General features: G+C 47.5%; 1 protein-coding gene across 4 annotated transcripts; it reads right to left on the minus strand.

Annotated features, from left to right (window-relative positions):
* Positions 1-7,658: 7,658 nt before the first annotated feature.
* On the minus strand, positions 7,659-54,623 carry LOC137313371 (NACHT, LRR and PYD domains-containing protein 12-like). Of its 4 annotated transcripts, XM_067979499.1 has the most exons (15): positions 54,361-54,623; positions 45,608-45,839; positions 27,128-27,294; positions 24,549-24,644; positions 19,340-19,506; positions 18,852-19,023; positions 18,681-18,746; positions 12,604-14,341; positions 10,993-11,079; positions 10,666-10,836; positions 10,332-10,502; positions 10,009-10,179; positions 9,686-9,856; positions 9,377-9,544; positions 7,659-9,204 (listed from the first exon to the last, which is right to left on the minus strand). In XM_067979499.1, exons 4-15 carry the CDS (start codon positions 24,562-24,564, stop codon positions 9,117-9,119), a joined length of 3,186 nt encoding a protein of 1,061 aa, XP_067835600.1. In that variant the 5' UTR covers positions 24,565-24,644; positions 27,128-27,294; positions 45,608-45,839; positions 54,361-54,623; the 3' UTR covers positions 7,659-9,116. The 4 variants fall into 4 exon arrangements, with proteins under 4 accessions (XP_067835600.1, XP_067835599.1, XP_067835601.1 ...); XM_067979498.1 differs by lacking the exons at positions 45,608-45,839; positions 54,361-54,623 and adding an exon at positions 29,838-30,705; XM_067979500.1 differs by lacking the exons at positions 45,608-45,839; positions 54,361-54,623 and having other exon boundaries at positions 27,128-28,042.
* Between the last annotated feature and the right edge of the window lie 3,828 nt (positions 54,624-58,451).

A 58,451-nucleotide genomic window follows, 5' to 3' on the forward strand; every position in this document is an offset into this window, starting at 1 on the left:
GTTTTGAAGCCATTTACCAGCCTGTCTTTTTCAAACTGGTGAGTCTGTTTGGAATCTCTGAGAATGTTCATCAAGTCGACAGCTTCCATAGTTTGTGAGAAAAAGACAACATAGAACCAGGATGTTCGAAAGTTCGGTCACAGTTTCGTATAGTATTTGTGAATTATTCATTATTTTCTTTTCCAATAAGGATCTGGTTGAGCTTTACAGTAAAACTGTTGTCTTACTGCTACTATTCTGTTTGTTCTCTTCCTGTTTCATCAATTTGTTTGGCAGTTAAAGTCTAAAACAAGGTCGAGTGGAGTGTGAATCTGTCACCCTCTGAAGAGCAGGCACTATTAGGCACTGGATAGAACGAGTGGGCTGAGATAATCTGAAGGGGTTTCACTGTTCATTACCTGGAGCCCTTCAAATGTTACATTGATATCAGGACAAGCGGAAACACTGAGACATTGGGAGTGAAGCCTCACCTAACAGAGGAGCTGATTCTTCAAGCTTAGAAATACAGCTGATTTTAAATCAGCAAAATTTAACTTTATTAAACTAGACAAAAAGGCAACTATCTCTGAACTGTCTCCACTATCTGAAAAACACGGACATTTTACTGATCGGGGAATAATGATCTCGTTCAAAAAGTACAAAATAAAAATCGGTTGCAATCGTTTTATAATAAAGACCTGATAGAATGCATTCCCCAACGAAACAAAAGCACCAAGCATCCCCAGGACATTGAGAGATAATGTGAGTGGGCAAAACTGTGGCAAATGGAATGCAATGTGGGGAAATGTGAGGTCATCCACTTCGGATCTAAGAAAGATAGATCAGAGAGTTTTCTAAATGGTGAGGAGCTCGGAACAGTGGGGAGCAGAGCGATTTCGGGGTCCAAGTACAGAAATCATTAAAAGCTAGTGGACAGTTTCAAAAATAATTAAAAAGGCTAATAGAATGTCGGCCTTTATTTCAAGAGGGCTGGAATATAAGAACATGAGAACATAAGAAATAGGAGCAGGAGTAGGCCAATCGGCCCCTCGAGCCTGCTCCGCCATTCAATAAGATCATGGCTGATCTGATCCTAACCTCAAATCTAAATTGATGTCCAACTTCCTGCCCGCTCCCCGTAACCCCTAGTTCCCTTTCCTTCTAGGAAACTTTCTATTTCAAATAATATAAAGGGGTGGAAGTTATGTTACAGAAGTACAGAACTCTGGTTAGAGCCCATCTGGATGACTGCATTCAGTTCTGGGCACTGACCCTCAGGAAGGATATATTAACCTTGGAGGGGTGCAGCTCAGATTCACCAGAATTATAGCCGGGCTAAAAAGTTTATATTATGAGGACAGGCTGCATCGACAAGGCTTGTATTCCCCTTAATATGGAAGAATAAGGGGTGATCTAATTGAAGTGTTTAAGATGATTGAAGGAGTTGATAGGGTGGATAGAGAGAAACTACTTCCTCTTATGGGGGAGTCCAGAACAAGGGAGCATAACCTTAAAATTAGAGTTGGGCCGTCCAGGGTTGATGTCAGGAAGCACTTCTTCACACTAAGGGTAGTGGAAATCTGGAACTCTCTCTCCCAAAAGTCTGTTGAGGCTGGAGGGTCAATATGAAATTTTAAAACGGAGATTGATAGATTTTTGTTAGGCAAGGTTATTAAGGATCAAGGAACCAAGGCGGGTAGATGGAATTAAGATACAGATCAGTCATGATCTAATTGAATGGCGGAACAGGCTCAAGGAATTGAATGGTCCACTCCTGTTCTTATATAACAGGCTCGTGGGGCTGAATGACCTCCTCCTGTTCGTGTGTAACAGGACCGAGGGGCTAAATGGCCTCGTCCTGTTCCAGTGTCATCGGCCTAAGGGACTGCATGACCTTCAGTTCCTGTATAACAGGCTCCAATGGCTGAAAAGCCTCATCCTGTTCCTATCCAATAGGCTCGAGGGGTTGAATGACCTCCTCCTGTTACTGTGTAACAGGTTGGAAGGGCTCAATGGCCTCCTCCTGCTCCTGTCCAATAGCCTTGAGGTGCTTTCCGCCATATTGACCAAGATGGCCGCCATACTTTCGGCAATAAATGGCCGCTGAACGCACGGCCGTTTTGTCCAAGATGGCCGCTGAACTTGCTGACATTTTGTCCTAGAGCGCCGTCATATTTTCCGCCACTCTGGGACCACTGTGGAGTGACTGGGTTTACTCTGGGATCCCCAGGTGCAATCTCGTATCACTCTAGGGTGACTGGGTGCATTCTGGGATCACAGGGTGCTTTCTGGAATTACTCTGGGGAGACGAGGTGCACCCTACGATCCCTGAGTGCAATCTGAGATCTCTCTGGGGTGACTGGCTGCACTCTGGGATCCCTGTGTGCACTCTGGTTTAACTCTGGTGTCACAGGGATATTGTGTGGTCACTGTGGGCTCACTGGGGACACTCTGTGCGGTACTTGCCGCCACTTTGATTAAGCTGGCTGCCGTACTCGCCTCCATTTTGTCCAATATGGCCTCCACACATGCCGCCATTTTGTCCAAGATGGCAGCTCTACTTGCCGCCATTTTGTCCAACATGTCTGCCTACTTTCCGCCATTTTGTCCGAGATGGCCGCCGTACTTGCCGCCACGCTGGCACTGTGTAAATACTCTGGGAAAATATTGGGGTGACTGGGTCCACTCTCAGATCAGTGGGTGCACTCTGGGATCCCAGTGTGCACTCAGGAATCACTCTTGTCCATGATGGCTGCTGTAATTGTCGTCGCTTTGTCCAAGATGGCCGAAAATGGTTGAGGGAGGGGCAAGACTGGCAGCTCAATATTCCGGGGTACAGAATCTTCAGGCGAGACAGAGGGGGAGGTATAATAGGAGGGGGGGTCGCAATATTAATGAAAGAATCAATTACTGCCATAAGGAGGGATGATATATGAGCAGGTTCCTCTAATGAGGCCATATGGGTGGAGCTTAAAAACAAAAAGGGGGCAAGCACTTTGATGGGAGTGTACTATAGGCCCCCAAACAGTCAGGGGGAGATCGAGGAACAGATATGTAGGCAAATCTCAGAAAATTGTGCAAATAATAGGGTAATAATAGTGGGGGATTTCAACTTCCCCAATATTAACTGGGATACTCAGAGTGTAAAAGGCTTAGAGGGTACAAAATTCTTAACGTGCATCCAGGAGAGCTTTTTGAGCCAGCATGCAGAAAGTCCGACAAGAGAGGGGGCGGTACTGGACCTAATTCTAGGGAATGTGGCCGGCCAAGTGGAAGAAGTGCTCGTAGGTGAGCACTTTGGTGACAGTGACCATAATTCGGTGAGATTTAAGGTGGTCATGGAAAAGGACAGGGAGGGGCCGGAAATAAAGGTTCTAAATTGGGGGAAGGCCGATTTTAATAGGATAAGGCAGGATCTGGCCAAAATGGACTGGGATCAGCTGCTTGTCGGAAAATCCGCATCGGAGCAATGGGAGTCTTTCAGAAGGGAGATTGAGACCATACAATGGCAACATGTTCCCGTAAAGGTCAAGGGTGGTTCCAAGAACTCCAGGGAAACTTGGATGTCAGGGGATATACGAGAATGGATTAGGAAAAAAATGAGGGCTTTTGGCAAATACAAAAGGCTAAAGACGGAGGAAGCCCGAGAGGAGTACAAAAAGTGCAGGGGGATACATAAAAAAGAAATTAGGAGATCAAGGAGGGGCCATGAAATAACACTGGCGAGCAAAATAAAGGAAAATCCTAAGATGTTTTATAAGTATATTAAGGGTAAGAGGATGACTAGGGAAAAAATAGGGCCCATTAGGGACAAAAATGGCAATCTGTGTGTGGAGCCGGCAGATGTAGGAGGGGTTCTAAATGAATTTTTTGCATCTGTTTTCACTATGGAGAAGGACGATGTAGACATAGAAATACGGCAGGGGGACTGTGATATACTCGAACATATTAACATCGAGCGGGAGGTGGTATTGGCGGTTTTAACAGGCCTAAAAATGGATAAATCCCCAGGCCCGGACGAAATGTATCCCAGGCTACTGTGTGAGGCAAAGGAGGAGATTGCGGGGGCTCTGACACATATATTCAGAACCTCTCTGGCCACAGGGGATGTGCCAGAGGACTGGAGAACTGCTAATGTAATACCATTGTTCAAGAAGGGGAGTAGGGAAAAACCGGGGAACTACAGGCCAGTGAGCCTAACATCAGTGGTAGGAAAATTATTGGAAAAAATTCTGAAGGACAATATTAGTCTCCACTTGGAGAAGCAAGGATTAATCAGGGATAGTCAACATGGCTTTGTCAAGGGAAGATCATGTCTGACTAATTTGATTGAATTTTTTGAGGGGGTGACTAGGCGTGTGGATGAGGGTAACGCAGTGGATGTGGTATACATGGATTTCAGTAAGGCCTTCGATAAAGTCCCCCACAGGAGACTGGTCAAGAAGGTACGAGCCCATGGAATCCAGGGTGCCTTGGCACTTTGGATACAAAACTGGCTTAGTGGCAGAAGGCAGAGGGTGATGGTCGAAGGTTGTTTTTGTGACTGGAAGCCTGTGGCCAGTGGGGTACCACAGGGATCGGTGCTGGGTCCCTTGCTGTTTGTGGTCTACATTAATGACTTGGATATGAATGTAAAAGGTATGATCAGTAAGTTCGCTGATGATACAAAGATTGGTAGGGTGGTAAATAGTGAGGAGGATAGCCTCAGTCTGCAGGACGATATAGATGGGTTGGTCAGATGGGCGGAACAGTGGCAAATGGAATTTAACCCGGAAAAGTGCGAGGTGATGCACTTTGGAGGGACTAACAAGGCAAGGGAATACACAATGAATGGGAGGACCCTAGGCAAGACAGAGGGTCAGAGGGATCTTGGTGTGCAAGTTCACAGATCCCTGAAGGCGGCGGAACAGGTAGATAAGGTGGTAAAGAAGGCATATGGGATACTTGCCTTTATTAGCCGAGGCATAGAATATAAGAGCAAGGAGGTTATGATGGAGCTGTATAAAACACTGGTTAGGCCACAGCTGTAGTACTGTGTGCAGTTCTGGTCGCCACACTACAGGAAGGATGTGATCGCTTTGGAGATTCACCAGGATGTTACCAGGGCTGGAGCGCTTCAGCTATGAAGAGAGACTGGGAAGATTGGGTTTGTTTTCCTTGGAGCAGAGGAGGCTGAGGGGGGACATGATTGAGGTGTACAAAATTATGAGGGGCACAGATAAGATGGATACTAAGGAGCTTTTTCCCTTCGTTGAGGGTTCTATAACAAGGGGACATAGATTCAAGGTAAAAGGCGGGAGGTTTAGAGGGGATTTGAGAAAGAACTTTTTCACCCAGAGGGTGGTTGGAGTCTGGAACTCACTGCCTGAAAGGGTTGTGGAGGCAGAAACCCTCACAACATTCAAGAAGCATTTGGATGAGCACTTGAAATGCCATAGCATACAAGGCTACGGACCAAATGCTGGAATATGGGATTAGAGTAGACAGGGCTGATGGCCGGCGCGGACACGATGGGCCGAAGGGCCTCTATCCGTGCTGTATGACTCTATGACTCTAACTACTTGCCGCCATCTTGTCCAAGATGTTCACCGTACTTGCTGGCCCTCGTGTAAATACACATATACATCTCATATATAATATATATTATAAATACAAGTTGTTTTTGTTGTAATAGTAGTTGTTGTGATGTTTGAAATACAAAGACAGCCACTTGGGATCTCTCTGGGGTGAGAGGATGCACTCCGGGGTCAATTTGGGGTCACTGGTGCATTCGGGGTCACTGTGGGATCACTGGGGAAACTTTGCACGGTACTTGCCGGCATTTGGTCCAAGATGGCCGCCATTTTGTCCAAGATGCCGCCATGCTGGCCGTGTGTAAATATATATGTACATGGAATATATATGTATTATAAATACAAATTGTTGTTGTTGCAGTAGTAGTAGTGGTGTTGGGCTAAATATAAAGACTGCCACTCTGGGATCGCTGGGTGCATTCAGGGATCACTCTGGGGTGACTGGGTGCACTCCGAGATCACTGGATGCACTCTGGGATTAATCTTTGTTGACTTGGTGCACCCTGGTTTCACTCGTTTCACTCAGGAATCACTCTGGTCTTCCTGGGTGCACTCTGGGGTCACTGTGTGATCACTGAGCAATCTGTGCGCAGTACTTGCCTCCGTTTTGTACAAGATGGCCACCGTACTTGTCGCCATTTTGTCCAAAATGCCGACATGCTGGCCGTTTGCAAATAGACATATACAGTATATATATGTATATATATATTATAAATACGAGTTGTCGTTGTAGTAGTAGTAATTGTTGTGGTGGTGATCTAAATATAAAGATTGCCAATCTGCGATCACTCTGAGGTAACTGCGTGCAATATGGGATCCCTGCTGCACTCTGGGGTCACTGTTGTATCACTGGGGATACGCTGTGCGGTACTTTCCCGCCATTTCGTCCAAGATGGCTGCCATACTCGTGACATTTGTCCCAGATGGCCGCCGTACTTGCCACTGTTTTTATCCAATATGGCCGCCGAAATTTCCGCCATTTGTCCAAGATGTCGCCTTGCTGGCCGTCTGTAGTTGTTGTTCTGGTCGTGTTCCAAATCTAAAGGCTGCCACTCTTTGATCACACTGGGGTGCCCATTGCCTCCCTGACAGGGGAACGGCCGAGACCTCCTCCAAAGGCTGCATCCAAGTAGGGCCCAAGTGAGTTCAATCTGTTTATTGCCCTGGGGTTTAATTTCCTCTCTGGGCCCTGGTTTTGGGGCCTCGGTTTAACATGTTCCTGTTCGATTGTGACCGTTGTGAATTAATCAGGTTAAAGTAGCCCGGCCTGCAATGTTATACAAACACGTTAATCCAGTGTGAGACAAACAGGGGCCGAGAGGAGAATAACATCGGAAAATGAACTCCTGTACGGGCTTCGAGGGTTTGTTATAATTTCAAAATGATGCTTGTGTTTCGGGGAGATGGAACAACTTTGAGGGGACAGAGCGGCCATTTGAGGTGTTTTGATGGAGTAAATGAGGAGAAACTGTTTCCAGTGGCAGAGGGTCGGTAACCAGAGGACACAGATTCAAAATAATTATCAGAAGAGCCAGAGGTGAGATGAGGAAGGATTATTTTTTATGCAGCGAGTTGTAATGATCTGCAATTCACTGCCTGAAAGGGAGGTGGAAGCAGATTCAATAGTAACTTTCAAAAGGGAATTAGATAATTACTGGAAAAGGAAAAGTGTGTTGGCCACGAGGAAATATCAGGGTAATGGGACTATCTGGATGGCTTTTTAAAAGAGCCGACACCGGCACGATGGGCCGAATGTCTTCCTTTTGTGATCGATCATTCTGTGATTTTGCAGCGGGTCCACGTCGGCCATTTTGGGGCAGGTGTCTGGCGGCCATTTTGCGTTGCATGTCGGCAGGCCATTTTGTGGGGTCCCTGCTGAGTTCTTTGGCTCACAGTCCATCTCATCATTTTGTGTAAACAGCACATCCAGCCTCCCGAATAAGACTCCCCCGCCGTCCGCCCCGCTCACACACACACGTTTCACTCGACCAAACAGTCACGTCTGCGATGCCTCTTGGAGGAGGAGGAATGTAATTTCAAGGATCCCTTAGTCAATATTTTAAAACACGAACACCATTAAGAAAAATAACGCGGTCAGGCCTGAGCTGAAGTAAGCGGTGGAGTTTTATTAAAACAGCACACAAACAACAACTTACATTTATATTGCACCTTTATAGTAGTAAAACGTCACAGGGCGCATCACAGGAGCGAATCCTGTGACACCGAGCCACACAAGGAGGTATTCGGACAGATGACCAAAAGCTTGGGCAAAGAGGTAGGTTTTAAGAAGGCTTTTAAAGGAGGAGAGAGAGGCGGAGAGGTTTAGGGAGGGAATTCCAGAGATTAGGGCCGAGACGGCTAAAGGTACGACCGCCAATGGTGGAGCAAAGGGAGTGTGGGATGTACAAGAGGCCAAAATTGGAGGATCACAGAGGTTTTGGAGGGTTGCAGGGATACTTGTTACTGAGTCCGACTCCTCACTGGGGGGGACTTACACTGTACAGAGGGACACTTGTTGCACTGGAAACTTCTCGTTTGATCATTCACCCAGTGTCCCACTGCAGCCCAGACTGAGCCCCACCCTGGGCCCTTCCTGTCTGTACATTGATCCAGTGTCCCACTGAAGCCCAGACTGAGCCCCAACCTGGGCCCTTCCTGTCTGTACATTGACCCAGTGTCTCACTGCAGTCCAGACTAAGCCCCACCCTGGTCTCTTCCTGTCTGTACCTTGACCCCGTGTCTCACTGCAGCCCAGACTGAGCCCCACCCTAGGCCCTTCCTGTCTGTATATTGACCCAGTGTCCCACTGCACCCCAGACTGAGCCCCACCCTGGGCCCTTCCTGTCTGTACATTTATCCAGTGTCCCACTACAGCCCAGACTGAGCCCCACCCTGGGCCCTTCCTGTCAGTACATTGACACAGTGCCCCACTGCAGCCCAGACTGAGCCCCACCCTGGGCCCTTCCTGTCTGTACATTGACCCAGTGTCCCACTTCAGCCCAGACTGAGCCCCACCCTGGGACCTTCCTGTCTGTACATTGACCCAGTGTCCCACTGCAGCCCAGACTGTGCCCCACTCTGGGCACTTCCTGTCTGTACATTGACCCAGTTTCCCACTGCAGCCTAGACTGAGCCCCACCCTGGGCCCTTCCTGTCTGTACATTGACCCAGTGTCCCACTGCAGCCCAGACTGAGCCCCACCCTGGGCCCTTCCTGTCTGTCCATTGACCCAGTGTCCCATTGGGGACCATCAATCCCCGGATATCCTGCAGAATCAGCGCTGGGGGACCGGGTGACTGAGTCTCGTGACCCTGTCGCTGGGCCTCTGACGTCACAATGGGAGACGACGCTCGCTCAGCTCGAGCTGGAAACCGTTCAAGGGCCGTTCGGATTTCAACCTGGAGCACGGCCCGTTAAAGGGGAGGGACAGAGAATCGGCCGAAATGTCCAGTTAATGAGACCAGGACTGGTTATAAATTGAAATGTTCATATAATGAGACCAGTAATGGTTATAAATTGAAATGTTCATAGAATGAGACCAGGAATGGTTATAAATTGAAATGTTCACACTCCCACTTTCAGTCCGGGTCTGGATTCCCGCAGTGACTTCAGCTGATTCTTTCCGTTTGAACCGAACTGATTCCCCCCCAGCCTGAAACAGATTAAAGATTTAACAGGAAATAAACAGATTGAACAACAGTGTAAATAACAGGGAGACTGGGGTTAATATTTCAATAATAATTACAGACAAATATTACCCATAAAAGGGACTGAATCCCAGTGATATTTTATTTATTGCATTAAACATTCACACAAACACTCACCAGATCCGCTCCAGACTCCTGCAGGTCAGTATAAGGGAGCGGAGAGTGGGGATAGATCGGTCTGTGAAGGAGTTTAATCCCAGGTTCAGACCCGTCAATGACCGGTTTGTACTGAGAGCGGAGCCGAGATCCTCGGTACAAGAATCTGAGAGACCGACATTGTACAGACTGGGGATCAGAGAGAGAGAAATAACAGGAATCAGGGTGAATTCCCAGTATTTATTTGTATTATTATTGCTGATACTGATATTAATATACAGTGTTAGACATTCAGTTATTATAAACACAATCTCACAGTCTGATACTTACCCGAGTGTCTGTATTTTACAGTCCGGGTTCCTCAGAGCCGCAGACAGTAGTTTCACTCCTGAATCTCCCAGTTTATTATTACCCAGGTCCAGAACCATCAGTGACCGGTTTGTAATGAGAGCGGAGACGAAATCCTCGGTACAAGAATCTGTAAGATCGTTATCACATAACCTGGAGATCAGAGAGAGAGGAGAGAGGGGGAGACAGAGGAATCAGAGTAAATTCCCAGTGTTTATTGAATTATTATTACTTGCACTGACATTAATGTACAGTGTTAGACATCCAGTTATTATAAACACAATCTCACACAGTCTGATACTTACCGCAGTTCCTGTATTTTACAGTCCGGGTTCCTCAGAGCCGCAGACAATAGTTTCACTCCTGAATCTCCCAGTTTATTATCACTCAGGTCCAGACCCGTCAGTGACCGGTTTGTACTGAGAGCGGAGGAGAGAACGTCGGTACAAGAAACTGTGAGATCGTTATCACATAACCTGGTGATCACAAAGAGAGGAGAGAGAGAGAAATGGAGGAATCAGAGTCAATTCCCAGTGTTTTTTGTAGTATTATATCTTATACTGATATTAATGTACCGTGTTCGACATCCAGTTATTATGAACACAATCTCACACAGTCTGATACTTACCCCAGTTCCTGTATTTTCCAGTCCGGGTTCCTCAGAGCCACAGACAGCAGTTTCACTCCTGAATCTCCCAGTTTATTATTACTCAGGTCCAGAACCGTCAGTGACCGGTTTGTACTGAGAGCGGAGACGAGATCCTCGGTACAAGAAATTGTGAGATCGTTAGCGCGTAACCTGGAGATCAGCGAGAGAGAAAAAGAGAGAGACGAGCAGAGATAATAGAAATCAGAGTAAATCCCAAGTATTTATTTGTATTATTATTACTTATACTGACATTAATGTACAGTGTTAGACATCCAGTTATTATAAATACAATCTCACACAATCTGATACTTACTCCAGTTCCTGTATTTTACAGTCCGGGTTCCTCAGAGCCGCAGACAGTAGTTTCACTCCTGAATCTCCCAGTTTATTATAACCCAGGTCCAGAACCGTCAGTGACCGGTTTGTACTGAGAGCGGAGGAGAGATCCTCGGTACAAGAAGCTGTGAGATCATTATCACATAACCTGGAGATCAGAGAGAGGAGAGAGACGAGCAGAGATAATAGAAATCAGAGTAAATTTCCAGTATTTATATGTATTATTATTACTTATACTGACATTAATGTACCGTGTTAGACATCCAGTTATTATAAACACAATCTCACACAGTCTGATACTTACTCCAGTTTCTGTATTTCACAGTCCGGGTTCCTCAGAGCCGCAGACAGTAGTTTCATTCCTGAATCTCCCAGTTCATTTCTCCCCAGTCTAAACACAAACAGACAGAGAGTGAGAAACAAACTGAATCCAATCCCCAATCTCACAATTTCTCTCTGATATTACAGGAAACACTGAAAAATCTTCAGGAAATTAATAACCAGATTTCCCTGTCACTGACAATGAATCTCATTCTGTCCAACGATCCATGTATTCAGCCATTCTCAGTAAATGTATTTACTAAATAAAGTGCTGACTGTGTGAAACCTTTAAATGTCCCTCAGTTCGGTCTCATTCCCTGATGATCAGAATCACCCTCCTGGAGGTCAGTGACCGGTCCCGTCATGTTTGGGGAAACTTTCTGCTGTTTCTCAAATCCGAGATTTTATGGGAATGGGGCGATTTTCACTTAATTAAATGATAAAGCGGTGATTACCTGTACTTTATGTAGTATTATATTAATCTATATAATATCTCGGGGTTAGGGATATATTGTGAAACGGCGTGAACTGCTGGTGCAAAATCCGTCCCCCAGGATTTTATGTAACAAGGAAAGTTTATTCTGTCCTGTTACAAGTTTTAAATGTCCCTGTACTCCTAGTTTATCGGGGAGGGGAGTCTCTCACTTTATTCCCATTAAACTGTCTCTACATTTATTTCAGGTGTAACGGGCCCGACAGTTTTTGGGGAATTTTCTGAAGTTCCCTCCTCGAGCGGGGCCTCACACACGTAACAGATTACGAGTAATTCCCGGGTTCACTGCTCCTGGTTAACCCAGGAGCCTCCCACTGTGTGTGAGGCCCCACCGCTGACCGGTGTGTGTCTGTACTCATGGACTTTCAAAACCTGTTAGATTGGAAGCTTTTTACCGGCAGATTTTAGTTCCCAAATCCCACTGAAGTGTCGGCCTGGATTAATGAGCGAGGGGCCTGAATCCACGACATTCTGACTCAGAGGCACGAGTGCTGCCAGCTGGGTGAAGAGATGATGGATGTATTGGAGAGTGTGAAGGGCTGTGTCATTGATGAGTTAAGATAACGGACCGACGTCCTGCGGGGATAGCTCAGCCCACCCACTGGCGGTTGACTGCCCGAAAGCTGTGTTTTGCTCTTTGTTACTAAATGTTTGGTGTTTCTGCTTCCCTCTCCCACACACGATCACAGTCCGGTGACTGTTACTTGTCCACACACCTCGGTAAGAGGGTGGGATGCCCAGACACACAGACTACGTGTAAGTAACAGTGAGAAGGAGCCTCTTCAATGGACGTATCTCAGGCAGTGAGAAAAACAGCAATAAATATCATTTATTACAATTAAATTATCAGACTCTTTCAGTGACCTGTATTTACTGATCCGATAAAGACTGTAAAATCCCGACTTGATCACAAGGATCCATTTTAGATTCTCCAGTCCTCAGGGAATTACTAACCGATCCTCTTATCATTTGTCATATTTGTGTTGAATCTGCTTCTCTCTGGTTTAACTGAACTGTTTGTTTCCCTTCATTACGGAGCAACAATACAATCCGTGACTGTTCTACAATTGGCCGAACAGTAAGAGACAAATAAACAGTTACCTCAACACCTGACATTTGTGCAGTACGGATCTCAGCCGCTGGAGTCCTTCACACAGAATGAAGCAGTTCTCCAGATCGAGGACTTTTATTGTGTCACAGAGTCCAATGACATGAGACAGCACCGCACAGTCAATCGGAGTCAGTCCCAATTCCTTAAATGTAAGTGTTTCCACAGATCCCACTGTTACCCGAGCCAGTGTTTGATTCTGAGACTCAAACAGGTAGTGGAATGTGTTCAGGAGGTCCCTTTTACCAGTTTCACTCGCTATGTTTCCAATCTGGACTTCAACCTTCTCCTTCACCCAGTCAATCACTCCGCAGATTGTTTGATGAAGAAATGGACCGAGAAACTCCTCCAGGGGCCGAGCTGACTGTGAGGAGGAGAGACCAACAACAAAACGGAGAAATATCTCAAATCGCCCATCTTCCTTGCTGTGGGCTTCAGTGAGGAGTTTCCGGATGTCCCCTGGATCTGGAGTCAGGAATTGTGCGAGTGCGGCTACAAACTCTTGGATTGTGAGGTGCGGGAATGTGTAAACCACACTCTGGGCAGAATCATCTCTCTCCAAAAGTTCCATCATGAACCCAGACAGGAACTGGGAAGGTTGCAGATTGTACTTGATCAAATCTCCATTTCTAAACACAATCTTCTTCTCGGAGACTCCTGTGAAGGCCATTTCACCGATCTTCAGTAACACATCACGGGGGGATTCAATCTCTCGGCCATGGTTTTTCAGAATGTTGTAAATATAGTAGGAATATAGTTGGGTGATGGTCTTGGGAACTCGCTGCTGTTTCCTGTCTCTTTGTGTGAAGAAGGGACCCAGTGACAGACCGAGGATCCAGCAGTAGGAAGGGTTGTAACACATGGTGTACAGGAGCTCGTTCTCCTCCACATGTTTGAAAACAGCTGCTGCCACCACCTGATCTTCAAAATACTTGTTGAAATATTCCTTCCGTTCTTCACCAACAAATCCCAGGATTTCAGCCCAGACACTGATCTCAGCCTTTTCCAATAAATGTAATGCAGTGGGGCGGCTGGTCACGAGCACTGAACATCCTGGGAGCAGCCTGTGCTGTATTAAACTGTACACAATGTCAGACACTTCACACTGGTCTTCAGGATCTGTGCACATGTACTGACTTTCTGTATTTCTCCGTTTGTCAGCAAAATCGATGCTGTCCTTGAATTCATCTAAACCATCGAATATAAACAGTAATCTCTCTGGGTTCTTCCAGAGCTCTCCCAGAATATTCACAAAGTAAGGATACAGATCCAGGATCAGATTTCTCAGGTTTATTCTACAGTTAATAGCGTTCAAATCCCGGAATTTAAAACTGAACAGAAATTGAAAGTGTGGGTATATTTTCCCAGTGGCCCAGTCATAAACAATCTTTTGTACCATTGTTGTTTTTCCAATCCCCGCGACTCCGCTCACTGCTGCTGAACTCCCTGATTTGGATTTTCTCCTGGAAAAACTGCTCTGGAACAATTGATCAGTTCGGATTTTTTCCAGTTCTCTCCGGAGATGTTTCTCTCTCCACTCTTCGTGGTCTCGGCCTCTTGCCAGCAGTTCATGTTCTACAAGTGTCCGATCTCGAACAGTAGAAATGACCGTTAGCTCAGTGTATAGAGTGACCAGCTGGAAAATCTTAACCTTCTCCTTTATTAGGATCGTGTTCACTCTCAGTGTTTCAGTTTGGACCCGGAGTGTTTCCTTGTGTTTCTGTTGAACATCTTCAATTAGAACAGACAGAAAGTGGTTCTTAATGTTAGTTGTATTGACATAAAAAAAACGTTCTCAATATCACTTTACTATTCAGTAAAATGTTCCGAGAGTTAATTCACAGCTTCAATAGAGGTGCGAGCAGGAAATTAATCTCAGTTACTGAAAATCTCGCTTGAAATTGAACAACGGCAGAGACAAGTTTCAAATCCTCACTTGATTGTAATATTTATTGAACATGGAGATTTCTATGAAGGTGATATTTTCCGTCCAATGGTTAATACTGTCAGCCCTGCCCTGTACTACAGAAATCTCATTGCAAATCATCACATCGTCCTGGTTATACGAAAATGGAGGTTCTAATTTTCATTTGGAGAGGCAGGGAATGATTAGGAACAGTCAGCATGGTTTTGTGAGAGGAAAATCATGTCTCACGAATTTGATTGAGTTTTTTGAAGGGGTAACTAAGAAGATAGATGAGGGCTGTGCAGTAGACGTGGTCTACATGGACTTCAGCAAAGCCTTTGACAAGGTACCCCATGGTAGGTTGTTACATAAGTTTAAATCTCACGGGATCCAAGGTGAGGTAGCCAATTGGATACAAGATTGGCTTGAAGACAGAAGACAGAGGGTGGGTGTAGAGGGTTGTTATCAAACTGGAGGCCTGTGACCAGCGGTGTGCCTCAGGGATCGGTGCTGGGTCCGCTTATATTTGTTATTTATATTAATGATTTAGATGAGAATTTAGGAGGCATGGTTAGTAAGTTTGCAGATGACACCAAGATTGGTGGCATTGTGGACAGTGAAGAAGGTTATCTAGGATTGCAACGGGATCTTGATAAATTGGGCCAGTGGACCGATGATTGGCAGATGGAGTTTAATTTAGATAAATGTGAGGTGATGCATTTTGGTAGATCGAATCGGGCCAGGACCTACTCCGTTAATGGTAGAGCGTTGGGGAGAGTTATAGAACAAAGAGATCTAGGAGTACAGGTTCATAGCTCCTTGAAAGTGGAGTCACAGGTGTATAGGATGGTGAAGAAGGCATTCGGCATGCTTGGTTTCGTTGGTCAGAACATTGAATACAGGAGTTGGGATGTCTTGTTGAAGTTGTACAAGACATTAGTAAGGCCACACTTGGAAAGTTGTGTACAGTTCTGGTCACCCTATTATAGAAAGGATATTATTAAACTAGAAAGAGTGCAGATCAGATTTACTAGGATGCTACCGGGACTTGATGGTTTGACTTATAGGGAGAGATTAGATAGACTGGGACTTTTTTCCCTGGAGATAAGGAGGTTAAGGGGTGATCTTATTGAAGTCTATAAAATAATGAGGGGCATCGATAAGGTCGATAGTCAAAATCTTTTCCCAAAGGTAGGGGAGTCTATAACGAGGGGGCATAGATTTAAGGTGAGAGGGGAGAGATACAAAAGGATCCAGAGGGGCAATTTTTTCACTCAAAGGGTGGTGAGTGTCTGGAACGAGCTGCCAGAGGCAGTAGTAGAGGCGGGTACAATTTTGTCTTTTAAAAAGCATTTGGACAGTTACATGGGTAAGATGGGTATAGAGGGATATGGGCCAAGTGCAGGCAATTGGGACTAGCTTAGTGGTATAAACTGGGCGACATGGACATGTTGGGCCGAAGGGCCTGTTTCCATGTTGTAACTTCTGTGATTCTATGATTCTGTAATGTATCAATCTATGAAACTCTCAGTGTTGCTGACCTTTTGTGGAAGTGGGAAATACGGTTTTGGGATAGGGACAGAATGTGAATGGACAGAAGTCCCAATATTATTGTATCAGACCTCGGGAAGGTTATCTGGGATATTGTGGGCACTGTGAGAGGGACAGACTGTGAATGGACCGAAGTTCCACTGTTATTGTATCAGACCTGGGGCAGGTTATCTGGGATATTGTGGGCATTGGGAGAGGGACAGATTCTGAATGGACAGGAGTTCCACTGTAATTGTATCAGACCTCGGGCAGTTTATCTGGGGTGTTGTTTGCACTGGGAGAGGTACAGACTGAGTAGTTAAATTCTTATTGTTTCAGGACTCGGGTATGTTATCTGAAGTATTACCTGCACTTCTATAGTCACCTGTTGACAGATAAAGGTCACTGCCATTCTGAAGGTACAGAGGGGAATCAGAAAGATGATGTAAGGTATTAGGAATTTAGATCTAGAAAATGGTGAGAGGGTATCATGTGTTTTGTTTGTGCAAGAGACTTCGGTATTGAAATGTTTCAATGTTGCAATATTAGTAAGGATACAAGAACATAAGAAACAGGAGCAGGAGTAGAACATACGGACCCTCGAGCCTGCTGCGCCATTCATTTAGATCATGGCTGATCTACCTCAAATCCACTTTCCCGCCGTATCACATATCCATTGATTCCCTTGGTGTCCAAAAAATATGTCGATCTGATTCTTGAATATACACATCGGAAACAGGAAACAGGCTCAATCAACAAAATAATGAATATCGGAGAAGGGAAGTCAGGGTAATTTTCTCACCCAAAGGGTAAGAGGGTAGTGACCTATTACCAACGAAGGACACTAAAGGGTCAGTGTAAGTGGGGTGACGAGATAATTGAACGTGTTTCTGTGAATACACTGAGAGGAGCGGTAGTTTGAGTCATCTCTCTAACAGGGACAGTCTTATTTGCGCCAAATGACCTTTTCCTGTCCCTCATCATTCTCCTGTTTTATTTTGTCTCGGAAATTGCGAATAATTTTGCAGCAGTTTTGCACCTACATTGAATGTGTTTTTAGAATAGTCCTGTCATATCACCGATTAGAATTAGAATTAGGACTACTGCCCACATCACTCCGTGTAATGTTAGAGTAGTGATCATTCACAGTTCATTTCAACTGTTCTCACAATAATTAAACTCCGTTGTTTCATTTTCGTCTGAATTTCCAACAATGCAGGTTTGGGAAATTACAAATCTGTTTCCATTAGTCATTCCATTAGGTCTAAAAAGACCCTGAGATAAAGGACCATTCTGTGAGTAGAATAAGTTCTATCTTGCACTGCCATCAGTCATTCCATTGGGTTCAAAAAAGACCCTGAGTCAAAGGACTATTCCTTGAGTAGAATAAGTTCTCACTTTCACTGTAATCAGTCATTCCATTGGGTTCAAAAAAGACCCCTGAGTTAAAGGACTATTCCTTGAGTAGAATAAGTTCTCTTTTTCACTGTAATCAGTCATTCCATTGGGTTCAAAAAAGACCCTGAGTCAAAGGACTATTCCTTGAGTAGAATATGTTCTCTCTTTCACTGCCATTAGGAAGCCAGCTCAAAACTTCCTAATTACCCTGAACATTGTCTTTCCCTCACATTTCTCCACGGATTAATGATCTATTGTGTGAACATCTGCGCATCTTCTCAGATCAGACCGAACACTTTGATGTCTCATTCTGTGCTGTGAAATGAAATCATTTTTAATGTTTTGCATTTCTCCACCAATTTCCCGACAGTTGATGGTGGTTCAGATATCTCGGGGAGCAGGTGACCCACAGCATCCGTCTCAAGGCACTGCTCTTTACTTGTGAGTCCAGAAAGTCATGGCGGCATTTAGGTATCCTGCCAGGTGTGTATGCGGATTTCACAGTGTATCAGGAACTGCCAGGTGTGTATGGAGATTCATAGTGTCTCAGGATCGGGCCAGGTGTGTATGGGGATTCACAGTGTCTCAGGATCCTGCCAGATGTGTATGGGGATTCACAATGTATCAGTATCCTGCCAGGTGTGTGTGGGGATTCACAGTGTATCAGGATCCTGCCAGGTGTGCATGGGGATTCACTGTGTCTCAGGATCCTGCCAGATGTGTATGGGGATTCACAGTGTATCAGTATCCTGCCAGGTGTGTATGGGGATTCACAATGTATCAGGATCCTGCCAGGTGTGTATGGGGATTCACAGTGTATCAGTATCCTGCCAGGTGTGTATGGGGATTCACAGTGTATCAGGATCCTCCCAGGTGTGTATGGGGATTCACAGTGTATCAGGATCCTGCCAGGTGTGCATGGGGATTCACAGTGTATCAGGATCCTGCCAGGTGTGTATGGGGATTTCAAAAGTGACAACGATCAGCAGCTGGATAAAGTGAAATAATGCAACCTCCACATATTTATGGATAATTCAGAAATCTTATGATCTGTAATTTGAATCTATTCAGAATAGTTGAGTATTAATGACAAATCTGAACGAGCTTAATTTCTGTTTCCCAGCCCTTGAATTTCTGATTCCCAGATTGTGACAATCTCTAATAAATGACAACAGTCAAACATTCTTATTCTCAGAAGTGAAATAAACAGTTTGAAATCCCTATTTCACCACTTACCTTTCAGGTGATTGGGTATTTCATATAAACCTCGTCCGATGTTCATATAATCAAATGGATCAGGACCTGTTTAAATCAATGAGCTTTCATGAAATCTGATCTGTGTAATATTATAGTAAATTCTGTAGTGTTTCAATCTGAAATTGAATTCAGTGTGTGATTTTACCGTACCAATTTCCTGCATCTCTTTAAGTATTTTGTCCAACTTTGGTACCGCATGGTGCATTTTCACAAAGGATTCCCACATCACCCTTCGGGCCCGAGAGCCTTTCTCCATCACCAGATTTAGGAGAAGTTTGGAACTGTCCGCCCTGTTTCCCTTCTCCACAAGATCAACGACTTTCTGTAAAGAATAATAATTAATATATTGGTCCCTCCTTTTCCCAGTCCCACAAAAACTGTTTCCATTTTGTTTTCAGACAACAGAAGAGTTATTCCCGAACCGTTCCCCTGCCCTTTATACAGATACTGATCGATCCGCTGGGTATTTTCACCTTTTCCTATCATTGTTTCAGATTCACTGTATTTTCAGTTTGATCCATTTCTTTCCTATTTGCCCTGTTTCTGTTCACTCACATTCTATAATTCAAAGATCTGATATCATTTTAGTTCTGTGATATTTAAATAATCCAAACTTATTCTGTGTCCCTCCCACTTACCCGATGTTCCTGTCCACTGAAATGCCTCTCGTACGTTAACAACGAGCTGACTCCGTCCACCCCTTCTTCAATCGCCTGTTCTAGTCTGTCCCGGTAGAATTTCGTCAACTGGAACAGTTGGTAATGGTCGCACTTTGTCAGGAACTCAGTGATTGCAGTGTTCGGATCTGTGAACAAAAATGGAGAAAACTAAACACATTATCGACTTTCTATCCGGGCGGCTACATTTCCTCTTACACCAAACGGATGAAGCCTCCTGTGAGTCACATTATGGAATACCTTCTGAAAACCCATATACACCAACTGTGCTACATCCCATCGACCTGTATGGTCACCTCTCAACAAAGCTGTATTAAATTTGTCAAATACGGCTTGTCTGCAGCGAATACGTTCCATCCTCCCCTCATCATCCCCTGTATCTCTAAATATTCACTAATTCGACCAAGAATTACAGATTCGAGGAGTTTGCCCACTACTGACGGAGACTAATTGGTCTCCACTTACCCGTTGACCCTCTCTCCCTATTTTAACAGAGACATTACTTGGGCTCCTTCAGTCCACTTGGATATTTTTAATAACAAACGAGGATTGAGAAATTATGGTCAGAGTCCCTCCTCTCTCCTCTCTAACTTCCTTTAACAGCCTCGGGTGTGTTATCTCTGGGCCCAGTGATTTAGTCACCTCGGCGATGTTTCTCAGATCCAAATCCTTCTCTAACTATGGTCCCACATCCTCCTCCAGTGCACCAACATTTTCACTGCCTCCATCATTTTTAGAAATTGAAGGAAATAATTTTTATCTCCCCAAACCTTCATCCTCAACTAGTTTCCCCCACTTCCCCCTCTATCTAACCTCCACTGATTGCTGGCCTGCAAAACCCACCGAGAATTGTGCTATTTCCCTTCCTATTACTTAACTGTGTACATATGGATTCGATCTTATCACAGCTCCCTGGAACAGCCTTATTTTCTACACCTCTCCTCCTCTCCATCCCTCTGTTCTCCTTTAAGACTCTCCTTAAAACCTACCTCTTTGACCAAGCTTTTGGTCTCCCGTCCTCATATCTCCTTATTTGACTCAGTGACAAATTTTGTTTGATAATCGCTCCTGTTACACACACTGCGTCGTTTTACCACATTGAATTTGCGACATAAATGCAATTTGTTATTGTTCCAGCTCTGTCATTGAACCTTTATTAATACTGGCGACCAGAGGTATTTTTCTCTCCCGACAAAATGTTATAACCAGGAGCATTTCGCTCTGAGCCCTGTGTAAACTTAGGCCCTGTCTTACAGATACCAGATCACATCTGTCATGTTTCTGATTTTCCGAATGTGTTTGGAATGATTTTTCGTTTCACAGACATAATAAACAATCCAAACTCCGAATTTTGAAATATTGACCCATTCTCGTTTCTTGTTTTTTTAAATACCAAGTGACTTTCTCTCTCAATATTTCAAAATCTCCTTCCTTTTTAACTACTAATAACTTTTCACTATTTCATAAATCTTCTGTTCTGTTACAACAGTTCTATTAATTCCACTCTCTTGTCTCAGAACCGGATATTTCCCACCCTCTAGTCATATCAGCTGAAACCCTCCCAATGCACCATTCACCCAGTCTGTAAAACCATTGTTCCTCGGTTCAGACCGTGACCGTCACTTCCCTTCTCCCTGAACTCACTCTAGTCCCCAAGACCGTGAACCCTTCCCTCCTGCTCCATTCACCCAGTCTGTAAAACCATTGTTGGTCGGTTCAGACCGTCACCGTTCCTTCCCTTCTCCCTGAACTCACTCTACTCCCCGAGACCATGAACCCTTCCATCCTGCTCCAGCCCTGCAGTCACAAATTGACCTGCCTCATATTTCACTCAATCAGCGGCCCAGTGCAAAACTATCCGGAGATCACCACCTGGAGGCGTTGTTTTTTTAATCTACTGCCTTAATATTCCCTCTATAAATGTGTATCTATCAGTTTTATTGGTCCCGACCACGACTACTCACTGCTCTCCTTTCGTTCCCAGAGATGGCCCCATACGTTCGAGGTTGTTCTTCACTTTGACACCAGGAAGGTAACTTACCATTCGGGACCTGCTCAGGACTGCAGAAGAGTCTCTCCATTCCCCTGACTATAGAGTCTCCCACCACTATCGCTCTCCTATTCCTGTGTCCCACCTGCCTCTCACCGCCGCCCCTCTCCGGGTGTCCCCCTGCTCCCTAGTCTCACATTGTTACTCATGAAGACCATCCTCTGAGTCACTGTCTCTATCCACCTTATAGTCGCTAACCCCTATTATTAAGGAGGTTCAAGCAGGGCACGTAGAAAATTTCAATGCAATCAGGCAACGTTAACACGGTTTTGTGAAAGGGAAATCGAGTTTGACGAATTTATTAGAGTTCTTTGAGGAAGTAACAAGCAACATAGATGACGGGGATCCTGTGGACGTGGTGTACTTGGATTTCCAGATGGCTTTTGACAAGGTGCCACATTAAATGCTGCAACACAAAATAAGAGCTCATGGTGTGGGGGGTAACATATTAGCATGGATAAAGCATTGGTCAGCTAAAAGGAAACAGAGAGGAGGCATAAATGGGTCATTTTCAGGTTGGCGAGATGCAACGAGTGGAGTGCCACAGGGATCAGTGCATGGGCCTTAACTATTTAAAATCTATATCAATGACTTGGATGAAGCGACCGAATGTATGGTTGCTAAATTTGTTGATGTCACAAACAATAGGTAGGAAAGTAAGTTGTGAAGAGGACATAAGGAGTCTGCAAAGGGATACAGATAGGTTAAGTGAGTGGGCAAAAATTTGGCAGATGGAGTATAATGTGGGAAAATGTGAACTTGTCCACTTTGGCAAGAGGAATAGAAAAGCAGTATGTTATGTACATGGAGAGAGATTGCAGAAGTCTGAGGTACAGAGGGATCTGGATGTTCCAGTACATGAATCACAAAAAGTTAGTAGGCAGGTACAGCAATTGGTTAGGAAGGCAAATGGAATATCGTCATTTATTGCAAGGGGAATGGGATATAAAAGTAGGGATGTTTTGCTCCAGTTGTACAGGGCATTGATGAGACCACAACTGGAGTACTGTGTGCAGTTTTGGTCGCCTTATTGAAGAAAGGACATAATTGCTTTGGAGGCGGTTCAGAGAAGGTTCACTCAACTGATTCCTGGGATGAGGGTATTATGTTGTGAGTAAAAGTTGGACAAGTTGGGCCTGTATACAGTGGAGTTTAGAAGAATGAGAGGTGATCTTTTTGAAACATAGCGGATCCTGAGGGGACCAGAAGGGGGAGAAGTTGAGGGGATGTTTGACCTTGTGGGAGAGACGAGAACTAGGGACCACAGTTTAAAATAAGGAATCGCCCATTTAATACGGAGATGATGACAATTTTTTTTCTCTCAGAGGGTCGTGAGTCCGTGGAACTCGCTTCATAAGAACATAAGAACATAAGAAATAGGAGCAGGAGTAGGCCAATCGGCCCCTCGAGCCTCCTCCGCCATTCAATAAGATCATGGCTGATCTGATCCTAATCTCAAATTTAAATTCATGTCCAATTTCCTGCCCGCTCCCTGTAACCCCAAATTCCCTTTACTTCTAGGAAACTGTCTATTTCTGTTTTAAATTTATTTAATGATGTAGCTTCCACAGCTTCCTTGGGCAGCAAATTCCACAGACCTACCACCCTCTGAGTGAAGAAGTTTCCCCTCATCTCAGTTTTGAAAGAGCAGCCCCTTATTCTAAGGTTATGCCCCCTAGTTCTAGTTTCACCGATCCTTGGGAACATCCTTACCCCATCCACCCGATCAAGCCCCTTCACAATCTTACATGTTTCAATAAGATCGCCTCTCATTCTTCTGAACTCCAATGAGCAGAGGCCCAATCTACTCAACCTCTCCTCATATGTCCACCTACTCATCCCCGGGATTAACCTAGTGAACCTTCTATGTACTGCCTCGAGAGCAACTATGTCTTTCCTTAAGTATGGACAGTAAAACTATATGCAGTATTCCAGGTGCAGTCTCACCAATACCTTATTTCACTGCAGCAATACCTCCCTGTTTTTATATTCTATCCCCCTAGCAATAAAAGTCAACATTCCGTTGGCCTTCTTGATCACCTGCTGCACCTGCATACTAACTTTTTGATTTTCTTGCACTAGGACCCCCAGATCCCTTTGCACTGCAGTACTTTCCAGTTTCTCGCCATTAAGATAATAACTTGCTCTCTGATTTTTACTGCCAAAGTGCATAATCTCACATTTTCCAATATTGTATTGCATCTGCCAAATCTCCGCCCACTCACCCAGCCTGTCGATATCCCCTTGTAGGTTTTTATGTCCTCCTCACTCTCTACTTTCCCTCCCATCTTTGTATCATCTGCAAACTTTGATATGTTACACTCGGTCCCCTCCGCCAAATCATTAATATAGATTGTAAAGAGTTGGGGACCCAGCACCAACCCCTGTGGAACACTACTGGCTACTGGTTGCCAGTCCGAGAATGAACCATTTATCCCAACTCTCTGCTTCCTGTTAGATAACCAATCCTCTACCCATGCCAGAATATTACCCCCAATCCAGTGATTCTTTATCTTGAGCAATAATCTTTTATGTGGCATCTTGTCGAATGCCTTCTGTAAGTCTAAATACACTACGTCCACTGGTTGCCCTTTATCCACCCTGTACGTTATGTCCTCAAAGAACTCAAGCAAATTTGTCAGACATGACTTCCCCTTCATAAAGCCATGCTGACTTTGTACTATTAAATTATTTTTATCCAGAGAGCGGTGGAGGCAGGGTTGGCGAATATTTTTAAGGCTGAGTTCGACAGTTTTCTGATTAACAAGCGAGTCAAAGTTTAGAGCAGGTAGACGGGAAAGTCGGTTTGAGGTCACAATCAGATCAGCAATGATCTTATCAAATGGCAGAGCAGTGTCGATGGGCCGAATGGCCTTCTCCTGCTCTTAATTCATATGTTCGCATGTTCGTATGTAACACCAGGTATCTATTGGACAGTTCCAGTACTCAGGAGATCCGTCCAGCTGTTCCTGCAATGTCCTTCTAGATGGTCACTCACTTCCCTCTAGCTACTCCGTGTCTGTGCTGTTACCTCTTCCTGTGTGAGCTGCAGATTCCTGCTCGTAATCTGAACACTTTGTCAGGACAGAAATAATATTTCAAAGAATTTTCTGAACCTACCTGTTTCCATTCTCATTCTTGTTGAAGATGTTGGATCTTCTCCCCTGTTTGAACCATCAGCAATTGTGGTGACAGACGTTCCCAGATTCTGTTGCTCTGTAATAAATATAATATTAATAGGAGGGTTAGACAGAAATATTAAAATTTGCAGGAGAACGTTGCCTTGTTAAACATGATATCAAGTCCTTCCTCCCCCATCAGTACAACAGCTGTTAGCTCTGGGCTCGAGCATTTGCCAAGTGTTATGATCAACACTCCACATCAGAAGTGACACAGACAGCTGCCCAGTGAAATCCAGTGAGTCCCACTAATCTCCACAACCCAGTTCCAGACGGGCTCCTGTCGGCAGAGATTCTGCAATGGGAGGGCCGATTGGTGAGATTAACTCACAGTACATGCCAGCAATAACTTTATTCCTGAGGTAGTGAATATTCTGGAAGGAAATCTGGATGAATTGATGAATTCAATGACCCTTCACTCGGTTTTAGACAGTCTGGGGCAATTGGATTATTTTTACTCACAGATTTACATGAAATATTTTGGATTTGTTGAATTTTGATATTAATTTCAGGTATCTTTATGATACCAAGCACATATACAATATATAGCTGGGTGTGATTCGTCTGGTCTCTATCGGCAGTGACAGTGTCCGTGTGTTCATGGAGAAGTGTCCTGGTTGATGCCTCTATTAGAATGTAATTACCACATTCCTCACGGTGTCAGCAAAATTATTACTGAGCACTGAAGGAGGTGAGGAGATTTACCACTGTTCTACTATTAACACTAATGAGAACTGTAGGAGGTGAGGAGAATTTCCCACTGTTCTAATATTAACATGAATGGGCACTGTAGGAGGTGAGGAGATTTACCAATGTTCTAATATTAACACTAATGAGCACTGTAGGAGGTGAGGAGATTTACCACTGTTCTAATATTAACACTAATGAGCACTGTCGGAGGTGAGGAGATTTACCACTGTTCTAATATTAACACTAATGAGCACTGTAGGAGGTGAGGAGATTTACCACTGTTCTAATATTAACACTAATGAGCACTGCAGGAGGTGAGGAGATTTAGCACTGTTCTAATATTAACACTAATGAGCACGGATGGAGGTGAGGAGATTTACCACTGTTCTAATATTAACACTAATGAGCACTGCAGGAGGTGAGGAGATTTAGCACTGTTCTAAAATTAACACTAATGAGCACGGATGGAGGTGAGGAGATTTACCTCTGTTCGAATATTAACACTAATGAGTACTGTAGGAGGAAAGGTGATTTACCACTGTTCCAATATTATCACTAATGAGCACTGTAGAAGGTGAGGAGATTTACCACTGTTCTAATATTAACAGTAATGAGCACTGTAGGAGGTGAGGAGATTTACTACTTTTCTATTATTAACAGTAATGAGCACTGTAGGAGGTGAGGAGATTTACTACTGTTCTAATATTAACACTAATGAGAACTGTAGGAGGTGAGGAGATTTACCACTGTTCTAATATTAACACTGATGAACACTCTTGGATGTGAGGAGATTTACCACTGTTGCAATATTAACGCTAATGAGCACAGTAGGAGGAGAGGAGATTTCCCACTGTCACAAAATTAAAACTAATGAGCAGTGTTGGTGGTGAGCAGATTTACCACTGTTCGAATATTAACACTAATGAGCACTGTAGGAGGTGAGGAGATTTACCACTGTTCTAATATTAACACTAATGAGCCCTGTATGAGGTGAGGAGATTTACCACTGTTCTAATATTAACAGTAATGAACACTGTAGGAGGTGAGGAGATTTACCACTGTTCTAATATTAAAACTAATGAGCCCTGTAGATGGTGAGGAGATTTACCACTATCCTAATATTAACACTAATGAGCACTGTCGGAGGTGAGGTGATTTCCCACTATTCTAATATTAACACTAATGTATAACTTGTGAATGTCTAACTTTAAACATTCAGGTTTTGCACAGTATTTATTTACAGAATGTCGTCAGGGAATTTACAATCTCAATAAACACCATAAATATTCAAGTGGTAGATTTGACTGCTGTTATCCAATCACGTGTGTGTCTCGCTGTGGTGCGTGTGTCTCACGAACGTGCGTCCAATCGAACTATCAGTTCGTGTCCTTTCCTTTCCCCACTGTGGAAATGTAAAAGTGAATAAGTTACGGATCAGTAATTTCTCCAAACTGTAGTTGAAGTTATTCTCCGGCATTAATTTATAACCACGTTTGGGACTTTGTAAAATTGAGTTACCGCTGTTTCCCTCACAATGACACTAATATAATAAACACACAACAGCAACAACTTGCATTGCCACAGAGCCTTTAACATTGAAAAAAAGATCCCAAGGCGTTTCACAGAAGCCGAATCAGACAGAAAATGGTCAAAATTCTGGTAAAAGAAATGGGTTTTAGGATGGTCTTTATTCTGACACAACCCACAAAATAATCAAATGGAAGAAATTTTACAAATCTTTATTTTAAAAATGAGATTTAAACATCATTTTATCACCAATTCATATTTACAGGAGCAGTGTTTATCTGAGTCAATGGGACTTTCTCTTACCTTTCTCCCCAGTCGATCTATGGAAGCTCTTTGAATCGGAAGTGTTCTCTCTGGTTGCTGCTCTCACAATCCTGTGCTGATTCACCTGCTTTTGTTCCTCAGTCTACAATCCCTGTTTACTTCCAGCTGTGGACTTTTCTCAATCACTCCGTCATTCACCGGGCGATCTAATTATGACAGGGCAGAAAATGAGTCCAATATTGACGATGTGAACTGGAATGTAATCTACATTTTTCCTCCAATGTTTAATTGGAACAAAAGTAATTTAAACTTAAACAATTAAAAAACTACAAATATTTGATTGAATAAACACAATGTTTGATTAACTCTGTTCTCACATTCCATGTCTCTTTACCACCCCGACCCCAATATGTGATCGTTTCATTCTCCTGCCCCAGTTAGAGACAATTCCTTCTCCACGCCCCGCCCCTGTTTTTAGAATCACGTTTGGTATTTTTGAATCAGTGACCATTCCTTTATATTTTCTGGCTGAACTCCATCCAGGGGCGAGACCCCCAGTTTCCAAGTGTATTTTAGTGGCATCATCGACAAACAGGGAGAGTTGATGGGGCAATATCCTCAGGGATATGGTTCTACCCACAGAAGGCATCTGTACTGCCACAACACCGTGACTGGGAAGTGTGACTATTGTAGTGAGTTCACTTCACTGAATATTTACAAAACACAACATAACATGGGACTGATTTATCACAAAAAGAAGAGATTTCCCTTGCTGTGAGTGTTACTGTTTCGTGTGGACACTCCGATGAGTATAAGTCCTATTAACAACTGTGGACCGGGTTTCTGACCGTCTTGAATTGACAGTTCCTGACTCAGAGGCTGGATGTGTCTCCAGTTAGCTGCAAATTCAAAAGTTCTGGCATGTGGGGATTGGAACGTTTGTAACTACAAGTGAGACATTTTAATTAGAATATTTAACCATCAAATAGATATTAACTGTAATAACAACACCTCAGTGTGGGAATGTGGTGGGAAATTTGACCATATTTAAGAGAACAAGAGAAAATAGAAGCTCTCAGCAATTAACTTGTTTCTATTTTGCTATAAATAGTCATTGATGTACACAACTGGACGATAGATTATAACTCATTCTCATGCCTGTAATAAAATATCTCTGATTAGATAAAATCAGGATCAGTAACTGAATGATTTGAAGTAGAATGTGTGAACAAATATGGCCCACTCTTGGTTTTAGGATAAATCAAATCACTATCCCCAAAAATATCAGTAGTTGAATGGGGAATTGGTGTTGAAAGATTTATCGGGGCCACTGTCCAATCACAATGGATATGATCGAAGGACTCACACTTTACGTGGGGGGGGGGGGGCACGGTGTCACCAAACGATGACATTGTACCGTGTCTGATGCAACGGGGTGGGGAGGGCACTTTGTCACCACAGGATGGCAGTGTACCGTATATGGCACAAGGGAGCTGGGAGGGCACCGTGTCACCACAGGATGGCAATTTACCGTTCCTTACACAAGGGGCTGGGCAGGCACTCGAGGCTACCGACCACAAAAGATGGCAATGTACCATATGAGATAGAGAGGAGGCGTGCGTATATCAGTCAGTGATTCTTTGTGTGTTTGATAGCGAGAGATAGGGGAAGTGAATGTGTGTCTATATCAGTGAGTGAATCTCAATGTTTGTGTGTACATGAGAGAGAGGGAGAGTGAAACAGATTTTATCAGTGGGCAACTGAGGATTGTGCGAGTATGAGAGAGAGACAATGGATGCCTCTGTCTAACTGTGAGACTCTGAATGTGTGTTTATGTGAGGGGGCCAGATACATAGTGCATCAGTGAACAACTGAGTGGGTGTGTGTGTGAGAGAGAGAGACAGAGAGAGAAAGAGAGGGAGAGAGAGAGAGAGAGGATGTGTCTGTATATCTGAGTGACTCTGAGCAGGTGTGTGTCTAAGTGACGGAGGGAGACACATTGTGTATCAATGAGGGACTGACTGAGTGTTTGTGTATGTCAGAGGCAGAGAGAGAGAGAGAGAAAATAGCTCTGCATATCTGAATGACTCTGAGTGAGTGTGTGTGTGAGAGAGGGAGACAGAGGATGCCTCTGTATATAAGTGAGTGACTGACTGTGTGTATTTTCTGTTGGGGGAGAAGCGGCAGGATGATGAAATATAACCTTTAACTATCAACCACTTCTAAGATCTTACACAGACCGGTATTTAACAAGTTAAATTGCCAGAAGACACGTGTCCATATCAAACGTTCAATCAGACACAGCAAGGGCAGACGACATGCAAAGTGCAAAAACCTCTTGCTCTTATAGATTAAAAGTTGGAGGAAGTGAGTTCCCACAAACGGAAACCGTTCGCCTCTGTCTCTGCAAGTTTCAGCATTTTGCTGTTACTTTGTGTCACTCAGGGGCAGACATTTTGAGACTCACTCAGTACCCCCTTCAGTTAGATTTTTTTAGCAGAGGTTTATTCAATCCCATTAGTTCTGATTAAAGTAGCTCTGGGTTTCAATTCGACCCGAACATCCACCTGAGAATAATGGGGTCACCCGCATTTGGTGTTGATTAATTCTCTGCATTCGGTTTTATCGTTAATTCTGATCACCATCTGGTTTCCACCCAGAACCGTGTGTGTGACGAGATCTGCACTTAATGTAGAAATGTGTTTCCTTCTATATCATCCCCCACTCTCAGACATTCTCAGTCACTCACCCAATTCGTCCTTTGAAAAGACTGAAGCGACATGTGATCTGGTCCGCACGGGTCCTGTCGCCAGTCAGGACTTGATACCTAAGGATTAGGCTGATCTCCCCGCCATGTTCTCCCTGTCCCCAGTGAAGACTCTGGTACTCGTGGATTCGGTTGATCTCCCCGCCTTGCTCTTCCTGTCCCCAGTGAAGACTCTGATACTCTGGGATTCAGCTGATCTCCCCGCCTTGCTCTTCCTGTCCCCAGTCAGGACCCTGGTACTCGTGGATTCGGCTGATCTCCCCGCCTTGCTCTCCCTGTCCCCGATCAGGACTCTGCTACTCGGGGATTCGGCTGATCTCCCCGCCTTGCTCTCTCTGTCCCCAGTGAAGACTCTGGTACTCGGGGATTCGCCTGATCTCCCCGCCTTGCTCTCACTGTCCCCAGTCAGGACTCTGATACTCGGGGATTCGGCTGATCTCCCCGCCTTGCTCTCTGCTCGACACAATTTGGGTGGAGCGCTCCAGGAAGTGTCAGCGCACACCAATATCGCTGTCACCTCTTCCGCTAAATGTTACTGACATATAAAGTTCGTGTGGGGCATAACCCGAAACCTCGCGTTGCCTTTACTCTTCCTACCAGCTAATTCACGTGGGTTTGATGTGAGTTAAGTTTCGTATTAAGTGCTCAAATGATGTAAGTGCTTCGATTAAAAATCCCCCCATTGATTTGAATCAAACAAAACAGAAGGAGACCATTCGGCCCCTGGTGTCTGTGTTGGTTCTTTGAAAGAGCTATCCATTTAATCACACTCCCCTGCACTTTCCCAATGGTCCTGCAACCTTTCTCCTTTCTCCTTTACAAGTATTGATCCAATTCCTTTTTGAAAGTTCACCATGAGCGACTGGACAGACAGACCATCCGTTATACACAGAGATATTGGGGTAGATTTTAAACACGAATCTGCTTCCACCTCCCTTTCAGGCATTGGGTTCCAGATCAGAACAATTCGCTGCGTGAAGATTATTCGACTCATCTCTCCCCTCCCCCGCTGGATTTTTCCAATTCTCATCAATCTGCGTCCTCTGGTTACCGACCCTCCTGCCAGTGGAAACGGTTTCCCCCGATCCACCCGATCAAAACTCCTCGATTAAATCTGCGACAAGTAGAGCAACCCAAGCTTTGAAGTCCCTGGGCCAGACGCAGAAAATTGCAGGATATTCGCTGGAAGTTAATTTTATTGAAGTCAATCGAAGCAGCTCAGTGATGTGAGAATTCTGAGCAGTCAGTAATTCACATTAAAACACGGAAACAAATTGTACAGATTAAAGTAAGGGGCTCTCTGTCATTCTCTCTATCCCCCCTTCCCACGCCCATCACTGATTAAAGTAAGGGCCTCCCTGTCATACTATCCCTCCCCCCTTCCCCCGCCCATCACTGATTAAAGTAAGGGGCTCTCTGTCTTTCTCTCTCTCCCGTCTTCCCCCGCCCATCACTGATTAATATAAGGGCCTCCCTGTCATTCTATCACTCCCCCCTTCCCCCGCCCATCACTGATTAAATTAAGGGGCTCTCTGTCATTCTCCCTCTACCCACCTCCTCCCATCCATCACTGATTAAAGTAAGTGGCTCTCTGTCATTCTCCCTCTCCCCCTCCCCCCGCCCATCACTGATTAAAGTAAGAGGCTCTCTGTCATTCTCCGTCTCTCCGCCTCCCCCCGCCCATCACTGATTAAAGTAAGAGTCTCTCTGTCATTTCACCTCTCCCGCTTCCCCGACCATCACTGATTAAAGTAAGGGGCTCTCTGTCATTCTATCTGTCTCCCCTCACCCCGCCCATCACTGATTAAATTATGGGACTATCTGTCATCGTCCCTCTCCCCCTCCCCCCGCCCATCACTGATTATATAACGGGCTCTCTGTCATTTTCCCTCTCCCCCTCCCCCCGCCCATCACTGATTAAAGTAAGGAGCTCTCTGTCATTATCTCTCTCCACCTCCCCCCGCCCATCACTGATTATAGCAAGGGGCTCTCTGTCATCCTCCATCAACCCCTCCCCCCGCCATCACTGATTGAAGTAAGGGGCTTTATGTCATTTTCCCTCTCCCCCTCCCCCGCCCATCACTGACGAAAGTAAGGGGCTCTCTGTCATCCTCCCTCAACCCCTCCCCCCGCTCATCACCGATTAAATTAAGGGGCTCTCTGTCATTCTCCCTCTTCTCCCTCTCCCACCCATCAATGATTAAATTAAGGGGCTCTCTGTCATTCTCCCTCTCCCCCCTCACCCGTCCATCAATGAATTATATAAGTTGCTCTCTGTCATTCTCCCTCTAACCCCTCCCCGAAACATCACTGATTAAAGTAAGGTGCTTTCTTTCATTCTCCCTCTAACCCCGCCCATCACTGTTTATCGTAAGGGGCTCCCTGTCCTTCCCCCTCGCCCACCTCAACCTGCCCATCACTGAATAAAGTAACGGGCTCTCTGTCATTTCACCTCTGCCGCTCCCCCCGCCCATCACTGAATAAAGAAAGGGGCTCTTTGTATTTCGCCCTCTCCCCTCCTCCACTCATCACTGATTAAAGTAAGGGGATCTCTGTCATTCTCACTCTCCCCCTCCCTCCACCCATCACTGATTTCGGGAAGGGGCTCTGTGTCATTCTCCCTCTCCGCCTCCCCCGCCCATCATTGATTAAAGTAAGGGGCTCTCTCTCATTCTCCCTCTTCCCCTCCCCCTCCCATCATTGATTAAAGTAAGGGGCTCTCTCTCATTCTCCCTCTCCCGCTCCCCCCGCCCATCATTGATTAAAGTAAAGGGCTCCCTCTCATTCTGCCTCTCTCCCCCTACCCCTGACTATCACTGATCAAAGTATGAGGCTCTCTGTCATATTACCTCTCCCCCTTCCCCCGCCCATCACTGAATAAATTTAAGGGCTCTCTGTCATTCTAAGTCTCACCCCTCCCCCCACCCATCACTGATTGAAGTAAGAGGCTCTATGTCATTTTCCCTCTACCCCCACCCACCGACCATCACTGTTTGAATAAGGGGGTGTCTGTCATTCTCCCTCACACTCACCCCCCGCCCATCACTGATTAAAGTAAGGGGCTCTCTGTCATCCTCCCTCACCCCCTCCACCACCCAACACTGATTAATATAAGGTGCTCTCTCTCATTCTCCCTCTCCCCCTCCCCCCGCCCATCATTGATTAAAGTAAGGGGCTCCCTCTCGTTCTGCCTCTCTCACCCTCCCCCTGACTAACAGTGATCAAAGTAAGAGGCTCTCTGTCATACCACCTCTCCCCCTTCCCCCGCCCATCACTGAATAAAGTTAAGGGCTCTCTGTCATTCTAATTCTCACCCCTCCCCCCCGCCCATCTCTGATTGAAGTAAGAGGCTCTATGTCATTTTCCCTCTCCCCCCACCACCCGACCATCATTGTTTGAATAAGGGGGTCTCTGTCATTCTCCCTCACACCCACCCCCCGACCATCACTGATTAAAGTAAGGGGCTCTCTCTCATTCTCCCTCGAACCCCTCCCCGAAACATCACTGTTTAAAGTAAGTGGCTCTTGGTCATTCTCCTTCTACACGTCCCCCGCCATCACTGATTCAAGAAAGGGGCTCTCTCTCATTCTCCCTCTCCCCCCGCTCATCAATGATTAAAGTAAGGGGCTTTCTCTCATTCTCCCTCGAACCCCTCCCCGAAACATCACTGATTAAAGTAAGGGGCTCTCTCTCATTCTCCCTCTCTCAGCCTCCCCCCGCCCATCACTGATCAAAGTAAGAGGCTCTCTGTCATTCTCCCATTCTCCGCCTTTCCCCGCCCATCACTGATTAAAGTCAGAGTCTCTCTGTCATTTCACCTCTCCCGCTCCCCCGCCCATCACTGATTAAAAGTAAGGGGCTCTCTGCCATTCTCCCTCTGCCCCTCCTCCACCCATCATTGATTAAAGTAAGGGGCTCTCAGTCATTCTATCTCTCTCCCCTCCCCCCGCCCATCACTGATTAAATTAAGGGGCTCTCTGTCATTCCCCCTCCCCCCGCCCATCACTGATTGAAGTAAGGGGCTTTATGTCATTTTCCCTCTCCCCCTCCCCCCGCCCATCACTGATTAAATTAAGGGGCTCTCTGTCATTCTCCAGCTTCCCCCACCCATCACTGATTAAAGTAAGGGGCTCTCTGTCATTCTCCCTCTCCCCCCTCACCCGCCCATCAATGAATTATATAAGTTGCTCTCTGTCATTCTCCCTCTAACCCCTCCCCGAAACATCACTGATTAAAGTAAGGTGCTTTCTTTCATTCTCCCTCCAACCCCGCCCATCACTGTTTATCGTAAGGGGCTCCCTGTCCTTCTCCCTCTCCCACCTCAACCTCAACCATCACTGATTAAAGTAAGGGGCTCTCTATCATTCTCCCTCTCCCCCCAACCCACCCATCACTGATTAACGAAAGGAGCTCTCTGTCATTCTCCCTCGCCCCCCTCAACCCGCCCATCACTGATTAAAGTAAGGGGCTCTCTGTCATTTCACCTCTCCCGCTCACCCCGCCCATCATTGAATAAAGAAAGGGGCTCTTTGTCTTTCGCCCTCTCCCCCACCCATCACTGAATAAAGTAAGGTGCTCTCTGTCATTCTCACTCTCCCCCTCCCTCCACCCATCACTGATTTCGGAAAGGGGCTTTCTATCATTCTCCCTCTCCCCCTCCCTCCACCCATCATTGATTTCTGTAAGGGGCTGTCGGTCATTCTGACTTTCACCCACCCCAACAAATCACTGATTGAATTAAAGGGCAATCTGTCATTCTCCCTCTCCCGTTCCCCCCGCCCATCATTGTTTAAATGAAGGGGCTCTCTCTCATTCTCCCTCTCCCCCTCCCCCCTCTGATTAAAGTAAGGGGCTCTCTCTCATTCTCCCTCTCCCGCTCCCCCCGCCCATCATTGATTAAAGTAAGGGACTATCTCCCATTCTCCCTCTCCCGCTCCCCCAGCCCATCATTGATTAAAGTAAGGGGATCTGTCTCATTCTCCCTCTGCTCCAACCCCGCCCATCATTGATTAAAGTAAGGGGCTCTCTCTCATTCACCCTCTCCCCCCTCCCATCATTGATTAAATAAGGGGCTCTCTCTCATCCTCACCCTCCCGCTCCCCCCGCCCATCATTGATTACAGTAAGGGGCTCCCTCCCATTCTGCCTCTCTCCCCCTCCCCCTGACTCTCACTGATCAAAGTAAGAGGCTCTCTGTCATATTACCTCTCCCCCTTCCCCCGCCCATCACTGATTAAAGTTAAGGGCTCTCTGTCATTCTAAGTCTCTCCCCTCCCCCCGCCCATCACTGATTGAATTAAGAGGCTCTGTGTCATTTTCCCTCTCCCCCCACCCACCGGCCATCACTGTTTGAATAAGGCGGTCTCTGTCATTCTCCCTCACCCCCATCCCCCGCCCATCACTGATTAAAGTAAGGGTCTCTCTCTCATTCTCCCTCTCCCCCTCCCCCCGCCCATCAATGATTAAAGTAAGGGGCTCTCTCTCATTCTCCCTCTCCCCCACCCCCCGCCCATCACTGATTAAAGTAAGGGGCTCTCTGTCATCCTCCCTCACCCCCTCCCCCACCCATCACTGATTAATATAAGGTGCTCTCTTTCATTCTCCCTCTCCCCCTCCCCCCGCCCATCACTGATTAAAGTAAGGGGCTCTCTGTCATTCTCCCTCACCCCCACCCCCCGCCCATCACTGATTAAAGTAAGGGGCTCTCTCTCATTCTCCCTCTCCCCCACCCCCCGCCCATCACTGATTAAAGTAAGGGGCTCTCTGTCATCCTCCCTCACCCCCTCCCCCACCCATCACTGATTAATATAAGGTGCTCTCTTTCATTCTCCCTCTCCCCCCTCCCCCGCCCATCAATGATTAAAGTAAGGGGCTCCCTCTCATTCTCCCTCGAACCCCTCCCCGAAACATCACTGTTTAAAGTAAGCGGCTCTCTGTCATTCTCCCTCTCCCCCTCCTCCATCCATCACTGATTAAAGTAAGCGGCTCTCTGTCATTCTCCCTCTCACCCTCCCCCCGCCCATCACTGATTAAAGCAAGGGGCTCTCTGTCATTTTACCTCTCCCCTTCTCCCTGGCCATCACTGATTAAAGTAAGGGGCTCTCTTTCATCCACCCACTCCCCCTCCCCCCACGCATCATTGATTAATTTAAGGGGTAACCTGTCATCCTCCCTCTCCCCCTCCCCCGCCCCATCACTGATTGAAGTAAGGGGCTCTCTCTCATTCTCCCTCTCCCCCTCTCCCCGCCCATCACTGATTAAAGTAAGGGGCTCTCTGTCATTCTCGCTCTCCCCCGCCCCCCACCCATCACTTATTAAAGTAAGGGGTTCTATAACATTCTCCCTCTCCCCTCCTCCACCCATCACTGTTTAATGTAAGGGGTTCTCGATCATTCTCCCTCTCCCCCTCCTCCACCCATCACTGTTTCAAGTATGGGGCTCTCTCTCATTCTACCTCACCCGCCCATCAATGATTAACATAAGTTGCTCTCTGTCATTCTCCCTCCAACCCCGACCCGAAACATCACTGATTAAAGTAAGGTGCTTTCTGTCATTCTCCCTCGAACCCCGCCCATCACTGATTATCGTAAGGGCCTCCCTGACCTTCTCACTCTCCCACCTCCACCTAACCCATCACAGATTAAAGAAGGGGCTCTCTGTCATTCTCCCTCTCCCCCCACCCCACCCCACCCATCACTGATTAACGAAAGGAGCTCACTGTCATTCTCCCTCGCCCCCCTCCCCCCGCCCATTACTGAATAAAGAAAGGGGCTCTTTGTCTTTCGCCCTCTCCCCTCCTCCACCCATCACTGATTAAAGCAAGGGGCTATCGGTCATTCTCCCGTTCCCCCTCCTCCACCCATCATTGATTTTAGGAAGGGGCTTCCTGTCAGTCTCCCTCTCCCCCCGCCTGCCCATTACTGATTAAAGTAAGAGGCTCTCTGTCATTTCCGTCTCCCCCTCCCCCCGCCCATCACTGATTAAAGTAAGGGGCTCTCTGTCATTCTCCCCCTCACCCCTCCCCCCGCCCATCACTGATTAAAGTAAGGGGCTCTCTGTCATTCTCCCTCGCCCCCTCCCCCCGCCCATCACTGATTAAAGTAAGGGGCTCTCTGTCATTCTCCCTCGCCCCCTCCCTCCACCCATCACTGATTTCGGTAAGGGGCTGTCGGTCATTCTGCCTTTCACCCACCCCAACAAATCACTGATTAATTAAAGGGCAATCTGTCATTCTCCCTCTCCCGCACCCCCCACCCATCACTGATTAAAGTAAGGGGTTCTCTGTCATTCTCCCCCTCACCCCTCCGATCACTGATTAAAGAAAGGGGCTCTCTGTCATTCTCCCCCTCACCCCTCCGATCACTGATTAAAGTAAGGGGCTCTCTTTCATTCTCCCTCTCCCCCACCCCCCACCCATCACTGATTAAAGTATGGGGCTCTCTGTCATTCTGACTCTCCCCCTCACGCCACCCATCACTGATTAAAGTAAGGGGCTCTCTGTCATTCTCCCCCTCCCCCCACCCATCACTGATTAAAGTAAGGGGCTCACTGTCATTCACACTCTCCCCCGACCCCCTCCCCCTCCCCCCTCCCCCTCCACCTCCCCCTCCCCTCTCCCCTCCCCCTCCCCCTCCCCTCCCCTCCCCCCTCCCCATCCCCTCCCCCTCCCCCTCCCCCTCCCCTCGCCCTCCCCCGCTCCTCCTCCCCCTCCCCTCGCCCCCCCTCCCCCTCCCCCCTCTCCCCCCCCTCCCCCTCCCCCCTCCCCCTCCCCCCCTCCCCCTGCCCCCTCCCCCTCCCCCTCCCACCCTCCCCCTCCCCCCTCCCCCTCCCCCTCCCCCTCCCTCCTCCCCCTCCCCCTTCCTATCACTGATTAAAGTAAGGAGCTCTCTGTCATTCTCCCTCTCCCCCCTCCCCCTCCCATCACTGATTAAAGTATGGGGCTCTCTGTCATTCTGACTCTCCCCCTCACGCCACCCATCACTGATTAAAGTAAGGGGCTCTCTGTCATTCTCCCCCTCCCCCCACCCATCACTGATTAAAGTAAGGGGCTCACTGTCATTCACACTCTCCCCCGACCCCCTCCCCCTCCCCCTCCACCTCCCCCCTCCCCTCCCCCTCCCCTCCCCCTCCCCCTCCCCCTCCCCTCCCCCTCCCCATCCCCTCCCCCTCCCCCTCCCCCTCCCCCGCTCCTCCTCCCCCTCCCCTCGCCCCCCCTCCCCCTCCCCCCTCTCCCCCCCTCCCCCTCCCCCCTCCCCCTCCCCCTCCCCCCTCCCCCTCCCCCCCTCCCCCTGCCCCCTCCCCCTCCCCCTCCCACCCTCCCCCCTCCCCCTCCCCCCACCCCCCTCCCCCTCCCCCCACCCCCCTCCCTCCCCCTCCCCCTTCCTATCACTGATTAAAGTAAGGAGCTCTCTGTCATTCTCCCTCTCCCCCCTCCCCCTCCTATCACTGATTAAAGTAAGGGGCTCTGTCTCATTCTCCCCTCCCCCGCCCATTACTGATTAAATTCCGTGCCTCTCTGCCATTCTCCCTCTCCCCCTCCCCCCACCCATCACTGATTAAAGTAAGGTGCTCCCTGTCATTCCCCCTCTCCCCCTCCCCCTGCCCATCACAGATTAAAGTAAGGAGCTCACTGTCATTCTCCCCCTCCCCCCACCCATCACCGAATTAAGTAAGGGGCTCTCTCTCATTCACCCTCTCCCCCTCCCCCCGCCCATCACTGATTACAGTAAGGGGCTCACTGTCATTCTCCCTCTCCCCCTCCCCCCACCCATCACTGATTAAAGTAAGGGGCACTCTCTCATTCTCCCTCTCCCCCCTCCCCCCGCTCATCACTGAATAAAGTAAGGGGCTCTCTCTCATTCTCCCTCTCTCCCCTCCGCCACCCATCACTGATTAAAGTAAGGGGCTCTCTCTCATTCTTCCTCTCCCCCCTCCCCCCACCCATCACTGATTAAAGTAAGGGGCTCTCTCTCATTCTCCCTCTCACCCCTCCCCCCCACCCATCACTGATTAAAGTAAGGGGCTCTCTCTCATTCTCCCTCTCACCCCTCCCCCCCACCCATCACTGATTAAAGTAAGGGGCTCTCTCTCATTCTCCAACTCCCCCCATAGATTTGGTCCCTTTTGGATCAATCCCGATTGATAAGTCCGTCCCCATTTCCTCCCTAACCGACTCCTCCCCCTGGGCCCATCCGGGGCGGGATCTGCGCACTGCGTGCTCGGGACAAATGAACGCCGAACCCACATACACCGCCCTCTTTCACTTGATCGACCGCAGAAAGGGTCACGTGTCTCCAGATTTTTAAACCCTTTCGGCCGTTTCACCGACTCAGCGCGGGCCCGGATGCAGCGCGCTTGTGTGATGTCAGCAATCGGGTGGGGTCGCGACCTGACTGGTGGGAGAGTCCAGGGGACTGGAGAGGATCAACCGGTCCCCATCCACCACCATCATCTCAATCCACCGCCATCCTCCCCCTGGAGAAGATCAACCGGTCCCCATCCACCGCCATCATCTCAATCCACCGCCATCCTCCCCCTGGAGAAGATCAACCTGTCCCCATCCACCGCCATCATCTCACTCCAAGGCCATCCTCCCCCTGGAGAAGATCAACCGGTCCCCATCCACCGCCATCATCCCCCTCGAGAGGATCAACCGGTCCCCATCCACCGCCATCATCTCAATCCACCGCGATCCTCCCCCTGGACAAGATCAAACGGTCCCTATCCACCGCCATCATCTCAATCCACCTCGATCCTCCCCCTGGAGAAGATCAACCGGTCCCCATCCACCGCCATCATCTCAATCCACCGCCATCCTCCCCCTGGAGAAGATCAACCAGTCTCCATCCACCGCCATCATCTCAATCCACCGCCATCCTCCCCCTGGAGAAGATCAACCGGTCCCCATCCACCGCCATCATCTCAATCCACCACCATTCACCTCTGGGCGGAAGTGTGAATCAGGTGGTTAATCTGACTCATCCATCCCTTTATCACCTCCAGACTCCACTATTCCAATACTCTCCTGCCCGGCCTCCCATCTTCCATCCTCCATAAACATCCAAAACTCTGCTGCCCATGACAGAACTCGCACCAAGTCCCGTTCACCCATCACCCACTGTGCTCACTGACCTGCATTGGCTCACGATCCGGGAACGCCTCCATTTTAAAATTCTCATCCTGATTTTCAAATCCCTCTCCGACCCTCGCCCCTCTCCCCATTTCTGTAACCTCCTCCAGCCCTACAACCCTCCGAGATCTCTGCGCTCCTTCAATTCTGGCCTCCTGCCTATCCCCCGATTTCCATCGCTCCACCATTGGCGGAAGTGCCTTCAGCTGCTGGGGCCCAAAGCTCTGGAATTCGCTCCCGAAACCTCTCCACCTCTCTCTCTCTCCTCCTTTAAGACGCTCCTTAAAACCCATCTCATTGACCGAGCTCTGGACGGGCTCTAAACAGAGCTCTGTACAGCTGCAACATAACGTCCTCCCCTTTATATTCCAGCCCATGAGATAAAGGCCAACATTACATTTGCCTTTTTGATTACTTTCTGTACCTGCCCACTAGCTTTTAGAGATTTGTGTACTTGGACCCCTAAATTTCTCTGCTCATCCACAGTTCCCACACTCTTCCCATTCAGAAAATATTCCGATTTGTCTTTTTCTGATCGAAAGTGGATGACCTCATTAAACACCATCTCCCACAGTTTTCCTCACTCACTTAGTTGGTCTGTGTGTCCCTGGTTTCCAGTTTCCCAATAGGGTCCGATTCTGTTTTCAGTACAAAGTTACAGGGAATCAAATCTACCCTTTTATTAGCTGGATCGAGGTGATAGGAAGTTGAGGTACAGTTCGGCTACGATCTAATAAAATGGGGGACAGGGTCGAGGGGATGAATGGCCTCCTCCTGTTCCTGTGTAACAACCTCGGGGAGCTGAACGGCCTCCCCCTGTTCCGGTGTAACAGGCTCGAGGGGCTGAACGGCCTCCTACTGTTCCTGTGTAAAAGGCTCGAGGGGCTGAATAGGCTCCTCCTGTTCCTGTATAATGTCATTGGTTGTGTTGTGAAACACACGGTTAATGATACAGTATCAAACACTTTGTGGAAGGCACTGGGTCACCACACAATGGCAGGGTACCGTGTGAGAGACACAGTGTGAAAGGATGTGTGTGTGTATCAGTGAGTGAGAGTGAGAGAAAGAGGATGCCTCTGTATATCAGTGAGTGTGTGAGAGAGAGGATGCCTCTGTATATCAGTGAGTGTGTGAGAGAGAGGATGCCTCTGTATATCAGTGAGTGTGTGAGAGAGAGGATGCCTCTGTATATCAGTGAGTGTGTGAGAGAAGATGCCTCTGTATATCAGTGAGTGTGTGAGAGAGAGGATGCTTCTGTATATCAGTGAATGAGTGAGTGTGAGCGAGGGTGCCTCTGTATATCAGTGAATGAGTGAGTGTGTGAGAGAGAGAGGATGCCTCTGTATATCAGTGAGTGACTCGGAGTGAGTGTGTGAGAGAGAGGATGCCTCTGCATATCAGTGAGTGTGTGAGAGAGAGGATGCCTCTGTATATCAGTGAGTGTGTGAGAGAGAGGATGCCTCTGTATATCAGTGAATGAGTGAGTGTGTGTGAGAGAGAGGATGCCTCTGTATATCAGTGAGTGTGTGAGAGAGAGGATGCCTCTGTATATCAGTGAGTGTGTGAGAGAGAGGATGCCTCTGTATATCAGTGAGTGTGTGAGAGAGAGGATGCCTCTGTATATCAGTGAGTGTGTGAGAGAGAGGATGCCTCTGTATATCAGTGAGTGTGTGAGAGAAGATGCCTCTGTATATCAGTGAGTGTGTGAGAGAGAGGATGCTTCTGTATATCAGTGAATGAGTGAGTGTGAGCGAGGGTGCCTCTGTATATCAGTGAATGAGTGAGTGTGTGAGAGAGAGAGGATGCCTCTGTATATCAGTGAGTGACTCGGAGTGAGTGTGTGAGAGAGAGGATGCCTCTGCATATCAGTGAGTGTGTGAGAGAGAGGATGCCTCTGTATTTCAGTGAGTGTGTGAGAGAGAGGATGCCTCTATATGTCAGTGAGCGAGTGAGTATGTGTGTGTATTTTGTGTTGGGTATAAGTGGCAGGATGATGCAACCCGACCTTAAACCATCAACAACTTGTAAAATCCGACACAGACTGGGACTGAACAAGTTAAATTCCCAGAAGACACGTGTCCATAACACAGGTTGGATCAGACACAGCAAGTGGTGTCTCGGGACAAAGGATCACAAACCTCTTCCTCATATTGACCCATTCAGCAGAGGGGGGTGATGCAACAGATCTACTTTACCCCCCAGTCTCCAGGTTACAAACCACAGTCAGCAGAGGGGGGCGATGCAACAGATTTACTTTACCCCCCCATTCTCCAGGTTACAAACCGCAGTCAGCAGAGGCGGGCGATGCAACAGATCTACATTAACCCCAGTCTCCAGGTTACAAGCCTCAGTCAGCAGAGGCGTGAGATGCAACAGATCTACTTTACCCCCCAGTCTCCATGTTACAAACCGCTGACAGCAGAGGGGGGGGGGGGCGATGCAACAGATCTACTTTACCCCCCAGCCTCCAGGTTACAAACCTTTATCAGCAGAGGCGGGCAATGCAACAGATCTCGTTTCCGTTCCTTGAGCTCGCTGACAACTTACAGCTGCCAAATGGAAAAAAGTGTTTTGAAGTTTGTGTCGCTGCAATTATGCTTGTTTTTCATAGAACATTTTATAAACCCGCCATTTCTTAACAACTGTATTACTTATAATGATCACTTTGTAATATGAAAGTTACATGACACGCCAGATTGTACATTAATCTAAAGGGCCTGTCACTCACTGATGTTTTGAAAACACGGTCCTCTATTTATACCTGTTAAGTTGGATTAAATATAATTATAAATCGATAAACGGATGGTTAGAAAAAAGGCTTTTAAGATTAACATGTGTCGATAACCAGGGGAGACAGATTTAAGACAATTGACAAAAGAAGCAGGCGGGGGGAGATGGAGAGATTTTCATTTTGATGTGGCCAGATATTATGATCTGGAATGCACTATGAACGGGTGGTGGAAGCAGATTCAATAGTAACTTGAAAAAGGAATTGGATAGAATAACGGAATGATTACAGCATCGATTCTATGATTCTATCCAAGTTACATAATTGGTTTAATATTAATTACTTGGGATACAATGAAATATATGAATCGTTATCACAATTAAAACAGCATGGCGGCACTCCAATTTTCCTGCCAGCTATCGGGGCAGGTGGCCCTGTTGTGCCTGTATAAGTGTGTACCACGCACCCTGATTATTTAAATGACCCTTTCTCTGTGATTTTGGATGGGGTCTACAGCGGTAGCTGCATTTCCTACGGTGGAGTGGGACTCCCAGGATTTCAGGTCCAAGTTGTCTGGGCAGGGTAAAGAAACTTTATACCTGGCTTGGGAATGCTTGATGTTGATATTCAATGTCCAGAATGGAAATCCCAAGCACAAATATTCCCGCACCTGGATGAGCACAAAATTCACTTAAAAGAGTAAATAGATAAATATCTCAGATTAAAGTAAGGAGGAACGTGGTCTACATGGACTTTAGACAAGGTACCGCATGGTAGGTTGTTACATAAGGTTAAATCTCACGGGATCCAAGGTGAGGTAGCCAATTGGATAGAAAATTGGATTGACGACAGAAGACAGAGGGTGGTTGTAGAGGGTTGTTTTTCAAACTGGAGGCCTGTGACCAGCGGTGTGCCTCAGGGATCGGTGCTGGGTCCGCTGTTATTTGTTATTTATATTAATGATTTGGATGAGAATTTAGGAGGCATGGTTAGTAAGTTTGCAGATGACACCAAGATTGGTGGCATTGTGGACAGTGACGAAGGTTATCTAGGATTGCAACGGGATCTTGATAAATTGGGCCAGTGGGCCGATGAATGGCAGATGGAGTTCAATTTAGATAAATGTGAGGTGATGCATTTTGGTAGATCGAATCGGGCCAGGACCTACTCTGTTAATGGTAGGGCGTTGGGGAGAGTTATAGAACAAAGAGATCCAGGAGTACAGGTTCATAGCTCCTTGAAAGTGGAGTCACAGGTGGATAGGGTGGTGAAGAAGGCATTCAGCATGCTTGGTTTCATTGGTCAGAACATTGAATACAGGAGTTGGGATGTCTTGTTGAAGTTGTACAAGACATTAGTAAGGCCACACTTGGAATACTGTGTACAGTTCTGGTCACCTATTATAGAAAGGATATTATTAAACTAAAAAGAGTGCAGAAAAGATTTACTAGGATGCTACCGGGACTTGATGGTTTGACTTATAGGGAGAGGTTGGATAGACTGAGACTTTTTTCCCTGGAGAGTAGGAGGTTTAGGGGTGATCTTATAGAAGTCTATAAAATAATGAGGGGCATAGATAAGGTAGATAGTCAAAATCTTTTCCCAAAGGTAGGAGAGTCTATAAACGAGGGGGCAAAGATTTAAGGTGAGAGGGGAGAGATACAAAAGGGTCCAGAGGGGCAATTTTTTCAATCAAAGGGTGGTGAGTGTCTGAAACGAGCTGCCAGAGGCAGTAGTAGAGCGGGTACAATTTTTTCTTTTGAAAAGCATTTGGACAGTTACATGGGCAAGATGGGTATCGAGGGATATGGGCCAAGTGCAGGCAATTGGGACTAGCTTAGTGGTATAAACTGGGCGACATGGACATGTCGGGCCGAAGGGCCTGTTTCCATGTTGTAAACTTCTATGATTCTATGATTCTATGAAGGAGGCCATTCAGGCCATCGAGCCTGTGCCGGCTCTTTGTCAGAGCATTCAAGTTAATCCCATTCCCCCGCTCATTCCACGCAGGTCTGCAAATATTTTCCCTTACACAATTTATCCAATTCGCTTTTGAAATTTATTATTGAATCTGCTTCCACCACCCTGTCAGGCAGCGCATTCCAGATCATTAAACTCACTGAATGTGGTTCTTTCGCCAATCATCTTAAATGTGTGTCCTCTGGTTCGTGACCCTTCCGCCAATGGGAACAGTTTCCCTTTATCTACTTAATCTAAATCGCCATTATTTTGAACACTTCTATCGAATCAAAGAGCAGGGAAATGAATCTGGATTGTATCGGGACAAACATCGCTCTCAGTTTATTAAAAAGAACCCTCGGCCGAGGCTGGATCAGGTGATCACCCAGAACATTATTCTGACAACACACAAAATAATCAATTGGAAGAATTTTTACAATCCATTAAATAAGATTTGCGTATCATTTTATCACCAGTTTATATTTAAATGATAATCATTTAATTCAACTGCAAGTGTGAAGTCCGGAAATAAATTTACCAATGAGAAATAATATTAAGCAAAACCCAGTATCTAGTTCAGAATTGTAAGATGGTTGATTTTGATGGATATGAAATATATTTGAATTCAGTAACACTGTCTGGCATTACATTAATACACAGTATAATATCGATATTATGGAGGCAAGAAAGGTGGGTTCTTTCCAAGTTGGTGCTGGGGGCGGGGAGACACTGTAAACCTGATGGGCTCTGCCTCAGACTGGAGTCACCTCTTCGATCAAACCCCTTTTCTCTAAAACACACGCAAGATTCATTTGTGACTGTGTGTTTTGAGACAGAAACTGATCTCATTTCACATTTCATTGCACGGCCTCATGCTGGATAATTGTACTCGGTGATCAGACTCTCCCAGTCTCATTCTCACCATTTCCCTCCTTACCTTGTAACCTTTGTGGACTGTCTACAGGACCAGTGTTTATCTGAGCAAATGGGACTTTCTCTTCCCTTTCTCCCCAGTCGATCTATGGAAGCTCTTTGAATCGGAAGGGTTCTCTCTGGTTGCTGCTCTCACAATGCCGTGCTGATTCACCTGCTGTTGTTCCTCAGTCGACAATCCCTGTTTACTTCCAGCTGTGGACTTTTCTCAATCACTCCGTCATTCACCGGGAGATCTAATGATGGCAGGATAGAAAATGAGACCAATATTGACGGTGTGAAGGAGAATCTAATCTGCACTTTCCCTCGCTGCAGAAATTAATGCCGCTCATAGAGTCCGCCCCATCCTTTGGTTCAAAACAAGTGATTGATAACCCCACCCGCCAATCAGGGCCTGGTCCCACACACAGCCCCACGCCCGCTTGTTATGAACCAATAGAATAGAACCTGCCTTCCGATCAGCACTGTGGGAGAACCTTCACCACACAGACTGCAGCGGTTGAAGAGGGCGGCTCACCACCACCTTCTCAAGGGCAATTAGGGCTGGGCAATAAATGCTGGCCTCGCCAGCGATGCCCACATCCCATGAATGAATAAAAAAATAATAGAACGGGCGGAAGTCACTCGCCTATGCGAATCTCTATCGGAGTTTTTTGAGGATGTCACGAGCAGGGTCGATAAAGGGAAACTAGCGGATGTTGCTTATTTCGATTTTCAAAAGGCAGTCAATGAATTGCCACACAATAGTTTGTTACACAAGAGAAGGGCTCATTGGGTTGGGCTAATATTGAGGATTGAGAATTGGTTCACGAACAGAAAACAGAGAGTCGGGATAAACGAGTCATTTTCAGGTTGGCAGGCTGTAACTAGTGGGGTGCCACAAGGATCAGTGCTGGGGCCTCAGCTATTTACAATCTATATTAATGACTTAGATGAAGGCACCGAGTGCTGTGTATCCAAGTTTGCTGACGATATAAAGCTAGGTGGGAAAGTAAGCAATGAGGATGACACAAAGAGTCTGCAAAGGGATATAGACAGCTTCAGTGAGTGGGCAAAAATATGGCAGATAGAGTATAATGTGGGGAAATGTGAGGTTATTCACTTTTGTCCGAAGCAAAGAAAAACAGAATATTTTTTAAATGGTGAGAAACTGTTACATTTTAGCGTTCAGAGGTGTCCTCGTACAAGAAACAAAGAAAGTTAACATGCAGGTACAGCAAACAATCATGAAGGCAAATAGCATTTTGGCCTTTATTGCAAGGGGTTGGAGTTCAAGAGTAAGGAATTCTTCCGAGAATTGTATCGGGCTTTGGTGAGACCTCACCTGGAGTACTGTGTACACTTTTGGTCTATTTATCTATGGAAGGATATACTTGTCTTACAGGCAGTGCAAGATGGGTTCACTGGATTGATTCCTGGGATGAGAGGGTTGTCCTATGAGGAGAGATTGAGTAGAATGGGCCGATACTCTCTGGAGTTTAGAAGAATGAGAGGTGATATTATTGAATCATATAAGATTCTGAGGGGTTTTGACAGGGTCGATGCTGAGAGGTTGTTTCCCCTGGCTGGAGAGTCTAGAACAAGGGGGCATGGTCTCAGGATACGGGGTCGGACTTCTAGGAATAAGATGAGGAGAAATTTCTTCATTCAGAGGGTTGTGAACCTTTGGATTTCTTTTTCCCCAGTGGGCTGTGATGGTCAGTCGTTGAGTATATTCAAGATTGAGGTTGAGAGAATTTTGGACTGAAATTGACTCAAGGGATATGGGGATCAGACGAGAAAGTGGAGTTGAGGTCGATGATCAGCCATTGAATGGCGGAGCAGGATCGAGGGGCCGTATGGCCCAGCCCTGCTCCTATTTCTTATGTTCTAATGAGGTGACCCAGGGGATGGACCGGGCTGTGAGACCAGGCAGTGAGACCGGGCGGGGAGTGCGGTAGTGCAGCTCCTCACTGACTGAGGCCCGGGGTTCAAGGAGGGGGAGATTTATCTGAGCCACAAGCACATTCCCCGGAGCTGCCACACGTTCCCGGGCCCAGAGAGAGGAGCAACACAGTCACTCACATGGCCCTCCGTGCACCCTCATTCACGTGCCTCTCCCTCCACAGTCACCCACATCCCTATCCCTCCACCGTCTCTCACATCCCCCACCCTCACCCTCACCCACATCCCCATCCGTCCACCCTCTTTCAGATCCCCTCCCTCCGCTCTCACTCACCTCACCCTCCCACAACACTCATTCACATCCCACTACTTCCACTCTCACTCACATCCACTTCCGTCCAGCCTCACGCATATGCCCCTCACTCCACCCTCACTCACATCACCCTCCTTCAAAACTCACTCATATCCCGATCCCTCCATCCTCTTTCACACCCCCTCGCTCCACTCTCACTCAGATAACCCTCAACCCACTTTCATTCACATCCACTTCCGTCCAGCCTCACTCACATAACCCTCCCTCCACCCTCACACACACCCCACTCCCTCCATCCTCACACACATCCCACTCCCTCCACCCTGACTCATAACACCCTCCCTCCACTCTCACTCACACATCCCCCTCCCTCCACCATCACACACAATCCCCTCCCTCCACTCTCACTAACACATCCGCCTCCCTGCATCCTCACTCACAACCCCCTCCCTCCACCATCATACACAAACTCCTCCATCCACACTCACTCACATCGTTCCTATCAACCTCATTCACATCCACCTCCTTCCCTTCTCACTCACATTCGCCTCCCTCTACCCTCACTCATATTCCCCTCCCTCCACACTCAATCATATATCCTCCTGTCTCTACCCTCACTCACATTCCCTTCCCTCCCTTCTCACTCACATCACCGTTAGTGCACCCTCATTCACGTCCCCCTCCCTCCACCCTGACTCACATAACCCCCTCTCTTCACCCACACTCACACATTTCCCCCCCTACGCCACCCCCCACACACAATCCCCCCTAAGCCACCACCCACACACAACCCCCTTCCACAACACTCACTCACATATCTACCTCCCTACACCCTCATTCCATCTCCCTGCCTCCACCCTCATTCAAATCCCACTCCCACCACCCTCACTCACACAACCTCTTCGCTCCACGCTCACTCAGACATCCCCCTCATTCCACGCTGACTCACACATTCCCCTCCCTTCACCGTAACTCACACAGCCCACCCTCACCCACATCCCCCTCCCTCTACCCTCACACATACTTCCCCGTCCCTCCTCCATCAATCACATATTCACCTCCCTCTACCCTCAATCACGTCATCCTCTCTCCAGCCTCACTCACACATCCCCTACTTTCAAACTCACTCACATCCCCTCAGAGTCATTCACATTCCACTCCTGCCACACTCATTGACACATCCCTCTCCTTCCATCCTCACTCACACACCCCCCTCACTCGACCCTCACTCACACATCAAGCTCCTTCCACCCTAATTCACACATCCCACACCCTCCACGCTCATTCACATTCTCCGCCCTCCTCCCTAACTACCACACCCTGCCCTAACTCACATCCCCTCCGTCCGCCTGCACACATACTTCACCCTCCTTCCACCATTATTCACATCCCCTTCCCTCCAACCTCACTCCCATTGACCTACCACCAACCTCACTCACATCCCCCTCCATCCACCCTCACTGACACATCCCCATCCACCCTCACTCATACATCCCATCCCTCCACCCTCATACCCACTAACTCACCATCAAACACACACCATTCCTCCAACCTTATTCACTCATTCCCCGCCCTCCACCTTCACTCACACATCCTCCTTTCTCTACCATCACTCACTCATACCCCTCCCTCCATCCTCACTCACAAATCCACTCCCACCACCCATCCATCCTGAGTCAATCACACATCCACCTCCCTCCAACTTCACTCACATATCCTCTGCCTCCGCCCGCACTCACATCCCTTCACCTCACCCTCACTCACACACAGCCCACCCTCCACCATCAATCACACATCCACCTCCAGCCACTGTCACCCACACATCCCCCCCTCCAGAGTAACTCACACCCCTCCCCCTCCTGACTCACTCACACATCCCACTCTCTCTACCCTCACTCACACATATCAAGCTCCACCCAAACTAACTCACATGCCTCCCTCCAGCCTCTCTCACACATCCCCCTCCATTCTCCTTCACTCGCATAGCCTCCTCCCTTAACACTCACTCACGTCACCCATCCTCAATCGTCACTCATGCACCCCGCTCCCAAAACCCACATTCACACAACCCACTCCCTCGCCCTCACGCACAACCCCTTCCCTCCACGCTCACTCACATCCCCCTCCATCCACCCTCACTCACATCCCTCTACATCCACCTTCACGCACACACGATCCCTCCAAACTCACTCACACATCCCACGTCCTCCACCCTCACTCACACCTCCCGCTCCCTCCACCAACAATCACACATACCCCTCCCTCCATCCTCACTCACACATCACACTCCCTCCACCCTCACACACATCACCCTCCCTCCACCCTCACACACATCCCACTCCAAAAACCATCATTCACATCGGCATCCCAACCAGCGTCACTCACCTCCCTCTCCCTCCAACATCACTCACATCCCCCTCCCTCCAAACTCACTCGCATCCCCCTCCATCCACCCTCACTCAAAACCCACACCCTCCAACCTCACTTCCATCGCCCTACCTCTACACTCACTCACATCACCCTCCCTCCACTTTCACTCACACATCACCCTCACTCCACTTTCAATCAAACATTCCCCTCACACCATCCTCACTCACACATCCAGCTCGCTCCACCGTCACTCACACATCACCCTGCCTCCACTGTCACTCACATCCTCCTCCCTTCACCCTCTAACAATCATACCCCACACTCCACCCTCACTTACACATCTCCACACTCCGCCATCATTAAAACATCCTCCTCTCACCACACTCACTCACATCCCCTCCCTCCAAACTCACTCACAACCCCTTCCATCCAGCCTCACTCACATCCACCCTTCTACCCTCACTCACACACCCTCCCACCACCTTCACTCATACATCCGCCTCGCTCCACCGTCACTCACACATTTCCCTCCCTCCAACCTCACCCACAACCCCTTCCTCCAGCCTCACACACATCCCTATCCCTCCAGCCTCACACACATCCCCCTACATCCGCAGTAACATGCCCTCCAACCACCCTGACTCACACATACCTCTAGCTCCACCGTCACTAACACAACCAACTCCCTCCACCCTCACTCACATCCCCCTCCCTCCAGCCTCACTCACACAACCCCTCCCTCCTACGTCACTCACACAGACTCCTCCCTCCGCCCTCACTCACGTCACCCACCCTCACTCACACATCTCCCACCCTCAAACGTCAATCACACCCTCCCCATCATCGTTAACAACGAAACACATCACACTCACTCAGACTCCTTCCCTCCACCCTCACGCACATCACCCTCCCCCGTCCCCATTAACACCCTCACACACCAAGCTCACTCATACTTCTTCCCTCCACCCTCATTCACATTCGTTTCCCTCCACCTTCACTCACACACCATCCATCCAACCTCATTCACATATCCCACGCCTTCCACCCTTACTCACACCTCCCTCTCCCTCCACCTACAATCACACATTCCCCTCCCTCCATCCGCACTCACATATCACCCTCCCCGCACTCCCACTCACATCACACACCCCTACATCCGCACTCACATCCCACAACCCCACCCTCACTGACACATCCCCTCCCTCCGCTCTCACTCACACGTCCCACTCCCACAACCATCATTCACATCAATATCCCAACACCGTCACTCACACCCCCTCCCTTCAACATCATTCACATCCCCCTCCATCCACCCTCACTCACACACCATCCCTCCATCCTCACTCACATCTACCCCGACCTCCACGCTCACTCACAGCTCCCATTCCCTCCACCCTCACACACACATCCTCCTCCCACCACCCTCACTCACATTCTCCACCCGCCACCCTCACACACATCTCCCAACATCCACCCTCACTCTCACATTCCATTTCGTCCACCCTCATTCACATCCCTCAAACTCCACCTGCACTCAGACCCCCTCCCTCCACCTTCACTCACACATCACCCTCAAGTCACTTTCACTAAAGCATTCCCCTCCCGCTACACTCATTCTAAAATCCTGATCTCTCCACACTTAATCACACATTACCCTCAACGCACCGCCACTCACACATCACCCTCCATCCAAACTCATTCATGCCCCCCCACCCTCACTCACTCTTCCCCTCCCCAAGCCCTCACTCACACATTCCCCTCCCTCCACCCTCACTCACACATCCCCCTCCCTCCACCCTCACAAACATCCCCCTCCTGCCATCCTCACTCACATCGCCCCATCACTCCACCCTAACTCAAACATATTCCCCTTCCTTCACACTCACTCAGCACACCCTCCTCCACCCTCACTCACTCATCCCCCTCCCACCGCCCTCACTCACACATCCCCCTCCCTCAATCCTCACTCATATAGGCCCTCCCTCCACCCTCACTCGCAAATACCTCTTACTCCACCCTCACTCAGACATATCCCCTCCCTCCACCCTCACTCAAACATCCTCTCACTCCACCCTCACTCCCATCGCCCTCCCTCCACCCTCACTCACATCCCCAACCCCCAACCTAAATCACTCATCCCCCTCCCTTCATCCTCATTCACACATTCCCCTGCCTCCACCTTCTCTCATACACCCCCCTCCTTCCACCGTCACTCACACATCCTCCACCCTCTACCCTCACTCACATATCCCACTCCCTCTACCATCATTCACATCCTGCTCCCACCACAGTCACTTACACCCCACTCCCTTCATCATCACTCACATCCTCCGCCCTCCACTCTCACTCACACTTCTCTCTCTGGGCCCGTCCCCGTTCAATCATGGCCTTCAAAAGGGAATTGGATAAATACTTGAAGGGAAAAAAATTGCAGGGCTACGGGGATAGGGCAGGGGAGTGGGACGAGCTGGATTGCTCTTGCAGAGAGTCGGCGCGGAGTCGACGGGCCGAATGGCCTCCCTCTGTATTGTAACCATTCTATGATTATATGACTTAGATGAAGGGACCGAGTGTAATGTCTCCAAGTTTGCTGACGATAAAAAGTAGGTGGGAAAGTTAGCTTTGAGCAGATCACAAAGAGTCTGCAAAGGGATAGAGACAGGTTAAGTGAGTGGGCAAGAAGTTGGCAGGTGGAGTATAATGTGGGGAAATGTGAGGTTATTCACTTTGGTAGGAAGAATAGAAAAACAGGATATTTTTTAAATGGTAAGAAGCTGTTGAATGTTGGTTTTCAGAGAGATTCGGGTGTCCTCGTTTCATGGTGTGAATATATCAATAGGAGTTTACACTGAATGTTTCATGGTCTGAATATATCGATAGGAGTTTACATTGAATGTTTCATGATCTGAATATATCGATAGGAGTTTACACTGAATGTTTCATGGTCTGAATATATAGATAGGAGATTACATTGAATGTTTCATGGTCTGAATATATAGATAGGAGTTTACATTGAATGTTTCATGATCTGAATATATCGATAGGAGTTTACACTGAACGTTTCATGGTCTTGCGGATATAAATTGGAACCAACGCCTCTTGCACTGAGATCTGACAGATTGTTACCCTGGCAATAGAGGAAATCACTCAACGAAAATAACTGAAACGGAAATAACAAAAACTACCGTCGTGTTTGGAGTTTAGTTAAGATGAACATTAATCCTAAACATTCAGACACTTTTTCTAACCATAAAGCTGCCATTCCAATAACGATTTTTTTTACACCACGAGACCTGATACTGGGAATTTACTGAATGTACCGTCAGTTCGAGCTCCACAGAATATTAAGCAGCACCGTATCTACAGAAGGATCAAACAGTCACATTATTAAAAACAGACCCCATCTGCTCTGAAAATCTGATTGTCTTAAACCATCTAAACCTGTAACTGTTAGCAGTGACCATTTAAATTACTGCCACAATACTGAATTCGATTGCAAAACATCTGATCGTCATATTCTTTATACATCTGGAATGCTACAAAGTTTGGATGAACAACATTTCTGGAAACTCCAGTTAGTGTTTAAAAGGCTGAAAGACAGTGTTTATATTTTCTGCTGAAAGCATTATCAGAATACGATTTACGTAATATTTTATCACCAGTTTATATTTAAATGATAATCATTTAATTCAACTCCAATTCTAAAATCCAGAAATAGATTTACTGATGGGAAATAACATTAAGTTAAACCCAGCTTCCAGTTCAGAATTGTAAGATGATTGATTTTGATAGTTGGATCTGAAATATATTTGAATTCGGTAACATTGTCTGGCACTACCTTAACACACAGTGTAATATCGATATTATCGGGGCTATAAAGGTGGGTGACTTCCGAGTTGGTGTTGGGGGCGGGGAGACACTGTATATCTGCTGGGATCTGCCTCAGACTGGAGTCACCACTTAGATCAAACCCCTTCACTCGAAAACTCAAACAAGATTCATGTGTGACTGTGTTTTGAGACAGAAACTGATCTTACTTCACATTTCATTGCACGGCCTCATGCTGGATAATTGTACGTGGTGATCAGACTCTCCCAATCTCATTCTCACCATTTCCCCCCTTACCTTGTAACTTTTGTGGACTGTCTACAGGACCAGTGTTTATCTGAGGAAATGGGACTTTCTCTTACCTTTATCCCCAGTCGATCTATGGAAGCTCTTTGAATCGGAAGGGTTCTCTCCAGTTGCTGCTCTCACAATCCTGTGCTGATTCACCTGCTGTTGTTCCTCAGCCGACAATCCCTGTTTACTTCCAGCTGTGAACTTTTCTCAATCACTCCGTCATTCACCGGGAGATCTAATTATGCCAGGGCAGAAAATGAGACCAATGTTGACGGTATGGAGGAGAATCTAATCGACACTTTCACTCGCTGCAGAAATTAATGCCGCTCACTGAGTCCGCCCCTTCTCTTGGTTCAAAACAAGTGATTGATACCCCACCCGCCAATCAGGGCCTGGTCCCACACACAGCCCCACTCCCGCTTGTTATGAACCAATTGAATAGAACTTCCCTTCCTCACAGCACTGTGGGAGAACCTTCACCTCACGGACTGCAGCGGATCAAGAAGGCGGCTCACCACCACCTTCTCAAGGGCAATTAGGAATGGGCAATAAATGCCGGCCTCGCCAGCGACGCCCACATCGCATGAACGAATAAAAAAATAATAGAAAGGGCGGAAGTCACTCGCCTATGAGAACCTCTATTGGAGTTTTTTAAGGATGCAACGAGCAGGGTAGATAAAGGGGAACCCGTAGATGTTGCATATATAAATTTTCAAAAGGCATTCAATAAATTGCCACATAAATGTTTGTTACGCAAGATAGGGGCTCATTGGGTTGGGGGTAATATTGAAGATAGAGGAATGGTAAACGGGCAGAATACGGAGAGTCGGGATAAACGCGTCATTTTCAGGTTAGCAGGCTCTAACTAGTGGAGTGCCACAAGGATGAGTGCTGGGGCCTCAGCTATTTACATTATATATTAATGACTCAGATGAAGGTACCGAGTGTTATGTATCCAATTTTGCTGACGATACAAAGCTAGGTGGGAAAGTAAGCTATGAGGAGGACGTAAGAAATCTGCAAAGGGATATAGACAGGTTCAGTGAGTGGGCAAGACGATGGCAAATGGAGTATAATGTGGGGAAATGTGAGGTTATTCACTATTGTGGGAAGAATAGAAAAACAGAATATTTTTAAATGGTGAGAAACTATTACATTTTGGTGTTCAGGGAGATCTGGGTGTCCTCGTAGAAGAAACACAGAAAGTTAACATGCAGGTACAGCAAACAATTATGAAGGCAAATGGCATGTTGGCCTTTATTGCATGGGGGTTGGAGTATAAAAGCAAAGAAGTTTTCCGACAATTGTACTGGACTTTGGTGAGACCTCACCTGGAGTAATGTGCACAGTTTTGGTCTCCTTATCTCAGAAAGGGTGGACTTGCCTTACAGGCGGTGCAACAAAGGTTCACTAGATTGATTCCTCAGATGAAGGCGTTGTCCTGTGAGGAGATATTAAGTAGAATGGGCCTATACGCACTGGAGTTGAGAAGAATGAGAGCTTAGAAGATTGAGAGCAATACGATTCTGAGGGACTTGACAGGGTAGATGCTGAGAGGTTGTTTCCCCTGGCTGGATTGCCTCGAACAAGGAGACATAGTCTCAGGATATGGCGTCGGACATTTTAGTTAAGGACTGAGATGAGGAGAAATTTCCTCACTCTGAGGTTTGTGAATCTGTGGAATTCTCTTCCCTAGAGGGCGGTGGGTGTTGAACCGTTGAATATATTCAAGGCTGAGATCGATAGATTTTTAGACTCTTAGGCAATCAAGGGAAATGGGGATCGGTAAGGAAAGTGAATTTGAGGTCGAAAATCAGCCAGCATCTTCTTGAATTTCGGAGCTGACTGGAGTGGGCGTATGGCCTACTCCAATTCTTATGTTGTTATGAGGCGACCCAGGGAATGGACTTGGTGGATTGAGATGATGGTGGTGGATGGGGACAGGTTGATCTTCTCCAGGGGGAGGATGGCGGTGGATTGAGATGATGGCGGTGGATGGGGACCGGTTGATAGTCTCCAGTCCCTTGGACTCTCCAATCAGTCAGGTCGCGACCCCGCCGGATTGCTGACATCAAACAAGCATCTAGGCCCGCGCTGAGTTTGTGAAACGGCCGAAAGGGTTTAAAAATCTGGAGGCACGTGACCCTTTCTGCAGTCGGTCAATCAAGTGCGGTGTCTGTGGGGTCGGCGTTCATTTGTCCCGAGTAGGCAGAGCGCATATCCCACCACGAATGGGCCCAGGGTGGGGGGGAGTGGGTTGGGGAGGACATGGGGAGGGAATTTTCAATCGGGATTGATGCAATAGGGACCAAAACTATGGGGGGAGAGGGAGAATGACAGAGAGCCCCTTACTTTAATCAGTGATGGTTGCAGGGAGGGGAGAGGGAGAATGAAACAGAGTCCCTTACTTTAATCAGTGATGGGTGGGGGGAGGGGGAGAGTGAGAATGACAGAGAGACCCTTACTTTAATCAGTGATAGGCGGGGGGAGGGGGAGATGGAGAATGTGAGAGAGCCCCTTACATTAATGAGTGATGGGTGGAGGGAGGGGAGAGGGAGAATGACAGAGAGCCCCTTACTTTAATCAGTGATGGGTGGGGGAGGGGGAGAGGGAGAATGACAGAGAGCCCCTTACTTTAATCATTGATGGGCGGGGGGAATGGGAGAGGGAGAATGGCAGAGAGACCCTTACTTTAATCAGTGGTGGGTGGAGGGAGGGGGAGAGGGAGAATGACTGAGAGCCCTTTACTTTAATCAGTGATGGGCGGGGGGAGTGGGAGTGGGAGAATGACAGAGAGCCCCTTACTTTAATCAGTGATTGGTGGGGGAGGGGGATAGCGAGAATGAGTGAGAACCGCTTAATATAATCAGTGATGGGTGGGGCGAGGGGGTAAAGGGAGAATGAGAGAGAGCCCCTTACATTAATCAGTGATGGGCGGGGTGAGGGGGAGAGGGAGAATGACAGAGAGCCCCTTACTTTAATCAGTGATTGGTGGGGGAGGGGGGAGAGGGAGAATGAGAGAGAGCCCCTTACTTTAGTCAGTGATGGGTGGGGGGAGGGGGAGAGGGAGAATGACAGAAAGCCCCTTAATTTAATCAGCGATTGGTGGGTGAGAGGGTGGGGAGGGAGAATGGCAGAGAGCCCCTTAATTTAATCAGTGATTGGTGGGTGGAGGGTGAGAGGGAGAATGACAGGGAGCCCCTTATTAAATCAGTGATGGGCGGGGGGAGTGGGAGAGGGGGAATGCCAGAGAACCCTTTACTTTAATCAATGATGGGCGGGGGGAGGGGGAGAGGTAGAATGACAGACAGCCCCTTCCTTTAATCAGTGATGGGCGCGGGAAGGTGGAGATGGAGAATGGCAGAGAGCCCCTTAATTTAATCAGTGATGGGCGGGGAGAGGGGGAGAGGGAGAATGAGAGAGAGCCCCTTACATTAATCAGTGATGGGTGGGGGAGTGGGAGAGGGAGAATGACAGAGAGCCCCTTACTTTAATCAGTGATGGGTGGGGGGAGGGGGAGAGGAAGAATGAGAGAGAGCCCCTTACTTTAATCAGTGATGGGCGGGGGGAGGGGGAGATGGAGAATGAGAGAGAGCCCCTTACATTAATCAGTGATGGGTGGGGGAGTGGGAGAGGGAGAATGACAGAGAACCCTTTGCTTTAATCAGTGATGGGCAGGGGGAGGGGGGTGAGTGAGAATGACAGAGAGCCCCTTACTTTAAACAGTGTTGGGCGGGGGAAGGGGAGGGGGAGAACGACAGAGAGCCCCTTACTTTAATCAGTGATGGGCGGCGGGAGGGGGAGAGGGAGAATGAGAGAGAGCCCCTTACTTTAATCAGTGATGAGCGGGGGAGGGCGAGAGGGGGAATGACAGAGAGCCCCTTACTTTAATCAGTGATGGGTGGGGGGAGGGGGAGAGGAAGAATGAGAGAGAGCCCCTTACTTTAATCAGTGATGGGCGGGGGGAGGGGGAGATGGAGAATGACAGCGAGCCCCTTACTTTAATCAGTGACGGGGGGAGGGTGAGAGGGAGAATGACAGAGAGTCCCTTACTTTAATCAGTGTTGGGTCGGGGAGAGGGAGAGGAAGAATGAGAGTGAGCCCCTTACTTTAATCAGTGATGGGTGGGGGGAGGGGTGAGAGGGATGATGACAGGGTG

This window comes from Heptranchias perlo, unplaced genomic scaffold (assembly GCF_035084215.1).
Source record: "Heptranchias perlo isolate sHepPer1 unplaced genomic scaffold, sHepPer1.hap1 HAP1_SCAFFOLD_47, whole genome shotgun sequence".
Lineage (NCBI taxonomy): Eukaryota > Metazoa > Chordata > Chondrichthyes > Hexanchiformes > Hexanchidae > Heptranchias > Heptranchias perlo.

Excerpts from the sequence above, each read along its gene's own strand:
- LOC137313371 (XM_067979499.1), bottom strand. Across the intron at positions 11,080-12,603 it reads CACAAATGTCAGGTGTTGAG|ACTGGGGAGAAATGAACTGG; the intron begins GTAACTGTTTAT and ends GTTTGTGTTTAG. Across the intron at positions 9,857-10,008 it reads TGTAAAATACAGGAACTGCG|GTTATGTGATAACGATCTTA; the intron begins GTAAGTATCAGA and ends TCTGATCTCCAG.